General features: G+C 48.6%; 2 protein-coding genes across 11 annotated transcripts in view; one reads left to right on the top strand and one right to left on the bottom strand.

Annotated features, from left to right (window-relative positions):
• LOC142020102 (hemicentin-1-like) overlaps positions 1-17,960 on the top strand; it is a 22,774-nt gene extending 4,814 nt beyond the window's left edge. The window contains exons 2-5 of the mRNA XM_075007710.1: positions 3,327-3,674; positions 7,562-7,831; positions 9,295-9,369; positions 12,980-17,960. Of these exons, the coding sequence (XP_074863811.1) occupies positions 3,327-3,674; positions 7,562-7,831; positions 9,295-9,369; positions 12,980-12,996 (710 nt within the window). The 3' untranslated portion in view covers positions 12,997-17,960. The remainder of the gene's footprint in view (positions 1-3,326; positions 3,675-7,561; positions 7,832-9,294; positions 9,370-12,979) is intronic.
• A 9,886-nt stretch (positions 17,961-27,846) lies between these two features.
• Positions 27,847-57,844, bottom strand: LOC142019959 (uncharacterized). Of its 10 annotated transcripts, XM_075007392.1 has the most exons (15): positions 57,732-57,844; positions 57,089-57,300; positions 56,337-56,515; positions 53,731-53,907; positions 53,263-53,428; positions 52,607-52,661; positions 39,413-39,751; positions 36,989-37,258; positions 36,134-36,250; positions 35,456-35,557; positions 33,872-33,994; positions 32,921-33,016; positions 32,335-32,427; positions 31,421-31,485; positions 27,847-29,868 (listed from the first exon to the last, which is right to left on the bottom strand). In XM_075007392.1, exons 5-15 carry the CDS (start codon positions 53,410-53,412, stop codon positions 29,830-29,832), a joined length of 1,449 nt encoding a protein of 482 aa, XP_074863493.1. In that variant the 5' UTR covers positions 53,413-53,428; positions 53,731-53,907; positions 56,337-56,515; positions 57,089-57,300; positions 57,732-57,844; the 3' UTR covers positions 27,847-29,829. The 10 variants fall into 10 exon arrangements, with proteins under 10 accessions (XP_074863493.1, XP_074863492.1, XP_074863494.1 ...); XM_075007391.1 differs by lacking the exon at positions 56,337-56,515; XM_075007393.1 differs by lacking the exon at positions 56,337-56,515 and having other exon boundaries at positions 53,731-53,868.
• Positions 57,845-70,685: the final 12,841 nt, after the last annotated feature.

Below are 70,685 nucleotides of genomic sequence, written 5' to 3'. Positions count from 1 at the left end.
AGATGTGGGAGGTGAGAGCTGATGGACTGGCCTTCAGCAACTTAAAAAAAAAACAAGTGACTGAGACAGCCTGAAGGAGCTGAAGCATGTGTGTGGAGGTGGATGAGGGCATGGAGTCACTGCTTGTTTTGTAAACTTCTTGGGTTGGTTCCCACCCCTATCCCTTGAGTTAAAATGTTTGGTTGCCCTCTGCCCTTCCTTGCAAGCCAGACAGGCAGGGTGGCCTGTTGAGGTGAGTTTGGGAATGGAGGTGACACTCACTTTCCCAGTTACATGGGCCCCTGGCAAGAGGGCTAAAAATAAGCTTCATGCGAAGTATTTGTCTTGGGAGAGATTCACGCAGCGCCTTCTAATATGGCAGCCTCTTCAGAGCCAGGCAGAGTGGCCCGGCAGCTGAGGAGCATTAGGAAAGGGCAGGGGGGTGCCTTGTCATTGGGGACACAAGAAGGACTCCTACTTGAAGTTTACAGACATCTCCAGAACATCTCCTCAGCGCTGAGTTTGAGGAAAGCCATGTTTCCGCAGAAGAGTCATGAGGGAAGGAAATGTTGTAACAACCCAGCTGCAGGCTAGCAGAGGGCCCTGTGATGCTGTGGGAATGTGCAGCCTGCTATGCTTGTCAGACTGTGTCGCAAGGCCCCTTGCTATTCGGTTTTTAGCTGCGTGGACCATGACTGAGATCTGTGTCTGCTAAGTGGTTGCACACCGCCTCTGGGAACCTGGGAGAATTGACAGAATGGGGCTTGGAGGGAGGAAGTGTAAACATTCCAGCCCCATATAAATACAGTAAACTCTTCTATATCTTGCAGCCCCGAGACCGGGAGGCTGCCAGATATTTAAGTATTCTACGTAACAGAGAGGTAAACCTAGCAATGCAGAACACTAAAGAAAAACGAGATGAGATATTAAGAAACAAATATGGATGCAGAGTACTTTATTTACCCACAACAGTAGTATTGTACACTGTAAACACGTACTGCATTTGCTGCATTTATCTGTATTTACTTTCACTGTACTGTATTTCTGAAAAATGTAACTAAAATTTATGGAGGGTTAAAACGCCGGTTATTTGAGAGTTCTGGATGGAAGAATGCTGGATAGGAAAGAATTTACTGTGTGTGGTCTTATCTTCCATCTCCTGAGGTGTTGTCAACCTGCAATGTTTGGTTCTCCATGGATACCATGTGCCAGCTAACCTGATGTTTTCGTTTGCCAATGTCTAGAGGTTGCTGCTATACCACCGTCATCTTCCTAAAATATTGTCACTTTCTTCCTCTTATGAGTGCTGGAATAGTTAGTTCCAGTCAACACGAGAGTGCCTATGTGCAGTCTTTCTCCCATTTCTTAATAAACCCTCTGGGGAAGTCAGCTACTGGACTACCGCTCAAACCTCTCTCATCCCGGCACCCTCGGGACCCTAACCCTGACCAGTGCCGAACGAGAGAATTTGTCAGACCACAGGAGGTCAGTACTGGTTAGCAGCATTACCAACGCTTGCACTGCTTACTGGAACACTGTTGGGGTACGTTACAGCTACATAACAGCAGAGAACACTGAGAGCCAGGACCGGTGGCTGTAAACAAACTTCATGGGAAACTTGGCCACACTCATGATAAGTGGTCATCCGGCTAACTAGAACCATGATGGATGATACCAGACGAGAGAGTTCTGGAGTAGAGAGATTCAATCTATTGCTCAAGATGGGTCTGCATTTGTGTCTAAAGCCGTCCTCCATTGGAATGGGTGTGACCCTTGCCAATAGCTCCATCTGTTACTCCACTGCAGGCTTGTCTGAAATTCGATGTAGCCTTCAGCAATTGGACACTGCAGTGGCTGACAGGGCATAGCACATTACTAATTATAACATTGTGATTCACCATTAGAATGTCTCACAAAGGCATATGGGATATTTTCGAAACCTGCCTGAGCAGGCTTAGACTAAACATCTCTTTTGCACATTGCATGAACTTCATCAGGTCTATCAGATTTTTTTCTGGGCATTTATAGAGTCGTGCGGGTTTCATTCAGTAGCTAATAGCTTCTCAAATGTGCGATCCTGCTGCTAAAAATGGTAAATAGTGCGACTCACCTCCAGTTGTTCCGAATAAACCCCAACGTAAAGTTTAAATCAAACCAGTCGTGGTATGATGGCAAAGTAAGGAATTTTCTAAATGCGACTGCAACAGTTCTCCCAACTCTCATAGCTCAGAAAGGGTCAAGGGCTGGACCCAGGGGCCTATCAGACCCGTGAAAGGCCTGTCATTGGCTTTAGTTGGCTTTGGATCAGACCCAGAGTTACTGGAAACAGAACTTGGATTGCACCGTTTTTTAAAATTTCTCACCAAAGTCTACGGATGATGATTCGTTTTCTTTTACTGCCCCTCCCCCCCATTGACTGTGCTTAACAAACAACAATCATGGTGATTACACACAAAACGCACGCAGTGTGCAGCGGCAGTCAGTAAAGCAAATAGGATGTTAGGAATTATTAAAAAAGGGATAGCGAATAAGACGAAGAATATCATACTTCCCCTATATAAAACTATGGTACGCCCACAGCTTGAGTACTGCGTGCAGGTGTGGTCTCCTCACCTCAGAAAATATATGCTGGCGTTAGAAAACGTTCAGAAAAGGGCAACTAAAATGATCAAGGGTTTGGAACGGGTCCCATATGAGGAGAGGCCAGAGAGACTGGGACTTTCAGTCTAGGAGAGAGGAGATTGAGGGGCGATATGATAGGGGTATATAAAATCATGAATGGTGTGGAGAAAGTGAACATTGAAAAGTTATTTGTTTGTTCCCATAATATAAGAACTAGAGGACACCAAATGAAATTAATGGGTAGTAGGTTCAAAACTAATAGAAGAAATATTTTCTTCACACAGCGCACAGTCAACCTGTGGAACTCCTTGCCGGAGGAGGCTGTGAAGGCCAGCACTCTAACAGAGTTTAAAAAAGAGCTTGATAAATTTTTGGAGGTTAGGTCCATAAATGGCTATTAGCCAAGGATAAAGCATGGTGCCCCTAGCCTTTAGTCAAAGGCTGGAGACAGATGGCAGGAGACAAATCGCTTGATCATTGTCTTCGGTTCACCTCCTCTGGGGCACCTGGCACTGGCCACTGTCGGCAGACAGGATACTGGGCTGGATGGACCTTTGGTCTGACCCAGTATGGCCGTTCTTATGTTCTTATGTAACACAATACAAAATTATGATATGGGAGTGGGGGTGGATTATAGCGGGAGGCAGGTTACAATTTGAATTGAGGGGTGGCTTCTGCTCAACAAATGAGTCTAAATTTTAAATATTGCTCTTCTGTTCTTGCAGCTGGCATCGTTTCTGCATGTCAGTCCCCTGGTCTTGTACCCCGAGGAGACAGGGTGATTGGTGCTGCGGGCTGCACAGTGGTGTTCCCCGGACCAGAACACATTGACAACACAGGAGTTGTACGGTGGGACTATAAACAACACGACAATGACACAGAACTGGCTATACTAGTTTATTATGTGGCATCTCTGAAACTGGAAATCCTTCCGTTTTATAAGGATCGGGTTGTATTTAACATGTCCAACTGGTCCCTGGAACTGAAATTGCAGAGGTCAGATCAAGGCCTGTACAGATTAAGGAGACAAGAGGAGGCCAAGAGTGGTAAATGGATCCGGCTGGAGGTCATAGGTAAGTGCCACGTTCATTAATCTTTCCTCCACTCCTGTGCTGATTTCATGTGTGCTTTTCCGTACCGAGAAATGTACAGCAGGCCCAACAGGCGTATGCTTAGTGTCCATACTGACCTGTACTGTCACCAGCTGCATTCTTACACAAGCTGCATTACTGCAGCGGATCGGAAGGATCTATATTACGTATCTTGGTCTTTCTCTCCAACTTTCAGCTCACCCCCTTAACAAATGGATGTCAGCACAGTATTCCCAGGAGCGGGACAGGAAGAATTGTTACATGTGAGACATAGAGGGGAACAAATTTCTGTGGTTTTGTTGTTTAATTCTGATAATAACTTGTCCAGCTGTCTCAGGCCTTAGTTACATTTAGCCCTGGAACAGGAGCAGTTCTCATGTTCTCACGGCAACTGCTTTTTGCTCGTTATCCTGATCGTTCTTGTGAAATTTTGACCGTCAAATCTTGCTTCTGGACCTGAGATTGGCCCGTTTATGGCTGCATTGATTATTTTGAGAGGTGGCTTAGCGCAATGTAGTCACTGACTTTACTAGCACTTGTACACACGGTTTTACTGCTCAGTTCCTCACCTGAAAATTGCCTCTGTATTCTGAGGAATGTAGTTCTGCTTAGTGTTGAAATCGGCAATGATCTTGCAGCTCTGCACCCTGCCTCCATCCCAGACCCTGCACCCTCTCTGTAGAAAAGTGTGGCCCATGTCCACTTACCAAAATCTTGGTGTGGCCCCCTTCTATCAAAAATTATTGCCCACCCCTGATCTAGGTGGTGCGTGGTCCTGCCATGAGGGCAGGGGATGGACTTCATGACCTCTTGAGGTCCCTTCCTCCACTAGTGTGCAATGAGTCTCTATAACTTCCCCCTTTGAGGACTTTATTTGGCTATTGGTGTGGTCGCCACCCTCTGGATCATCACAAATGGCCCAGCTTGGAGATGGTATGTTGGAGCGGCAGGAAGGAATTTTCCTGCAGGGCAGATATGGGAGAGGGGAGCGTTCACCTTCCTCTGGAGCATGTGAGTTGCCTGCCAGGATCATCCATCTCTCTCTCACTTCATTGTGTTTCTGGGCATTTCTGGCACAACAGGGCTTCGGTCCTTCTTTTCATCTGCCTGGAGTAGGTGCTGACTTTTGGGTCAGCCCATGTGTATCCCATTCTAACTCTGCCTCCTCCCCCAAAGTCCCTCCCTCTCTCCCAAGGCCCCACTCCAACTCCACCTCTTCCTGTCCCCTCCCTCATGAGGGCCTCCTGCAAGTGGGGTGTCCTGGACTTACAACAGACGGGGGACGTTTGTCTCTCTGCCCCCCAGTGACCAGCCTAGAAGACGTCAGCCCTACAGAAAGAGAAATTAAACCTGGCAACCCAACATGCAAATGGCCTGTGTTCACTCCCATTGCTATGCCGGCTGCTGGATCTCTGCGGCTCCCCCAGGGTTGAACCTCCACCCCTTAAGCACTCTGCATCTTTTGTGGGAAGCGAGCAGCTGGTGGGAGCATGGCTAAGGGTGGGGGGCAGTTTCTCCACTGGGCTGCCCACGTTGTAAGGGGCTCTTCACCCCAGGGGAAGCAGGGCGGTGTCTAAAGGCTAGACGTGAGACCAGGGGCTGGCCAGAGGTGTCTGGGTGCAGAGGCATTCCCTGGCATCAGCGCGGTGTGTGTGTGTGTGTAGATGATCTGGCGGCGGGGGGATAACAAATTTCTCTGGGTGGAACAGCCCCTCAGACAGGCTTGAGCTGGGTGGGGAGGGGGCAGAACTGTCCTGTCCTCTGGAAGGTTCAGAGCAACTGCCCTGGGTTCCACGCTTTAGGGGGGGGCGCTCTGCAGGGCTCAGGGCAGCTGGGGCACTAGTGGAGAGGGGGGAGTCTGGCACAGCAGCAGGGGTTGCGCCTGCCCCTGCAGTCACCAGTGGCAGCTGGATGTGGAGCATCCCAGCCCCAGTTGTTCCATTCCCCCCAGCTGCCAGCCGCGTCCCTCAGGGCAGGCGGCTCAGAGGCAGGACTGGAACCTCCACCCACACTCGCTGGTGGTAGGAAGCTGAGAGCTGGGGCCAGTCTCTCTCTGCTCATGGTGAGTGTGGAGACGGGGCCCAATCCCTGCTGCCGGTGCCAGGTCCCCTGCTTATCTCCCAAGCCATGTCTCTTGGGGAAGTTGTGGAGTGTGACGGGGAGAGGTGGGGCCTGGGGCAAGGCAGGAGGTTGTCCCAGGTCCCACACCAGTCTAGGGACGGCAAGCACCGATGTCCAGGCATTGGGAGCCGGCAAGGAAGATAGGGCTAGGTGGATGTGTAGCCCCCAGGCTGGGATGGGCAGCCCTGATGTTCTCAATAGATCCCCCACCCCCTGGACTCCTCCCTGCACACCACCCAGACACTGCAATCCCCTGTCTGTTTCTGTCCCTAGCCTAGCTCCCTGAAGTTAAAAGGACGCTGCCTGTCAGCAGTGAGAGAAGGGAGCCCAGAGACAGGAGCTTCAGCAGCAGGTGCACATGCTGGAAATCAGCTGATCGGGGCTGGCTGTATGCAAAGTCAAATAATTCATGGCTGTTTGGCACAAAGCATCACCTACTGGGAACTCAGGGCGCCTGTGAAATAGCTGATTGGCAGCTGCCAACAGCTGATTTCCCCCACCCCAGGGATGCTAATTATTTTTCTATGGGTGCTTCTGCCCCGGATCACCCACGGGTTTTCTATCTATGCAATCTGGGACACAACAGTTCAGTCTCTAGGCTGGAATACTTAGGTCTCATTTTGGTTGCTTGGTTCAGTGTACAAGCAGTGTGTGGGTTTTTGCCCTGCATGTACTATAGCCCTGTCTGATCTTGAATTCTGACACATACCTTATTCATGGAACCCTATTTGTGCTAACAAGTGTGTGCCTACGTCATCAGCAGTACCACTTGGGCCAGAATTCCTGGACTATTACACACACAGTCTGCGAGAGTCCAAAGAGCAGAGAAGACATGAACAGACCATAAATCCTGTTTCATTCATTCCTGAGGCAGTGATCCAGATAGCCCTTCACATTATTAGAAATGAAAGATTTAAAAAAAACCAAACAAAAAACCAAATTGAACTAGCCCAAGCTGTGCTGCTTCTCTATTTACTTTCTGCAGTCATCTCAGCTAGGCTATTGAACGTCTATTAAGTTTTGCCTTTCGTACTCTGCAGAGTGCGGTGTATGGAAATCCACGTCAAAATTTTGACTATTACTTTAAACTCTTTGGAGTTTTCTTGGCTCTATTTGCAGGAGAGGGCTCTGGTTGGAGTCAATCTGAAGAAATATAATTTAGAAAGAGGTAGGATGAAGAAAGATAAAAATAAATATTCTAATTTCTTTTTGTGTAGGCCATGAACAATGTAACAGACAGAAAAGTTACCTGCTTGAAACTGTTTCACTGGATTTTTAAAATCAATTGTATTTGTTTTAGGTTTTCTACTAGTTTTAACAAAATGAAAAACGTGGATCAAATTTAAATCAACAAGCAGAGGAACATTAAAGTTGACATTTTCAGAACTGAAAAGAAGCAGTCCTTTAGCGCCTTAAAGACTAACCTGCAGAACTGTAGTATAACTTGCTGTACTACAAGGCAGGAACATTAAGGAAGCTATTAGGAGCCGGAATTGGAAATGACTAGATTTACATTGTTTAAATTACAACCATAATGTTACACTAAGAAGAACTTATTTCCACAGTGTACAATGCTAGTAAAGATATGCACTGTATAACTCTTTGTGCTATCCAGTACGGCTAAAATGTGTTCCTTTAACATGGAAGATCGTGCCTGTTAACTGACATCTGTAAGTCCCTTCTTGGGAAATGCTGCTGCATTTTTAGTGTTCAGAAATAACAATAGTAAAATGTTCCCTGTCTTCTAGAGCCTTTATCCGAGCTGAAGCTGTCGAGGAATTTTTCTGTGGTGGGCTCCACTATCGAACTGGTCTGTAAAGCGGAAGTAGGGAGGGTGGATTCCTATCAGTGGGGAAAGGAACATGAGCCTCTCCCTAGCGATGATCGCTTTCAGCTTTCTCGGAATGACAGCGTACTTCACATACTGAGCGCAACACTAGCTGATGCTGGTCAGTACTCCTGCAAAGTTACCAATGAAGTTAGTGAGAAGGAAGCCTACCTGGAAGTGACCGTCAGTGGTGAGTGAGAATTTCTCTTTGCAATACTTGACGATTTTTGTTGTTTTAATGAGGGGAAATAATTTAATGCAGTTTCAAAGTAGAAGTTTCAAACTAGATGGGGATGTGTAAAGAGTGATCCACGTTTATTCAGTAATATTAGGTGACATATTCAAAAATACGTCCATGAGTTGATGTCAAGCATGCATCTGTCCAACACAGCATTTTCAAGGGGTTACCAGAGTTTCAATGCCCTTAAGTGACCTCAGGAGTGATTGCCTGATGCCATCTGATTTAAGCTTGAAAAGGAGTGGTGTAATACGGCCCCAAGTGCCTCCAAAAAATAACTGCCCAGCTGAGAGTCCAGAAATAAGTGAGTTAAATAGACAACCCCAGGCCAGGCAAGGAGCATAAATCATCTCCAGATAGTTTGGTACCAGTATTAACCATGTGTTTTTAGCCGATTCATTTAAATGGGAAACCATTTTAATACAACTAAAAGAGAAATTAGACCAAACCCCCTTAACCGTGGGAAGACTTTGGAGTTGGAGTTTTTCTTCTATGGGCTATAAAAGGAAGGCAGCAGGCAGTTTGAAATTGCCACCCGTCCTACAGGTATGTTGACAGTTATAGCTTCTGCTTGCAACTAGAGAGATGCAGCAATTTTGGAGAGCAGCCTGGCTGGAAGACAGCAGTAGAAGCAGTGTTTATTTTAGAAGTAACTTTCTTTTCAGCTCCCTATTGGAAGCCCAGCTCCAGTCTCCCTTCTTTTAGCACGCTGTACCAGATGTGAAAGGCACAGAGTGTGGGAGAATGCAAATACTGATATATATTGGTGGGAGCTCAGAGGTGGCAGATGAGGAAGCGCTGGGGGAATGGGATGAGCAGAGAAAGACAAACCGAAGCCAACAAGAAGTCCTGTGGCACCTTATAGACTGACAGATATCTTGGAGCATAAGCTTTTGTGGGCAAAGACCCACTTCATCAGATGACGAAGTGGGTTTTGCCCACAAAAGCTTATGCTCTAAAATATCTGTTCGTCTATAAGGTGCCACAGGACTTTTTGTTGTTTTTTACAAATGTTGTGGTGAAGCTTAGCACCATCTTCTATATATTTAATTATTTTTCTGTAAAGGTTGTCATGTGACTCAAATAGATTCTACAGTTGTGATCCCAAAGGGGTCAGCTGGACTGGGAATTCCAATAAAAATAAAGCCAGTGTGTCCGGGGACGGCACATCCCTCTGGTTTCTTTGCAACTGCAAGGGTCACAGGAGCATTAGGAGAGCTGGTCTTTCTAGATTTGGCCAACAGCTGGGTTTGTGGCAGGAAGGTTTACTGGTGGGAGGAAGAAAACTAGCATCTCCTATTTAAAATAAAAGATTATGGAGAGGTTGTAATATTCAGACTCGAATGGGCAGATGGCAAAGTTGTTGTTTGAGAGGGAAAATCAAAGAGATGCTGATCTGTAAGTGTTGTTCACAGGTACTTCAGCTGTGGTTTCAAACCAGAGCCTTGTGGGAGTAGCTGTCATAACTGCTGTCCTCATTCTAGGAAGAGGTAAGCACACAGATTGTCTGGCTTTGTAACTTCCTTGCCTGTGATCACAGAACTGTACTTGGTTCATGGTGGAGCTGTGCTGTTGGGTGTTTCAAAAAGATGGGGGAGGCCTGACCCAAAGCAACAGAGAGGGATTTTCTCCTCGAATCTGACCCTGGCTGCAATATATCAATTTCTCTGGTGGTTTTAAGTAGCTGTACCCAATGGGATTTAAAGCAAAACTCTTGGGAATTTCACCACTGACTTCAGCTGGATCAGGATTTAGTTCCTTGACTATCAGTGAGCCTTTGTGAAGGACAAGATTGTACCTGGGTGTGCAGAAGGAAAGATGCAAGGAGTCGCCTCCCTCCAAATGGAATGTCTGGCACAAGGACTGTCCCCCCTACTATGAGCAGAGACTGTTCCTGGCACCCTTCCTGAGGGTTCAAACTGCTCCGGCACAGATGGTAGGATGCCAGAACAAAGCTCTCCCTTGCACTGGCTCACACAGCCAGCTTCACATCCCAGGCCAATCCCTCCGTCAGCTGTTCCTGGAACAAGGTAGCTCTGCACACCACACCCAGGAGGGACTGGTGCCTTTAAAGTTGCACTGAGCACAAACAAGAGGATCTGCGTCATGTCCTGCTTGTAGTGGTGCCCATGCTTAGAAATCACCTGCGTCATCCCAGTTATTCATAAAGCTGTCTCCAACCTCCCCTCTCCCACCCCCGATACCTACACTCATCACCTCTGTGCACAGGCCTGTGTATCTCCTTTTAGAGCAGCGGGAAGCACTAAGGTTATCTCTGGCAGCAGCTAGCCAGCTGTGGCTGGCCATGGCACTCGCCCTGTGGTGTGAAAGCAAAAAACCTGTCCGAGTGCCTTTGTCACCACAGTGGGCCATTGGTCTTAATAAGTAACGTGGCCATCTGCTGCATTAGCACGCTGCGTTCTGCGCTGGTTTCGATGACATCGGTGTGCCGGAGATGGTAATGGAGCTGTAACTGCTCAAAGCAGCTTTTGGCCAAGGTTATTGCAATGAAATACTAGGCTTCCACGCTCGGCCTCCTCTCGTACCTCAGGTCAGAGAGGTCAAAGTAATGCTTGTTAAAACAGATTATACTGCACTGTGGATATATATGGAACCGTGTGTGGAGCTGTTATGAGACACTGTTATGGGGAAAAAGGACTCCATGCCAGTTACTGTTCCAGTAGATGCTCTCTTTACAAATGCTAACACTTCTCCTGCCCTTGCTTCTTTTCTGATAACCTTTCCATTCGTCGCCTCTCTTCCGTTGTCCTTACATCTCAGACGTGGTTTAAAGGAGAACTATCAACTTGAACTAGTCAATTTCAGGTGCTACTTGTGCCATAGGTCCCTCTGCCAATTTTTGTGGTTTTACAAACACATTTCTCTCCTTTGCCTGCCTCCCTCCCCAACTCCCCACCCATATTTCATGCTGCTTTTCCTGCATGCCAGAGCCACGAAAATAAAGGGAGGAGGACAAAGCCCGTGTGCTCAGAGTATTGAGGTCTGTCTGTCTTTGGAGAGGTGGCCCTAAATGACTTAATACAGGAGAAGCCATGAAGAAACTAGCCACAAATTGTGTCAAATATCTGCCAATAAAGAAGAGAAGCAGAGAAACTTGTGTTCTTTGCTATTTAGAAGTAGGTAGAAACATTTGAGGCACAGAGATGTCCCTTTAATTGTTTTCTTTTTCTTTTTTTCTGTATATAGGATGGATGGGCTATCAAAGTTTCTGAAGGCTCAGTTAAATATGGGGCAGGTTCAGTGAACTGAATACGGTTACATAAGTATCAGAAAAAATCTGTGGTGTCTGGCTCTTGAAAAGCCAGCACCAAAGACGAGGATTGGGATGAGAGGAGATCTGGTAAAAGTATTCTAACTAATCAGTGGCTGGAGTTAGCTCCTTGGCTGTGGAATGAACTCAAATAGCCCCTTTCGATGAATTGTATCTGTCATTGTGACATTTCCCACAGCAGGGCTGGAATCAGTAAGTCATAGTAATCCTGGAATTATTTCCTTCCTTTCTTTGGTTGGGTTCTGGTAACTTTCTCTACATTTTGGTATAGTAACAGAGAGGTGGCCGTGTTAGTCTGCACTCCAACAAAACAAAGCAGCAGAAAGGTAGCATGTTAAAGACTCACAGAATGATTTATTTGGTGATGAGCTTTCGTGGGACAGACCCATGATGATGATGATGAAGTGCATCTGTCCCAGGAAGGTTCATCACTAGATAAATCATTTTGTTAGTGTTTGAAGTGCTACATTTCTGCTGCTTTCTCTACATTGGGTATTCTGGGTGACTTCCCGTATGACCTTGCAAACTAAGACCCTAGGAATGGTCCTACTGGTCCATTTACCTCAGTGTCCTGTTTTCTGATAATGGCTAGTGCTTGATGCTTCCGAAGGAACTAGCAGAACGGGGCAGTTTATCAAGTGATGTATCCCCTGTCATCCACTCCCAGCTGCTGGCAGTCTGTGGTTTAGGGACACTCAGAGCATGGGTTTGTGTACCTGGTCATCTTGGCTGATAGTCATTGATGGACCAATCTCCTGGCAACAAGCAGAGCTGTCCTGCCCATAGGACGGGTCGGGGCAGCCTCTTTGGGGCCCTATGCTTTGGGGCCCCCATGAGGCCTAGTGCGGCCCAGGGAAACAATGGGGTTCCTGGCCCTGGCAGTAGGAGTCCCTCCCCTGCACTCACTGGCTCCCAGCTGCATTGCTCGGAGGATGGGGCTTTGGGGAAGGGGTGGAACCACTGTTGTGGGAAGCAGAGCAACAAGGCCAGGAGTCAGCAGAGGCCAAGGTCACTCGCCATCCTGCTGCTGGCACCAACGAGCACACCCTTCCTCCATGCCCCTTCCCTGAGCACCGTGGCTGAAGGCCAGAGTGAAGTATGCTGAGACTGGGTCTCTCTGCTTCCTGCTGCCCCTTCCGCTGAGTGCCTGGGGAGCCCAAACCCTGATGCTGGGGCCAGGCCCTCCATTAATTCCCAGCCTGCATCGCTTGGGGACGCAGGGAGAGGGCAGAGTAGGGGGTTAGCTTTGCGTCCTTCCAGGGGTGGCCCTGACAAAGTGTCACAAGTCGATGGCATGCTGTGTTCTTCCCTATGTTTGCATTAAACCTGCTACCTGTTAATTTCCTTGGGTGAGTCCCAGTTCCTTTGCTACGTGAAGAGGCGTAAACAGCTTTTCCTCGCTCAGTGTCTCCACCCCAGTCCTGATTTTACAGACCTCTGTCGTTAACCCCTCCCCACACAGCTATCTCTTTTCTGTACCAAACAGCCTTGGTCCTTTTCATCTGTCCTCAGATGGGAGCTATTCCAGACCCCTGACCATTGCTTGCGCTGTACCTTTTGAGAGGAGGCCCAGAGAATTCCAGGTGTGGGCAGATCTTAGTGGCATTACAGTATTTTCCCTCTCCTTTCCTGATGCATTACTTGTATGCCTCTGGCTGAGGCCCTTCAGGGAACCATCTGTGTATAATGGTTACCAGGAATGCCTGGAACTTGGGCCGGGCACCAGGAGCCACCAAAGCCACAAGCAGTGCAAATCTGCTGACTCAGTGATCTTTGATTCTGATGGTACTTTTCTTCCCCATTTGCAGACAGGGACAGTGAATGAAAACGGCTGTGCCTTCCTCTGGACGAAGAGACCAGCTCAAGTCTCAAAAGAAACATGATGGAACAAGCAGTGACTTGATGTAATTGGAGATACACATCTCCTAGAGCTGGAATGGACCTTGGGAGGTCATCTAGTCCAGTCCCTTGCCCTCTTGGCAGGGCCAGGCACCATCCCTGACATCTATTTGCCCCATCCCTAAATGGTCTCCTCAAGGATTGAGCTCACAATCCTGGGTTGAGCAGGCCAATGCTTAAACCACTGAGCTATCCTTCCCCTCACCCTCCAGTTTGCTTACACCGTTTGCTTCTTCCTAGCTCTAACCACTTCATAGGGCTTAAGAGAGTCATCTTCCACATCTTCCATGCATCTAAAGTCAGCCGTCTTGTGGGTTTTGGTTCTTTGACGTGGAGTTGCCAATTTGCCCGTTCAGGAAGTGTGGCACCACTCAACTATTTTGAAGAGGCGCCTGCCCAGGAAAAGGGGGAGAGAGCTGCAGTTGGACAATGGTATCTGAAAATTATACCCTGAAACACTAAATTATATAGAAACCGATTGAATCTAAATTTAAATACACAATACAACAAAATGAGCAAAATATAGAAATCTAGGGTGTTTTAAAGGGCAGAGAGGGAGGGGCGCAGAGCTGCTGGGGGTAGCTGAATTTTTGAGAAACCCTCACACTCCCCCACCTCTTCTTTACCATCATCTAATTCCCCTTTTAATTAAAAAAGCCAATCCGTAATTTAAAATAAACACAAAAACCTGATATAAAAATGTTACTTCAAATAAAAAACAAGCACTAATAGTTTTTCTTGGCCCCTTGGGGGCCACCAGAGCTGACCGCGACAGCCGCCTGCCCGTCTGAGACCTGCGCTGCCAGAGCTACCTGCCCAAGTCACGCACCGCCAGGGCCAGCCAGCCACCAGCCTGCCTGCTGGGACCAGCTGCCTGCCCCCCAGCCATCTGCCCTAGCCATAGGCCAGCTGCCCATCCAAGCCCCATGCTGCCAGGGCCAGCCACCTGCTTGCCATCCCGAGCCACATGAACTCCACGCTGCTGGGGCCAGCCACCTGCCTGCCAGCCCAAGCCCTGCGCTGCTGGGGCCAGCCACCAGCCCGAGCTGCCTGAACACTGCAATGCTGGGGCCAGCTGCCCAAGCACCACGAGTCCCACAGGCCAGCCAGCTGCCCGAGCCCTGTGAGGTGCCCTCCCAAGCCACTCCCATCCCACAAAGCCAGGCACCACCAGCACCCCACTCTTACCTCATTCCCCTCACCGGAGCCAGGCACCCCCAGCCTCTCATCTAATCCCATCCTCCTCTTCCTCCCCCACCAAACCCCACTCACTCATCTTTGCAGGAGGCAGCTAGCTCCACGTGGGACTTCCCCGGCTGCCTGATTTTTATAGCGGCTGCACCAGGTCACCCATGTAAAATGGCAGGGGCTGAGAGCCGAAGCAAAGGCCGGCTCTTTCTTGGAGTCAGGTTAATGATGGGGGAGGCTGGGTCGCTTCATGCCCCCCCCAGAATTTCTTCAAGCTTCCCAGTTTGGGAAGCTATGATTTATTCAGTAATGAGCTTTCATGGGACAGACCCACTTCATCGGATCCAGTGAAGTGGGTCTGTCACACGGAAGCTCGTCACCGAATAAATCGTTTTGTTAGTCTTCAAAGTTAGACTACATTGCTGCTGCTTTCTCTGTTGAAGATGTCTGTAAGTTCCTGACTCTCACAATTAATTTCCCATCTTAGCAGCAACAATCCCAGTAGGTTAAAAAATGAGGCCAAGTGGGTAACGATTTAGACGTAAAATCCATTTGTACTATAAACATTTTTAAAATGTATTTGTACTAAAACTCTAGTAACTAAAACACCATCCTTAGGCTTGTTGACTTATTTTCTGCCTGGTCTCTGCGTGTGTAGTTTCTGGCAAGCATGTCTGATGTGTGCTCAAATACTTCACATGCTTATGTTCTCCTTCCCTGGAGTGAGGTCTGATTATCCATTCAACGAGCTGTCAGATCACAGAACTGTTAGTGTACGTGTACACCTCCTGCGCAGCTTGGGCTATGCCACGGTGTCATGGACAAGACAGAGACAGAAGTCTGTCTCCACCTTCGCTCAACCTGCCTAGAGCACGACCCCCCCACCCCGGCTGCACCCCCTCCTGTGCCGCAATCTCCTGCTCAGAGCCTGCACCCTTTCCTCCACTCAAACTGCCTCTCAGAGCCTTAGACAGGTGGTGGTGGTGGTGGTGAATTTGAGTTAGGGAGGGCATTTTGTGCACCACCAAAATGACTGCAGCTCTGCCACCCCTGGCTGGATTCCCAGGATTAGTCAAAGCTGTTGGCTCAGCCTTGATCTCTTCAGTGATGCTGATGTGAGCACAAGGCATCTGTGTGTGCTGGTCTCTGTAGTCAGTGCTTTGCTGCTCTGGGGTGGGAGTCGGGGAGGAGTCATTATTTAGCAACAGAGCACTGTATTGTCTACTGAAAGCACTCAGCTCCCCCAGCCTCCCAGAAGCTTGGCTGTATTTCTCCTGTTACTAAGGGTGCAGCCGCACTAGGAAAAAAGGTCATTTTGTCAGGTGTTTCTCAAGTGAGATTACAGTGCTCCTTTTTTCCTGGAGGAGACAAGGCCAGAGACACGTCCCTCCCGGAGGTACCTGGGGCCGATTATCTACACCAGTTACACTAGGTTTGTTTTTGGTGGGTTCCTGGCTGCATCCGGGGCCCATCATCCTGGCTCAAGTAAACTAGGATCCTGCTGCTGCAAAGCATTTTAGCACTCAACTTCAGGTGCATAACTCGTCTGTCCCTTGACGCCACTGAGACTGGCTGGCGCTCTGACATTTAACACGCGCTTACATGTCGTGCTGACTGAGGCTATGTCTACGCAGCGAGATAAATTGGAATTTACGACAGTTAGCTCGATGGTACCAAGTGACTGTCTTCACTGTAAATGCCCTTAGGTTGATTTAGGGAGGATTAACATTGATAGCATAATAGCGGAACTGGGTGGGTGTAGCAACACGTTTGAATTTCAGAGTTCGAAGGAAGGCTGGTGTGGAAGTGCCATGTCTTTGAATTGAATTCATTAGCCTCCAGAGGCTGATGGGCATGGCTACAGGAGGATCCCGGTTCCCTGCAACTTTCAGGAGCCGGGAAACTGACCAGAGCAGCACCGGGCTCCCTGCTGCACCTGGCTCCCAGCTCCCCTGAGCCAGCTGCAGCAGCACTGGCCAGTTTCCTGGCCCCCTCAAGCTGCGGGGACCTGGGAACCTGGCAGCAGGATGAGTGCTGCCTGCAGTGGGGGTGTAGTAAGGCCCGGGGGTTGGGGGGGGTGGGCGGGGCGCAGAATGCAGGGCTGAGGGACCTGTGGGATAGGTTCCCACAATGCACTGCTGCAACAGCTGATGTTTGGCTACTGCAGTGTGGCAGCACCAACTCGACTTCGTGGGAAGTGGGGCTACTCCAAATCGAATTCATAAAACTGAGAGTTCTAAAATCAAATTTATCTGGTAGTGCAGACGTAGCCTGAGTCATGCTGCTCACTTATCTAATGCTTAAGGATATGAGGGGCGGGGCTGTGTGTGTCTCTGTCTTCTGAATCTCCTGGGGTTGACAGGAGAACCAGCCAGCTAATGCTGGGCCTGCGGAACTGGTTTAAGGGTTAAAATAAAACAGTCTTTACGCTGGGCCGGATTCTACTTCGGGTGCCCTGTGAAATCCACATGGGACTGGGCAATGACTCCTAAGTGACAATGTGAACTGGGTTTCATTGTTGAAGAATCTTGATGTGCTGTTGTGAGACGCATTGTTTATTCTCTGTGTGATGAAGATAATGTCAATGGGTGAAAATGGACCATGTGAGCAGGGAGGTGTAGCACTTTGATGGCTCCGGCCATGCTGGGGAAAGTAAGGGTAACTCATTAGTCCTGAGTCCCTGTTGGACTTTCTTTTTGCTCTTAATCAGTTGTTGATATGGAGAAAACAAAAAACAATGCAGGAGAATGAAATGGGAAAGTAGATGAACTCGTCAGAAAGTTCCAGCAGCAGTCTGGAAAATTGTAGAACCAAACAAAACCCAAAATAGGCCCAAAAAAGCCAAGAACAGAACACCACTGATCATCACCTACAGCCCCCCATCTCAAACCACTGCAACGCATTATTAAAGACCTACAACCTATCCTTAATCAGGATGCCACACTCCAGAAGGCCCTAGGTGACAGGCCTGTTCTCTCCTACAGACAACCTCCCAACCTTATGAGGATTCTCACCAACAGCCGCAGTCTATACCGCAGGAACACCAGTCCTGGAACTTTTCCTTGCAACAAAGCCTGCTGCCAGCTTTGTCCACATATCTTTTCTGGAGACACCATCACTGGACCTAACCAGATTATTCACAGAACCACAGGCACATTCTCATGTTCCTCAACTAACATCATATGCCATCATGTGCCAACAATGCCCAGATGCTTTGTATATTGGACAGGCGTCAAACTCTTAGACAAAGGATTAATGGGCACAAAACAGACATAAAAACACTCCTGATCCACAAACCTGTTAGCCAGCATTTTAATGGAGTGGGCCATTCTGTTAATGACTTAAGAGTTTGTGTGTTACTGAAGAGGAATTTTCACAACACTCTTGAAAGAGGCTACTGTAACTCTCTTTTATATTCAAATTCGACACACTAACGTGGTTTGAACTGGGATGGGAATTTTCTGAGTCACTATAGGGTCTCGTTTGCATACTTGGCTTAATCTAATTCTTGATCTTCCCACCACCCCTCTCCTCTCTGATTTGCTCACCTTGATCATTTTTTTTTCTGATTTGTCCACCTTGATTACTATTTTTGGTTCTCTGTGCCTTAAATATTGAGTCTGTTCTGGTCTGGCTATGGTCTGAAGAAGTGGGTCTGTCCCACAAAATCTGACCTAATATATTATTTTGTTTGTCTTTAAAGTGCTTGACTGCTTTTTTGTTTTGGTTTAACCTAGTTTTGGAAAGGAAACAGGTCCCTGTCAGTCACGTTCTTTCCCAACTTGGCTTTCACTGACAGATGTGAAGGTTTTTTTGTTTCTTTGTTTTATATCCAGAGCTAGTTACTTCCCATTTGTTATCTTGCTGCGAAATTCTAAGCAAAGACAAAGCACTTATAACTGGAATTAGCAGAGAGCTAGGTAAGATGAGCACTAAATACACTCATCCATCCACCCATCCCTGGCTGAATTTACCTAATTTCCTTCTTTCAATTAGGGATTTAAATATTTAACCGGTTAACTAATTAAATGGGATTTAAATTTAGCCTTGTAACTGTGTAAACAGGGCCGAGGCAGCTGGGGGAGAGGGTTGTCCAGCCTGGCTGGGAGAGCCCACGCCTGCAGTGCTCCCAGGATTGCCATGGATGAGAGCTGCTCGGGCCATGCTGGAGTGTTTCTGTCCATGGTGGGCCCTGGGGGCTGCTCCAGCCGCCGCTAGTTAACTGTTAACTTCCCTAGTTTCCACACGACAGGTGCCTTGTCCTAAGTTTTTTATAGCAGAATAGGAAACATCATTTCTGTCTCGCAGTAAAGCAAAGTCAACACCCCCCCGCCCCGGTTCAGTGAAGAAAACATTCAGCAGTAAAGACTGAGGTGAACACGCAGCAGCTGGCAGCCTTGACGGGCTTCTGAGCAAGGTGTGGGGGAGTCCAGCTCTGCACGCGGAGTCCAGCTCATGCCCAGCAGCTGGCAGCCTTGACGGGCTTCTGAGCAAGGTGTGGGGGAGTCCAGCTCTGCACGCGGGAAAGGGGTGGGGCTAGGAGCAGCCTGTGTCAGTGTCTCCTGGATTGCGGGATGCCCAGCCCTCAGCACTGCCTGGACTGCTTCACGCCCCTGCCTCTCCTGTGGTGATTTAACATGCCCGTGGCTCTGGGCTCTGCCCCTGCTGCTGCCGCGACTGTGAAGCCCATTTGGAGGGGCAGGTCCTGGGACAGTTGCCCCGTTCACCCCTCCCTGGCAGTGGGTCTGGGTGCCCACGAGTTACCTCACAGGCTAGCTTAGCTCAAATGAGAGCAGCCACACTCTTGTGCCGCACTGCGAGGTGCTAATAGCAGACGAGTTGGGCTCATTTGACCTGTAGCTCACGGCCAGCAACTCAACATACTACTACTTAGCTCACGTCTGGCTCATCTGATGACTTATCACATCGATAGCTCCAGTCCTCCTGACGCCGTGAACCCAGGCCGATTTCTTTTCCAGACGTCAGGTGGATCCCTCCAGATCTGCAGATTGAAAGTGAGTGACAGCGGGAGCTATTCCCTAAGGGTAAACATGAAGAAGCAAAATGCCACATCCATCCAGCTGGAAGTTATTGTAAGTCAGATAAGAGGATAATAACCTGAAACTATTATTACTCTACTATATAGTATTACAGATTGAACCTCTCTCATCCGGCACCCTCAGGACCTGGCTTGTGCCAGGCGAGAGAATTTGCCAAACCGTGCGTCTAGCACATTTCCAGCCTTTCCACTGCTTACTGGGCTCTTAGAAGACATGTGGGGTAAATTACAACACAGAACGCTGACAGCCAGGATGGGTGGCTGGAAACAAACTTTACGGGCCCACAGGAAACTTGGCCGCACCCTTGATAAGTGCTTGTCCGGCTAACTAAAACCATGCTGGATTACAGATGTTGCCGGACCAGAGGGTTCCAGATTTGAGAGGTTTAACCTGTCGTCTTGTACGAACACCTGGCTCGATTCTGGCCCGTGTAGACAATCCCTTGCAGAATCTGGGCCCTGCCGGAATTCAGCCTCTTGTTAGTGCTGTGCCTGAGTACTGGCTGCTAGACTGAAACATGTTCCCAGCCGACTGCTGGGGTCTGTTACAATCCCCGAAGAATGGTGCTATCGAGCTGCGGCTCTGGTGGGACTTTTTACTTGTACCCTCAGGGAAAGAGCCCCCTTAAAACAACCTTGAAAAATGTCCCTTTTTCTCAACGTTTGACTTTCAGAGGGGCCAAGGATGTTCCTACCCCACAGTGGGGGGGTGGCTGCGGTAGGTGTAGACAGGCGACAGACAGCCGTGACACTGCTGTAGCAGACGTCAGCATGGACCATACAAACCTGCCTGGAGAATTGTTTAGGGGGCTCAAAAGCACTGACGTCTATGGCGTCTGCTCCAGTTCTTCACCCAATTGCTGTGTAGACTTCCCGTTAGAACTGCCAAGCCACTTGGGCGTTTTTAAGATTTTTACCCATAGGCTTAGTGGTAAAACTCGTGCTGGTCTTACTCCAAATCTCACTGCCGTTAAGGGTCAGGCAGTCCTGGATTTACAGGAAAGGTGAATGAAGTCGTCTCAGCCCAGCTGTGACCGAATTGCTTCTTTGTGTCTAGAGCTTGTCCCCCAGCTGGAACTCTGGAGCAACTTGTCCATGGTCAGCCCGAGCACCGAGCTAGCGTGCAACACAGCTGTGGAGACGGTGGCTAAATATCAGTGGAGGAAGGATAGGAAGCCCTTCCCTACAGGAAGCCACTACCGGCTCTCTCTCTTGGAACAGCAGCGTGCTACACATCCTAACCACCACCTGGTCTGATAAAGGCTCCTACAGCTGTAACGTCAGCCATGAGGTCAGCTGGCAGGAAGCTTCCCTGGAGCTGTCCATTGAACGTAAGTTCCTGGGCTCGTTGTGGCAGGGTTTTAGTGGGCTCTGCCTGTCTGTTAGCATGTATTTCATGTACCTCATACTGTTCACAGTGGGTCAAATGGATTTCACCATCAACACATCAAGTAGATTGGAACTAACACGGCACAAGCCCCTAGCCTGGGCTGGTTTCCTACTTCTGGGAATAGGAGACTAAAGGTCTGAACAAGGTCTGTTCAGTCATGGAGGATGTGGCCCATTATCAGCAGTTAATGTGGACTTGTGAACATCAAGGGAGGAGAACATCAAGTTCAGTGGCTCCCAGCACCCCCACAACAAAACCGTTTGGAGACGGGGGCCAGGGCCACACTAGAGATTCCAGGGGCACAGCCGTACTCCTGCACGATCTCCCATGATGCTGTTCTACGTTGGCTGGAGGGAGCTCTCCCATCCGCATAATTAAGCCTCCCGTGACAACCGGCAGTAGCCGTGTCAGCCGGAGAGCAGCACTGACTGCCTCTTGGCCTCCGGCTGGAGTTTAAGGTGTTGGTTATGACCTACAAAGCCCTATGCAGCTTGGCACTGGCTCCCTATGTCTGCGTCCTCCTCAGTATAAAGGTGAGGGGACAGCTGGCAGGGCAATCTCTTTGCAGGCTGTGAGACCCACTCCTCTTGGTGTGAAAGAGACCACATTTGGTAACCTCCTAGCCATGCTGCAAAGACATCTTTCTCTCTCTCTGAGGAGGACTCTGGAAACAATGTCACGAGGTGGCCAGCCCAGCTAGCCCAGTTCCCATGGAACTGATTTTAATGCTGCTGAGACACAGTGGTATTTATTGTGTAATGAATTCTGTAAGGGCACTTAGAGCCAGGGATTGGGAGATGTAAATCTAACTAAAGAAAATCTATTACCACTTCCTTCCAGTGTTGGCTTCTGAGCTCATTGCTCTGTGAATTACCTACCATTAATGACTTCCCGTTTGACCTTATGACAAGTTGTACTTAATCTCAACTATATGTGTTTTAAAAAAGGCTTTTTATTGTCGGTATTGTGTTGGCTATTAACCTAATTTATTGTACCTGTTTCTTAAAAGCTGCCAAAGTGCCCGTAAAATTGTTCAATAAAATATTTTAACTTAATTTTGCAACCAAGATTTTTTTCGCCCCTATAAGCACCTCTCCTAATTTAGCACCAGACTGGGCTCAAGATAAAATACAGCACTATATTGAGGCCCAAAATACTCATTTTTTTGATATCTAAAATTAATGTTGTCGGAGCCGCCTGTGTTTAGCCTCTCCTTAAAATGAGGCTACTTATTTTGCGGCCTAATTTGGGCAATCAAGTTTGAAAAATTTGGCCAACAAGTTGACATGCCACAGGCCACGTGAAAAGAGCGAGCCAGAGCTGGGAACAAAGCCTTGGGCTCTGCTTTTGCAAATAAAAAATGTAAATTGCAAGCTTCCCCCAAGTGCATTTCATGTGTGCATTTTTTAAGTCTTCTAAGGCGGGAAAAGAATTTTGTGATTCTACATTTGATGCTAGGGTTACATACATGGTCTAACAATTCACAATAGTTATGCAGAGTTGCTTAGTGGTCAGGAAGTGATCTATACGTGGAGTACGGCCAGGGAGTTACCCTTCTGATTTTGGTTGGATTGGCCTTTCAAACAGGTCTTGTCTTAGTACACAATGGCTTATGTCATAATGCATTGTGCCCACCAGATCTGGCTTTAGCAGGATTTCCTTGGTCACACTGCTAAAGTTTGGGTTTAAAAATATAAATACCAAGAGGATTTTTTTTTAACCAGTGCTGCATTTGCCCAGTTTTGTAGGGACCTATTGTGATAAACTGGGGCTTGGGAATTTTTGGCAGACACGGTGCACTAATTTTTAATGACGTGAGAGAGACATAGCTTTTGCTCATGCTTTCAGAATCTGAATTCTGTGATTGCAGGTAGGAACTCAAGTAGCTTTAGGCAAAAGTGTACAATTCTGCTTTGAGTGGAAACTAGGATGGAGACTGTTAACGCTCTGTCAGGGACAATCTTTTTGTTCTCGTTCCAGTTGGATCCTGGCCAGTTTCCAGAGGCTTGTAAGTGATCCTGCAATATACAGAGTAATTAGTGGACCTCTTTAAATGTACTGGCTTTTATTTGATCAAGGACAGCTGAACAATGTAAGTAGCCACCTTATGGGTTATTTCTAAAGTATAAGACTGTGTCTACACTACAGAGTTTTGTTGACAGAAGGGACCTCTACTCAGGGAGCATCTACACACTGAAAGCACTCTGTCAACAGAGTCTCAGCAGACCTCTGCATTTGCCTCAACAGTATTATCCCTCAAGGCTATGTCTACACTCGAAACATCTGTCGACAGAAGTTACTGTCAGCAGGGAAATCTCGACAATACTCTGTCGACAGATTGTTATGCCTCAAGTTTTTGAGTACTGTCGAGATTTCCCGGTCAACAGTAACTTCTGTTGCCGGATGTTTCTAGCGTAGACACGGCATACTTGTAATGAACAATAGGGCAAATTCATCATGACTAATGTCAGGCCTTGTGAGGCCTGTTGACGGAGGTGGGGGGGAGTGAAGGGGGCAGGAGTCCCCAGGTCTGTCATTTCAACGGGGCCTGGAGCTTCAGCTGCCACAGCTTTTAGCTCATGCGCAGCTTTGGCTAGGAGTCATGAGGCTTTTAGCTCACCCCTGAAGGCAAATACTCTGAGTTGCAGAGGCCCCACAGTTGGTCTTGCTCCCCAAGACCCAGGGTCTGTTAGGAGCACACTTGCCCCTTGTGCGACCCCTTGCGGCCGTGCAAAGGGGAGATCCTCCGAGGTAGGGAGACTGCTAGCCAAAGAAATGGCTTCTGCGACGGGGACAAAGCACCACACCCGGCCTGGGTTACGTGAGGTGAGGCAGAATCAGCCTCTCCGGCTTCTGTGACAGGGCTGCACTAGGGGAGATAGGCACTGGTGAGTGCTATACAGCCGGTTCTGGGCCGCGGTTGACAGTGGAAATTAAAGGCAACTAGAGTAGGATCAGCTGGATTAAGCCTCTGAAAGGGCCACAGGGCTTCTGGTGAAGTCATGGGCTGGCATGATGGCGGGCTGCAATATGCTAGCACCAAGAAGTCAAAACATTCCCAGGATTCCTACACTCCTGCCGGTGGCATTTCCGCCAGGAGTTCGCTCACGGCTGCATGCCAGCTTCAATAAACATTTTGTGTTTGTTTGAACAAACTAAACGTGGGGCAAACTTTCTCCTGCTCCATGCAGTAGTGGTTCATGCAGAGGCCAAAGGCAAGATGTTTCTTTCCTTGCTTTCATGGGCTGGAAGAACCACCCTGGAGAAACAAAGGCTACCAGCAGGGGTGAAATTAAACTGTAACTGATGTATGAGACTCTGTAATACACATAGAAAGGTTGCCTTCATCGGCCGTGGTTTCACAATTTCACTCCCATAGGTAGCTAGCTCTCCTCCTTGTGCCATATTCCATTCATGGTCGGAAAATACAACTCCAGCATTAACACGATGTGATTCCCGTTGAAGACTATTCAGGGCTTGATCGAAATAAGAACAAACACCGGGGACGCTGAAATGAAAAGGTTAAAGAGCAGCCGCTAGCGTATTGGTCCTGCTACTGTTGTACTAATGTCCCGCTGACTTCAGCAGAAGCCGGGTCAGTGCTCAGACTTTAAAAAGTGCTCCCGAAAGAGCCACACAGCATGTTTTTTAAATGAATGCAATTGCAAGAAAAGGTGTCCTTTTAGGCCTGTCCAAAGAGCACAACGTTAAGCTCTGATGCTGCTCTTCCTAATGTTACACCAAAGCAGCACTGGGAACTCTGGAGTTACTCTTACTTTACACCAAAGTAAGAACAGAGTCAGGCCATTGCTGTGTGCTCAATGAAACTAAATAATTTTAAATAAGTAACTAAATGGTTTTTAATAATGCAGGCACAAGAGCTCTGCTCGGGACGTAATATTGGCTCAGTACTGAAGCATGTAAAAGCTGCTGATAGGATGTTACAGCATTTGTTAACATAAGATGCTCAGTGTCCCAACAGGCACTCAAAAATACAAAGTAATCACTGTCCAGTCTTACTTATAGGTGGAGCCAATGTGGCACAATACCTTTGCTTTTATCTTTAGCTTCAGCAATGTGCTTTCCACCTAAACACAATATATGTATTAAAAACATTCTCTACCACTATGCAAATAAAATGCCATGTTCTCACTACCCCGAAGCTGTCAGCGTCAATGCAGTGGCCTTTCTCTTTCATTTTTGAGGGGGTGTGCTGGGTGGGGGTTGCGAGGAAAGGCATGTAGAGGGTTATCAGCTTTATCATGTGTGGTGTGATGTAGTCTCAGGGGATAGCTCTGTTAACCTGTAACTTTCAAAACAACAAGCAGTCCTGTGGGGTCTGGGGGAATCACACATTTCTTAGGGCATAGGTGAACTAGTTACCCATGGCAGTGGGTCCCACAATGGGTCTGTGGAACTCTGGGAGTCCATGAGGGCATTGAATGGTGGCTGTGAAAAAAAAATTAAAGCGAAATAAAAATTATCATAGAAAATAAGTTTTAAATAAATTGCAAAGTTACAACCAAAAAATATTAAGTTCAGTATCTTCCAAGAACGTTAGGAAGCGCTGTCCGAAAACCTATGTCATGTTGTCTTTTTTTCATCGAAGGAAGCGTACACAGTGGCTAGAAATGGGTTTGGGCGGGGGATGACTGGGGGGGTTCACAAACTGTTTGGGCAGTGATTCGGGGTCTGCACTAATGAAAAGGGTGAGCACCACCGACCTAGTTGGCGAGGGCATACCAAATGCTGATTTACAGTGCCCTCCTGTGGGGTAAGAGAGAATAACACAACTGTCTTAGGGGTTGGCCAGCTGCAGGGGCTCTAGTTTACACAGAGCAAGGAGCAGGGCAGTAGCATTTGGCAAGCGAGGTCTGGGGGGACCAGAGAGGTGGTCACCTAAACATGCTGATCAGAGGCTTATACAATTTGTAGTTGTAACCCACACTAAGTGTGGGTCACTGGCCCATGTAATGGCGCTTAGACCACTTAGCTCTGTCGACACTAGACCAAGTTGCTTGCTGATATGCAATTTTTGGCTACACCAACTGCGTAGCTAAACTTGACTTAGCGTCGGCTACACTGGCCGTCCAGGCAGAAGAAGGTTGACGGGCACGTTTCACCCATCAACCTTTAATCCTTGCTGCTCACGAGGCGACCTGGGGTTGACGTTGACCCCCAGAAAGTGCCGTATTATGCATGCATGAAACGAACCATGGAAGGCGAGCTCCGAGCAGGGCAATCGTCTGCAGTAGTGTAGCTTTAGCGAGAGAAAGAATGCGTTTCCTCTACAGCCTTAGCTGAGAGCCAGCTGCTTTTCAGCTTGCACTGTAGCAGCTCCTGTACTATGCCACAGGGTCAAGTCCCCCTGCTGGTGGTTACACAGGCACCTGATTACAGTTAAATTGTCCATTAACAGGAACCAGTAATGAGCACAAAGCTCTGGAGCCCTGGCAGCAGAGCGCATTCATAAGCCACATTCTTCTACAGTGGGTTACAGAAATCCCCCACCCTGGGAAACAGAGGAGCATTCAGGGAGGATGCAGCAGGGTCCAGATCAGTCCCTACACGGCATGTGGGGTGGCAATGCCAGTCAGCCCTGCCCTAGCTCCCAGCCCCACACCTGTGCCTCTTACCCACATCCAACCCCACCTATGTCCTCCTGACCCCAATTAGGTACCCACAGCCCCTTTACAGCGGTGGCCTGTTGCCTTTTAATTGCAGCTGCAGCAGCCTACAGATTAGCTCCAGACTCCCACCTATGGTATTCAAGTGAATGTCTCCACTACAGGTAAGATCGGTCCTGCCGCAGGTGATCTTCTGCTGTTTGATTTGGGGTGCCTAGTGGGGACATGTTACATGGCAGTTACAGGGCTCCCCCATCAAACGCAGCATTCCTGCCTTGTGCCAGGCCCCTCACGTAAACCCCACTCCCCGGCAGCCCTGGGCCCTTCCCATAGGACAGCTGAGGGCCTAGGGGCCCACCACAAACTGTCCTGTAAAGGGCACACAGCTCTGTTGATGAGAAAGTTGTGTTCTGTGCCTTGCCCCACGCTTGGCGTTTGCCCCCCCCCATCCCCCCTTGCAAGCCAAATTTAGGAACCCGGCCATGCGACAGGCAGCAGGGATGCGACCCAGGCACCTGCAGGCAGACAGCTCAGGCGCCCTCTCCGGACGAGACAAGCATGCTGTCTCCCTGTGCACCCGTTAGACCAGTCGCTAGAGCACTCAGCTGCAGTGGGGCAGGCCTGGGCTCATGTCCCTCCTTGACCAGTGTGGCAAAGCTCTCAGGAGCCCATGTTAACCCCCGAGTGACAGGCCCTGCAGATTGGGGGGGGGCTGGCTCCCTCTGCCTTTCCTGCTGAAGCTGTTCCAGGCTGGATAGACAATGCAAGTGACTGGATCGGGGCACTGCATTGTGGGTCTCCTACCTGCCCCACAGGTACCCAAACCACAGGACTACAGCATCCTTCGGACTTGTCAGCGCTATTTATGGCAGCGTTCTGCCTCCTCCACTTCTGGGCTAAAAGTTAAGTTTTAAGGTAGGTGACACCCCCCTCCCCAGGCTACCCGATGCTCACCGGGCCTTGCTCGAGCAGGCACGCTCAGAGGATATGGACTGAATCAGCCAACCACCTTCTCCTCACAGTTCATGAAGCACCCTGGGCAGACCAGGCTCACCGCCCCCATTGCAGCCCAGGGCCAGAAACCCTGGCATTGAAGGAATTTTCACCATAGGAACTTGGGTGGTCAGTGAATTTAGACACCTACCGGGTTTCGTGGCCATTTTATGGAGCCAAAACTGGGACTCAAAGTCTGGGATTTAGCCAGCTAAATGTGGTGGTGGTGGCTCGCACTCTAGCTCGCCTACATTTTGGTCACTCATCTTTTCAGGAGAGAATGCGAGCGAGAGGCTGTGCTTTAACCTCTGGAGAGACCGGAAAGGCTCACAATGGTTTGGGTGGCAGTCGGCAGGTGCTGGGTTTGAGCCTGCCTTCAGCGGGAAGGGCAGGTGGGGGGCGGGGAGGGGGGAGCCTGAGGGTGAGGTAAGGAGCCCTCACCTCGCTGTGGAGCAGAAGGGAGGTGGGGCGGGGGGGGGGGGGTGAGAAGTCAGGTTAGACACAAGGCAGAGTGTGATGTAAGGTTTCTCTCAATGATTATTACTTGTTATAGACAAACGCATGCTTATAAATAAACTCCAAAACTGCAGTAACACTCACACACACACAAAGAGCAGAGAAATGAAACTGGCATTCTCCCCGGGGGGGAGGCTGCACACGCTTCGGGGGTGGGGGCGGGGGCGTGGGCGGCACAGGGCATGGCTAAACCCATCGCGTGAGCACCAGCCTCTCCTGTGAGGCTGAAGCCAGGAGCTGAGGAGTTAAATTTCTGAACACCTGTGACCTGAGAGGGGCTGATGCTAGGAGCAGCAGAGCTGAATTGAGAGCCTGGAGCCCACAGCCAGAGATTGGGGGGGGCGGGGGCATAGTGATGTTGTCCCAAACCTCCCGCCCTCTGCTCTGATGTCAGAGCAGGGCAGTCTTGGGGCAGCCCCCCGCCCCCCCCAATGCCTGCCAAGAGTAGCAGCAGGCAGTGGCTGGAGTCCCAGGCCCTTTTACTCACTGCCAGAGTGCCAAGGGCTGGGGGCAGGGCACCGCACTCATGTCCCCTGGCATCAGCCACTGTTGGCAGCCCATTGGTCTGACTCAGCGTGGCCAGTCTGATGTTCCTATATAGTGTCCAAATACATCTGTCCCTGCCCTGCGGCCCCCCCCCCCCCAAAAAAGAAAAAGGCCTTGCTGTAACCACTAGACCCTTCTCCCCTTCGGCAGAACCCACGGGTCCTAAAAGGCTTGCGCACTCTCTCTCTCTCACCCTCCACACCTTCAGCATTAGTAACAAAGAATAGCTATTAGCATCTTAAGGCTGAGTAGTGTCTAAGTGATGTGCCACAAGCTGTCAGCACTGGATAGTACTAAAGTGAGTCTAATATTTATACAATTTTCCTTTCTTTTGTGTAGGAATTAGCTAGAGTGTGCCTGTCAGCTAACTGCCATGTTAGCTGCCAAAAACAAGAGTTTTCTGATGCCTTAGTAGCTCCTGGAAAGAGGTAGGTAGGTGTGTGTGTGTGTGGGGGGCGGGAACGGCTAGGCTGTTTCCCCATCCCTGATGTAATAGTTGACGTGTGCTGAGCACTGCTTAAGCTGTTGGGCCCCTCCCCCCCGCCGCCCCCCACAAGCCCTTACTCTGCTCCCCACCCATCACAGCATGCACAGGTTCCCCACCCCGCCCCCCCCGGCAAAGCTGAAACAGGGCCCCTGCAGGCGGTTAAATTTCAGCGACACCCACCCACATACCAACCCACGCGCGTGCGCACGAGCCAGGCATGGGAATCGCCAAGAGCTGGCCATAATGACACCTGGTTTCCAAATTTCATAATACAGTAGCCCCTTGATTTACGCGGAGGTGAGTCCTGGCCAACCGCCCTGTAAACCAAATTTTGCATAAACTGAGGGGTGGAGTTGGGGAGATCCCCAGAACGCCCCTGGCTGGGGGAGCAGGGAAGGTGAAAGAAATTGGGGGGGCTGCCACGCCCAGCTGGGGAGCCCAGTGTGCAGGCAGAAGCTTGCAGTACAGTGTCTCCCGGGGGCTGGCAGAGGGGCGGTTTCGATTTGCACTTTAATGCAAGGTGAGCGCAAATTGAAATTGTGCTTCTTGAGGGTTTACTGTACAGCTCAGCCCTCCTGAGCGGTCCCAAAGGAGGGAGTTTGTCAGAGCAGGAAGGTCAAGGGTGGTCCCCCAGCCCAGCTCTCAGCTCCAGCTGCTGGCCCCACTCCATTTCCTCCAGCCCTGCGCCACTGCTGGCTGGGCGCCTGCCTCACTTGTGCTGCTGGCCGTGGCCCCACTGCCACTGGCTCCAGCTGGACTCCTGGCCAACGCAGCGCACCCAGCCACAGGCCCTCCTGCTGTCTCAGTCCTAAATGCCGGGTTTCTCTGGTCCAGGGGCATCTTGGGTCCTGCCAGACGATGGATGTTGCCAGACCAGAGTTTCCCGGTTTAAGAGGCTCAGACTGGATCATCTTGTGGACCAATCCTGGTGACACGAGACTAGGGAATGCTCTTCACAGCTGGTGTAGCGTCTCCTCTGCTTCCTGCTCCACCTGTACAAGACATTATGTGCATAAAATACCTTCTCGCACCCCCATTGCCAGAGCTCAGTGCCAGCCCAGCCGCGGGGTGCAGGAAACTTAGCCCTCCATAAGACGTTCAGACAGCAGGAGGCCTGCACAGATGGGGGTGGGGGGAGAATTTCAAAGCTCCCCATTGCTAAGTGGATGCCAGCAGCCACTGGTGTGTGAATAATGCTGCCATTCTGGAGAACTTGGTGGGCTGTAGTCATCTCTGCTGGAAAACAAGACAGCAGCACAGAAACCCCATGGAGAGAGTGCAGGTCCACCTCCACTTTATGGCTGTCTGGCTGTGCATACGTACAAACCCATCATGGGACCCTGAGCATGGTGGAGTGCCTCCCCCCCCGCCATGGGAATGTTAACAGGATTATGAGAGACCAGCTGGGCGAGGTAAAAGCTGTTATCGGACCAACTTCTGGTGCTGAAACACAACCTTCCAAGCGTCTCAATAAGCAGAAGAAAAGTTCTGTGTATGGTTGACAGCTTGTCTCTCTCTCCTCAACCGACAATGGTCTAACAAGAGATATTACCTCACTCGCCTTGTGTCTCTCCAGGAACCTGGGACTGGCCTGGCTACACCAGCCATGCAAACAAGGGGCATAGGATCATTAATTTTAGATGAGTTTGACAGCCTAAAGTTTCCCTAAAATCAGATTTCCCCTGCCAGCAAACTCATTGTTGTGCTCCCTCTTCAAAGGTGAGACTATAAAATGAAGACCTCTAAGCCGATGTAGGTTTATAAACGGATATGCAATCTGCATTTGGCGGGCTGGCATTGTGCATGAACGGGGGAACAGCACTGTAGTTGAATGGGTGGCTATTTCAAATTTCCGCTTCTCTGAAAAGGTCTGAGGCTGGCATGTGTACAGCCATGTTCTGCTACAGAAACTAGATGGTCAAATGCTTGGGCTGCACCCTGTATCCATGGCTATATAACTGGGGGAAAATAAGATACCAAACATAAAATACCTGAGTGCCGTTTGTGGGGGTGATGGTGGGGACAACTCAAAGCTGAAAGTAAGTTAAGTTTGGCACCCAGAAGCTGTGTCTACACTAGCATTGTGCTTTCGAAAGAGGCATGCAAATAAGGGAAATCAAAAATGCAAAATTTTTTTTGGAATAAGGTCCTTTCGGAAACGGGGTTTACTTTTGAAAGAGCCGCGTCCACATTGCTTTTTTCTTTCGAAAGAAGCTCTTTTGAAAGGAGAATATGCAAATAAGGCACCAGATATGTAAATCTGTACTTCCTTTGCATTTTCAATTGCCCTCATTTGCATGCCTCTTTCAAAAGCACAATGCTAGTGTAATGCTTAATGTTCTTGTGTGGGAAAGAAAGAAAGGCCATGGAAGAGCCCTGGTTGGAATAGATAGCTATTCAGAACTACAAATGCCAGATTTCAGCTCTGGTTCCCAGGCTCCTGCCTTCTGTGGATTAAAGCCAGGCACCTCCCCATCATCATCATTTGCAACTGATGGGGCAGAGGAAACTCAAAATGTAGACAAAAGTTGCAAGGCCAGCTACCTCCTGTTCTGCTCTCTCTTCGGAGTGTGGTTTATTTTCTCTGTGGTCTCCTTGTATCCTGTGATCTGCAAAGAAGTCAGCGGCTGGTTAGCTCCTGTGCTGCATTTTGGGTAAGTCACACTCTACGCACATGGCATCTGCATCCCTGTGTGGCATCGTCAGGGAGCCTGCTTGCAGAAGAGTGGACCTCGGAGCGGTTGGTAGAGTATAAGTTGCCAGACCTCACCTTTCCACCACAAGGAGAAGGCTCTTGTGATTTGGGGATTTTAGAGCAGAGGGCAGAAATGTGATTGCAAAAATGAAATTGCAGGTCTAACACTCCCAATCACTTGTACTTCACCTCTGTTAAGTACCTGCTTCTAATTTGATTCACTCGACTCTCCAACAGCATTTGCTCTTGCTGATACTTCAGACACCGCAGGAAGCAAAGGCATTCCCACAAGGAGTGTTGGGGTTCCTGTCCCCCAGGTAACCTCAGAGGTCAGCTGGTGGAGGGGTGGGACTGTTTACTCAGCCCAGGCAGACTAAGGGGAACCTACTTCAAGGGCCCTGCTAGCCAAGGGAAGGAAGTCCAAACCCCAGCAAGGGCAAGTGGTACCCATCCCACAGTTCCCAAATTATCTGTGGGACTGTGAACCAAACAGGGGTCTGGGGACCAGGAGTGGGCCTGACTCTGCCACAGTGCATAACACCACAACTAGAAGTGCTTCTCAAAAACCTCATGAGACACCAATCTGAATTGTTAGGTGCCTAAATACCTGTAAAAGCAAGGCCTGAATCAGACATCTCCCAGAGCACTGATGATAGCCAAGTGATGGGAAAGGGAGACAACCATACACAAAGTCATGCAGGAAAGAGTGCAGCCACAAATTAGGAGCATGCAGCGATTGGAAGGAAATCCCATGGATACTTACACCACATGAAGAGGGCCAGAAGGCCAAGGAAAGAGATCACAGCTGAGGCAACCACGCTGCCTGTCAGATCTACCGACTGGGAGCAGCCTCTCTCTGTGTATTTTTTTTTAAGAGAAAGTTACAGCTTGTCAGTACTCAGTCTGTTGCTCGTTTGTCCAAAGAAATCACAAGGGAGCTGAAATGCTGAGCCCTATGAGGCTGAGCTGTGCCTCTGGGATGAGAGAACCGGGCCAGCTATATTTTATAATAATGCAAGAGCTTCAAACATGCTTCCCTGGAGATTTCCACTCCCAGACCCCTGACCAGGACTACCGAGTGGCCAAGCGTGAGACAGACCTCCAGAGTACAGGTTATGTGCTGAGAAGGGGTTCTGGGGGTTTAGTCAGTTTTGTGTGTGGATAATCACACAGCAGAGATGGGAGGGGGTCCCCATGCTTTGATACAGGGAGCTCCCAGTGCTGAGGAGGTCAATAAACCAGACTCTGCAGAGCACCATCCATGTAGAACCTCCAGCTCCCACAAGGGAGGATTGGTCTTCAGGGTAACGTGCAGTGTGAACACAGATCGCTCGAGGGTCTGTTCTCACCTTGGAGCTGGGCGATTTTCTGGAGCAAGAGACTGGCAAACAGGACCACCAATATCACAGCTCCGGGGGCTGCTGAGTCCAGGACAGTACGCTGCCCTGGGGGAGGGAAGGAAACAGGGGAAGGTTTTCGGAGGTGGAAGCAGCCAGACAAACCTATTGAGAGTTCCTGTACTCTGCTGCTATGCGATGTGCCCGAGCATAATTCCAAGAAGGGCCTCATGCAGTCAGGGTCAGATCACCGGGCGCTGCGCGCTAACACAATCTGGCAGTATGGGAAGAAACCGGCAGAACGTTTGGGCGCTAATGCTCGCCTAGCAGCAGAGGGCATCTTAAAAGGCGAGTGAAAACACAACAGTTAAACAGACAGGTCAACCTAAAGCTATAGTTATTGAGCTCACTCATCCCTTCCGCCTTCCTGGTGTTCTCTCCCTGCTCGCTACAGTGAAGCAATGGGAACATCAGAAATGTGGACTACTGACCCAGAGGTTTTGGAAGTGAGCAGCAATCCCTGTAAGCAGAGTGCTTGATCGGCCGCCCAGCAGAGAGTCAGGCGCAGTGGGCAGCGTGTGTGTCTATGGGTGGTGCACGTCGAGTCATGCCTTGGCGCATGACACAAAATTTATTCTGCCCATTGATGGAAAAAAATTAGAGGGAATCTTGGAAACAAGCCCCGTGTCCTTTCTTGCCGCACTCGCCTTTGCCCATTTCGCCACCTTTTAAAGCCACGTGTTGCGGGCAGAACAGGTTAAGACCTACTCGTCCCCATAGCGTTGCAGTGAACACAAAGTTGATGGCTGTGGAGCGGGTGTATATGTGAACCTGCGTACCAGTAAATGTCCCCGTTAATTTGCTCTAACTCAAGTGAGGGTCTCTGCTCAAGCCCATGTAGGAAATGGTGCTGTTCACCCACTATCTCCCCAGCAGGGTTAAATCCTGAAGAGAAGAACTCACATGGTTTGGTCTTAAATCCACTGAGGTTGGCAGGCTGACACGCCAACGTTGCCGAGATCAGGGCTGTTACTATTACGGCATAGATAAGAAAAATCTCAAGCAAAATGAAGGCGGCAGAGGGACCTGGGAAAATTAAACCAGATTCAGAGAGAGACTGACGAGATGCCTCCTGCATAGGAAAGGCAAAATGCTGGCGACGGCTCATTGTCCTGGTCTGGGTGCGATACAGAGGGGGCTTGAGCAGGGCGGGCAGGTTTTGGCCTGGGGGCCACCCCTCTGTATGTGAGGTTCCCGACACTGGGGTGAAGGAGGGGGTGCGGCCTGGGGCCAGAAATGAGGAGTTCAATGTGCGGGAGGTTCTCCAGGCTGGGCCTGAGGTTTGGAGGGTGGGAGGGGGCTCTCGGCTGGGGCAGGAGCTTGGGGCGTGGGGGCTGGGAGTCCCTGAAGCAGTTCCTGGAGGCAGCAGCCCATTCCCACTGGGGTGGGGGGTGGTGGTTTGCAGGCGCACTGCCTCATCTGCAGGCACCACCCCCACTGCTTCTGGCCAATGGGAGATGCAGAGCGGGCGCGTGGGGCGGGGACAGTGTGCAAAGCCCCCTGGCTGCTGCTCCTGGGAGCTGTGCGGCGCTGCTGCACACGTGGGCCAAGGCAAGCCTCTGACAACTCTCCTGAGGCAGAGCACCGAGGCAGGGGAAACTCCCTCCCCACTCCCCAGTGGGAGCTCAAAGGCCCGGTTAAAGTCTGACGGGTCGGCTGCAGCCGGCGGGGCCGTAGTTCGCCCACCCCGGGCTACAGCGGGGCGTCAGTTACACCAGTGACACCCCACTGAGGGCTGCGAGGACAACGGGGTACACGGGGGCTGCGGGCAGCAGGGTTTGGCTCCCGGGCTGGAGGTGAAGTCAATAGCAGGGAAGCGTTGCAGCTGGGGACTGGTAAGACAAGGGTGAGAGCCGCCGGCGGAGGCATAACGCGCCGACTTCCAGCCCCAGAGGCAAGAGAAGAATTCTCCCTAAACCGAAACCTTCAGTCAGCAAATCGATCGCACCCTCATGAAACATCCACCACCCCTGCTGCCCTCCCTCTCCCACCCCCGGCTGCTCTGGTCTCTGCCTATGAGACTGCAGACCCGCCCCACCCCCAAACCCTCTGGTGCTTCTTTGACACCCCACCAGAATCACTCCTGGCACTTTCACAGAATCACAGGGCTGGAAGGGACCTCAGTCCAGCCCCCTGCTTCAAGCAGGATCAACCCCCCACTAAGTCATCCCAGCCAGAACCTTGTCCAGCCGGGACTTAAAAACCTCAAGGGGTGGAGAATCTTTCTTTCACTTTCTTTCCTTTCATGCTACAGTTGTCCCAGTTTTTGCAGTTCCACAGCTGGTGTAAATCTGTGTTGTTCCACTGGCTTCACCGGCTCTATCTTGATTTGCACTAGCTCCAGAGGTGGCCGTGAATCTGGTCACTTCCCTTTCATTAACCGTAGGTTTCTTCTTTGTTCTTCTTAGGTTCATCCAATTCACCCGACTTCTCTCCTTACGGTCTGAAACCTACATGTTTGTTAGTAGGAAAGCTGAGGGACTCTACCTTCCTCCTGCATCCAGAGAACAGTGGCAGCAAACAGTAAGGCAGAAGAGATACACACCAGGCCCTGAATGAATACGACCAGATATCTCCAGGTCTCTCCCTCTAGAAAAGCAACAAACACACCAACTGTGAGTACCCAAAGCTGCACACCACCTGAGGCACCGTGGAGTCTGTTTACAAGGGGTGATGCCACCACTCAGTTTCGGTTTGCCTAAGGCTGATTCTCTCTGACCTTCAAACCAGCCCCCAAACTCAAAGCCAAACTTAGCCAGTACCACAAAGATGTGTCCCCATTCAGGTGAAAACACGAGAAACCACTTGGTTGGCTTCAAACTCAGTCCAGCTTGAGAAACTTGGCCAGATGTTGGGTTTGTAAAAGAACCTGGAACCCAGAGGAAATGTCGACAGCTGGGGTCTGAGGCTCTCCCCTGAGCCCAAATGCTTACGCTGCAATTTAACAGTCCAGCAACCCCAGCCCAAGTCAGCTGGCCTGGACCCACCACAGCTGCAGTGCAAGTTTTGTACTACAGAGTAGACATACCATGGGAGGCCAGGGGAAAGCAACTGACCGATTCTACCTGCCATTCTGAGATCTGTTCTCCAGGAAAGAAGAGAAGAAGGTTCAGTTTTGTGTACCACAGATACTATCCAAGATCCACAGGTGGATGCAATACTCACTAATTCTTCGCTTTCCTGACTGCCAGCAGAGGAGAAAGAAGCCCATGCTGGAGATCACAGCCAATGCCAAAGCAACACCTGACATTTCCAGAGCATGTTGGAGAGAAGCTGGGATACCTGGTACGTGGAGAGAATAAATCCCAGTTCACAAGGAAGTGGAAGAGAAATAACCAATGAACGGAACAGAGAGGCTGAGGGCAGACCGGAGAGCTCAAAAGCGGCAGAGTAAGCTGTTGGGAGCTGGGATTTCTGCACAAGAGGATTGTCATCCCCTTTCCGTGGGGGTGCCGTGTCCTAAAGACAAACCCTTTCGGGGGGGATCTACCCTCTTTTGCAGAGCTGCACCAACAGCAGGAAGCAACGAGATCATTGCTGCGTTCATTCAAATAACACAACAGGCAGGAGAGCGCTGGGTGTTACACAGCCCACCTGTGCCCAGCCCAACACACCTACCACCAGGGGAAACGACCAGCTCGATTCACAAACTGCTGCCTCGTGGGAGAAGTAGAATTGTATTCAAACTGGCTCTGTAGCTTAGAATCATAGCATGCTAGAACTGGGAGGGGACCTCGAGAGGTCATCAAGTCCAGTCCCCTGCCCTCGCGACAAGACCAAGCACCATCTAGCTCATCCCTGCTAGATGTCTGTCTAACCTGCTCTTAAACAGCTCCAGTGATGGAGATTTCACAACTTCCTTTGGCAATTTATTCCAGTGTTTTGCCACCCTGACAGGAAGTTTTTCCTAATATCCCACCTAAACCTCCTTTGCGGCAGTTTAAGCCCATTGCTGCTTAGCATGTTACAGCGATTATTAAATAGGGCAACTACAAAATGAAGCCCAGGAAACCCACTTACCAACAATGGTCAAGTTGAGTGAGGCTTCCCGCCAGCTGACCTGATTGCTGGCATTGCAGGAATAGGAGCCACAATCTGTTTGTTCGCCTTTCTCAATGTGCAGAACACTGTAGTTTTTAGAAAGCAGGTAACACCTTTCCAAGGGCAGAGGCTCTCCATCCTTCTCCCAGTCAATCTTCTCCACTGATCCCTCTGGCACGTTGCAGAATAACTCGATCAGTGAACCAGCCTGTCTGTAATTGCTCCACATGTGAGGCTGGGACACAGGCCCTGAAAAAAGAACAACATTGCCGCAGCTTCAATCTTAGCAACACGTGAGCTTCTTTCCTGGAGTTACAAGGGTTCAGGAGCCTGTCTGGGGAAAGCTGAGCAGGGACAGGCCCCTGCCAGCATGAGCCCTGCGGAAGTTCTGCACTCAGATTAAACCCTAGGCCAGGTATTTCTCTTCATCATTGCAGTGAAATGGGACATTTGATGAAAAAGAAAAGCAACAAAATCCATTTTCTTTTAGAAGGATTTTTTTTTTTAACTCTCAATCACTATTAGCTTGTGGAATTCACTTCCACCAGGTATCAGTCAGGCTAAGAGCTTAGTAAGATTCATAGAAGAATTAGATGTTTGCATTAGAAATGAGAGTGTTCATGGTGATTTTAGACAGGCTTCCATAATGATTCGTTTTAAAAAGAACGAATACAACCCCTCTCAGGCACAGGTTAGATGGCCACTAACAGAGGAGGTGAGGAAGCAAATTCCCCCCGTGGGGAGTCCTGTGGCACCTTACAGACTAACTGAATTATTGAAGCATAAACTTTCGTGGGCGTCTGACGAAGTGGGTCTTATGTGTTAAGTCTATAAGGTGCCACAGGACTTCTCGTTTTTGCAGATACAGACCAACACGGCCACCCCTCTGATACCTGCTGGGAGGGTATTCTGTAACTGAGGTTCTTGCACCTTCCTCGGAAACAACAGGTATTGGCCACTGATAAAGACAGAATACCAGACTAGCTGAGATCCTAGTATGGGATAGCCCAGTGGTTTGCGTACTAGCCTGTTAAACCCAAGGTTGTGAGCTCAATCCTTGAGGGGCCCATTTAGTCAGGATCTGGGGCAAATAGGGGAAGGGAAAAAATGGTGCTTGATCCTGCCAAGAGGGCAAGGGAATAGACTCAATAACCTCCTGAGGTTCCTTCCAGCTCTATGAGATGCATATTGGAATTATTATAAATCTCATTCTCAATATTACTGCTATGCTATTTCACTTGTACGTCATATCTAGAGACAGAATACTCCCAAAAGCCAACTTCCTGCCAGGGAATTTTAATATAGCCCGGTGCTTATGCTGTTCTGTTTTTTAAACCAATTGCCCCAAAAATACCTGATCCTGGTAATACCTTTACTACAATAAAACCAAATATAAGTACAGGACATGCAGCTCCAAAATATCTGTTAGTCTATAAGGTGCCACAGGACTTCTCGTTGTTCTCGAAGATACAGGCTAACACGGCTCCCTCACTGATACATCTAGATCAGTGGTCCCCAACCTTTTTGAGATGGTGACCCATTGACAATGCAGTAAGACTTTGTGACCAAGGCAATTCAAAATCGGGGGAGGGGAGGGTTGTCCCCTGGGGAAAAAAATATTACAAATCTTAATTCCCCCTCCCCTGGCTTAAACCCCTCGCAGCCCCAACATGCCCCCACCAACCTCAAACGAGCACCACTGTTGCCCCCCTGCTGCTCTTTTGCCGGGCCATCACTGCCACCACCTCCTCCGCATGGCTCCCTCCAGCCCTCCTACTCTCTTCCCCTACCTGCAGCACAGGCAGTTCCCTGCCGCGCCGCGCCGAAATGGGACTCCGTTTAATTGGTTTAACGGCCGGATCCCTCTTGCCAGCCGTTAAATGAATTAAACTGAATTTCGTTTCAGCACGGCAAGGAAGCCGGAGGAGTCAGCGGAGGCAGTGGTGGGAGCTGCAAATGGCTCCTTAAAGAGCCATGTGCGGCTCAGAGTCACCCAGCCGGCGACACTTAGAAATTCTAATGGTGACCCATGTTTGGGTCCCGACCCATAGGTTGGGAATCCCTGATGTAGATCATCCCTGTTAGATACTTATCTAACTTGTTCTTAAACACCTCCAACGATGGAGATTCTACAACCCCCTAGGCAATTTAGTCCAGTAATCAACCACCCTGACAGGCAGAAAGTTTTTCCTAGTATCCTACCTAAACCTCCCTTGCTGCAATTTAACCCCATTGCTTCTTGTCCTAGCAACAGAGGCTAAGGAGAATACTTTTTCCCCTCCTCCTTCAGGTAGTTAAAAGCTTTTATTGTGGCCCTTCTCTTTTCCCACCTAAACTCCCTTCTCATGTCCTGATATGTAAATGCTGAAAGAAAAAGGCATCTCCTCAGCCTGTCTCACTTACTGAGAACTTCCAGAAGGGTTCTTTTGGCTTCACTCTCCAGCAAATTGATACTGGCTTTGTAGATCCCACTGTCGGACTCTTGTAGATTTTGCAGCAAGAGGGAGCCATCAGAGACATAGAAAACTACTTTGTGTGTAAAGGGTTCATAGACAGTCGGCGTTTGTGAATCCTTATAGTACTGCACAATGAAGTACGGTTTGGAGTCATTTAGATATTCCCACTGGATGAAATTGATGTCTTTTGTGTTGTCTGGAGCAGACAGCAACACCGAGGAGCCCACAGCTGCAGCTTTTCTTTCCAGCGGTCTTGCTGCTTCTGAAGTCCTTTGGAAAATCAGGGCTAGTCGGAGAGGGAAGAGCAGTGAAAAAGCAGAAAAAAAGGGTCAGCCATACAGCCACACCCAAAGGGCATTTTCAATTCTCCCTGCTGCTGCAGTCCCGTGGCTCCTCTGCCCCATTTGCGCTGTGCCAGGGTCACCGGCAGCCACTTTTCTCGCTTGCTCCCCCTCTGGGACTGCTCTGCACCCCTGGCTCACCTGACAGCAGCAGCCACAGCCCAGACGCCCTCATGGCCGGAGCACTGGCCCGGCCCAAAGAGCCTGGCAGCCGGAATGCTCAGTGCAGCAGCAGGAGTAAAACCAAATGCCATTTCTGCCTAATTGCAACAAGAGGAGTATCAACAGCTGATCCCATTCAGGAGTAGTTCCTTAAAAAAAGTTCCTCAAACACAGAGGGAAATTCCAAGGCTCTCGGGGATGTAACCAGCTGGTGCCAGACACTGTTCAAGAGATTTGCTCCTCCAAAGGGGAAGTCAGTCACAGCCCCAGGCAGAGAGCTAAACCCTGTGTCCCTCGCTAGTTTCCAGGGAGTTTCTTATCATACCCTGGCCACTCTTGTGAATTCACACTGCTGTCTGGCTCCTGGTATCAGCACCAGCACAACTCTTGTTCCTGTTGCTGGCAGCATGGCCTGCAGCGGAAACTGATTATGAAGATCCATAAAACAAAAACAATGGTATTTGGAGATAAGGAAATATGAAGGAAGATCAGCGTGGATGGTATTGAACTAGAAAACGTAGAGAAGTTCACATATCTGGGGAGCAACATAACGTATGATCTAGACTGGAAGAAGGAAATAGCAACTAGAATAGCGAAAGCAAGAGCGAGTTTGAAGGGGATGGATAAGATCTGGAAAAGCAGAGCAATTAGCTTAAGAATGAAGCTGGGCGTCTTGAAAACGTGTGTATTCAGCAGCATGTTGTACGGATGTGAGACATGGGTGATAACAAAAGATTCGAAGAGAAGACTATTGGCATTCGAAAGGAGTTGTTATAGAAAGATTCTGAGAATAGGATGGATGCAGAAGGTCACCAATGAGGAATTCTATAGGAAGATACTGCCGAAAGAGAACCTGCTGCAGAAGGTTATAAAACGGAAGCTACAACTATTTGGACCTATTTGCAGAATGAACGACAAACGAAAAATCAAGACCCTGGTGTTCGGCATAATGGATGGCTCGAATAGGAGAGGCAGACCCCACAGAGACTGGATAGATGATATAGTAGATTGGTGCGGAGCTAGTCTACAGAAACTAAGCCACTCTGCACAGGATAGGCAAAGCTGGAAGGAAATAGAGAGAGGGGCATCAGACACCAATGGGCGCTGAGCTCACGGTTATTGATGATGCCAGAGGGGAGTTGAAGATTAACATAACCCAAAGGGTCACAAAGCTAAAGGAGAGAAGGGACCAGCAAAGATCATCTTGTCTGACTTCCTGCTGTATCTGCAAAGCACAGGCCATCAAATCCACCCGCAACAGCTGCTAACCCCTCTCCCCTGCCCGACTGAAATCTCACCAAAGCATTACAGCACCTGTGTGACTAAGGCTCTAGGTAGTCTGCATTCATAAAGGCAAAAATATGTACAGGAGGTGGAGAAATTACAATGGGAGGAAGTACATAGACTCCGGCCCTATTGATTGCATTGGGCAGTTAAGAAGGGCTAAAGTGGATGTGTTTTATGGAGCAATTTGAGGTACCTGGGATGATGAAAAAGCTGGCAAGAAAAGGGTTAATTAGCCACTCTGGTAGTGAGTTGCCCAGTCCTCCTTCAGCGCTCATCCATCTATGGCCTTTTAAGGCAGTAATTCAGAGCTCTGTGTGCACCGCGCAATTAACCACAGTGTTCCTTGCAGAATAGTCCCTAATCTGAGAGAGCAAGTGTTGCTTAGATTAGGAGTCAGAAACCCAGTGTGCAGTTCTTCACTCTGCCAGAGATTTCTTGTGTGATCTTGGGCAAGTCTCTTAGGCTTCTTGGTGCCTCTGGAAAATGAGGCTAATGAGACACGTTTCTGCCTCCCAGGAAGGACAAACACATCAAAAGAGTGTGAAGGTGCTTTGAGCTCTACATAGCTGAGGAACCAGGTATGAGCTAACTATTATTGTTTTAAATTGTGTTTTCTGGCTATGAGCTATAGTTCAAATTAGCCCAGTCAGGCCCACCAACAGCAATTCTGAGCCCCAGGGCGGAACAGTTAACGGATCCCCACTGGTGCCCATGTGCGCTGTGGCCGCATTCTTCTTGTGTGGTCAGGATTGCTTTGAAAAAATGAAGCAACTGCCAAGCCACCAGCATGCTACATAATTTTGCTGTTCACAGAACTATCCACCTTGCATGCGCAGGATCTGCACACATAGCTCAGCCTCTTAATTTGCTTAATACAGCACACGCGTCGAACAGTAAAAATAAGTAACAGAGCGACACACACAGAAAACAAAACCACAAGCAAGTGACAATGCTGAGAATACGAAGGAAAGCAAAAGATCAGGTGACTGGCATTTTAAATGAAGGTTGAGAACCCATATTGTGCAAGCACAACAAAGCCATGTGGAAATCAGCAAAATTCTCCTGGTTTTACAGTGTGTAAAAGAACAGAGCAGCCCGGCTGGGTCTGACCAGTGGAAAGAGATGACACCTGAATCAAAGCTCAACTCTTACAGTGGGAATTCCTTCTACAGCCTTGGACTGTCCCTGTGAAATCTCCATCTCCTGCACAAGCAAGTTTTACCCTTGCAGTGCAGAGCTGCATTGTGCTGGTTAAATGCCTTTAACAGCATTCTGTAAGCAGAGCTATGCTGCTTATCTGTTAACATGGGGAAAATCCCATCAACAGTTTGCGATTAAAATTCAGGTCATCATCATGGGACAGCTCTGTGAGGGTGGGGGAGGAAGAAAATACTGAGGCATTTACCCCCTGAAGCAAAAAAGCTCCCTCAGAGCCAAGATGGAAGGCAGTGTCTCTTGGAAGCAAACATCTGTGAAGCAGCACTTTGCGGGAAATGTTTAGAACTTGCGCCGGAAAAATATACCGAGTAAGGAGAAAGCATCAGAGGGACAATAAGCGTTATAATTTGGGGAATGCAGACACGTTATCTTTCAAGGACGCTGCCTGAACGTGCCTCACACCAGCACAGAGTAGTTTCTTATGAATTCCTGAACACGGAGGAGCTTACTAAAGGTTAACTCTCTCGTCCGGCACCCTCGAGACTGACTGGTGCCGGACAAAAGGTCAGTATCGTCTAGCAGCATTACCAACTCTTCCACTGCTTACTGGGCTCTTCGAAGACATTTAGGGCAAATTACAGCTAAATAACGCACAGAAAACTAAGAGCCAGGACTGGTGGCTGTCAACAAACTTTATGGGACTGCAGGAAATTTGGACACAACCATGATAAGTGGTCATCCAACTAACTAAAATCATGCCGGATTACGGATGTTGCCAGATGAGAGTTCCAGATTAGAGAGGTTCAACCTCTATTATATTTCAGTCTTTTATGAAATTCATAGAGTCCAGGATCTGAAAAAAAAAGTAGGCTGCATACGCTTGCACCTAAATATTTTGGCCTATCTGGATGCCTCATTTTCCTTGTCTGTAAAATGGGAATAAGCAGTCGCGCAATTGCTGTTCATGTTCATTAGCTCTGTTTGAACAGTGATTTGAAATATTGTGGAGTAGAAAGAACTCTACAGCTATGTCTAGACGGCGGGTGCTATTTCAGGGTACAAAGGTATCATGAGATAGCTTCCCATGTCTATGCAACACACCCAGTGTCTCGAAACAGTGTTTGAGATAACAGTTTGTGCTATTCTGGCATCCCTGTAAACCTCGTTGCATGTGTACAGGGATGCCTTGAAAGGAGGCTTTATTTCACCAGGTGGTGCTGTTTAGACAGCACCATGTGCCAAAGTAGCCTATTTCAAGGTTAGGGCACTGTCTAGACGTAGCCTATAGTTGCCGCTGAGCAGAGTTTTCTGCTTCAGAGACAACATTTCTGCTTCTTTAAGACTGCTGTGCCTCACCCGGACCAGAGGTGGCATTAGTGCTGAAAGTACAGGCTGGACCTCCCTTGTCCAGCACCCTCGCAAAGCCATCCCCTCCATAGGATGTGGTGGGGTGGTGACCCCATGCTTTTGGGGTCCCCATGGTGGCTTCCCCAGCCGTGCTATGGATAGAAGGGGCTGGATTATCTGGGGTCAGGGCCAGGCTAGGGCGCCAGTGGTGGTAGAAGCAACAGGGAGTCGGAGTGCCCGCCTCCTCTGCTTCGTTCCATCACCCTCCTGGCCCAGCGGTGGGATGTGGAGTGGAACGGAGAAGGCTGGTGCTCCCATTGCCTGCGTGGTGTGTGGGGTAGGGAAGAGAGTTGCCCTGGCCCCTGCCATCCCCTGGGGATAGCCCTGCATGCTCAGGACCTGAGCAGTCCCAAAGGAGGGATTTAGCAGGACCAGAGGCGGTGAGGCCACTCCAGGCTGGCTCTGACCCCAGCAACTGTCAGCTCCCTGCCCCTGACCAGCACTGGCTCCACACTCTCGGCCGAAGGGGATCCCTGTCCCAGGCTGGTGGGGCTGCCTGCTGCCAGACTGGCTGAGCTGACAGCTGCTGGCAACTTTTGTGGCTGGAGCTCTCCGGCAGGATCACGGATGTTGCTGGACTAAAGAGTCCTGGACCAGAGAGGTTCAACCAGTAGCGTGATTTGGCCCAAAAGTTCCTCAGCCACATACTTTGTCCTCTTCAAAATACTGATGAGCTGTTTTTAATATGCAAAATACTCGAAAATTCACCTGCACCGGGAGATTGTTTTGGACAATTATGCCACACAAAGGAGTCAGCCGACTAAAGAAACTTTGGGGGTCATTTGGTCAAGGTATTCCTGAAATAGTGACTTCCCTTCCAGGCAAGTGGGCTGCTTAAAAATGTCAGAGTTAGGGGGAGCCAAACAAAAATATTAAGATGCTGATTCTCACGACATTCCAGGATGAGCTGAGCTGAGCTGAGCCGAGCTGTTCGGTGGCAATCTGGAGAAAGGGCGTGTGGAGATGGGACAAATTCTGGCCCCCCAGGGATAGATGCCGAGGACTTTTTCATTCCACAGGAACTTGGTCGGATTTCAAGGCAAGAAACTCCAAAATCCCCACAGCCTCTAGCTCATTAGTCAACGCTAATAATTAATCTTCCCTTCAGTCACTAGCCAACGAGAGTTCCATAGCACACAGAGTTGGTTGTCTCCCACAGGCCTGAAAGAGCTGTTCTCTTTTCCACCCAGCGATCTCCAGCAAGTTTCTCATCCGGCAGTTCCGCCACACTCTGAAAACCACGTAAAACCATCACCAGCAACCTACTGTCCTGGCCTTCCCCTCACACCCTCTGCCAAACCAAGCTCATGAGCCAAAACCACACGCCAATACCACAGCTTCTGCGGAAATAAACAGCGCTCCTCTTCCACTGCTTTGCCTACTGTTGATGCTTATCTGCTGCCCTCTGCCACCCTTTCAGCTAACTCCAACCATTTGGCCCTTGCATCTAATGCCAGTTTTCAGAACTCCATTTGGGCCAGTTCTAACTTCAGGGCTGCCTCTCTGAGACCTGGACCAGGCAGGTTTCCTAGGCTTTCATCTCCTCACCCTCATTTCTTTCGGAGGGAACTGACATCTTTGCACGGCTTTCATGAGCAGAAATCTGGTTTCCTCAAAGGTTTTTCCCTGCAGGGACTAATCCACATTTTGGGCACAGATGTTCAAACTGAGCACTGGGCAATTTGGCTCGTTTCTTGCTTGCTCATTGTGCTCGGTCTTTTCTTTGTTTCCCTCCACCACAATAAACACAAAACAAAATGTAACTCCTCTTCTTGCTCCGTTTCCAACTTGTCTCACTTCATCTCCTCCCACTAGTTGTGATGTTGCATATAAGTGCCTAGAGAATGAGCTCTCGTTAACTGATAAATGGGGTGTAGATCCTTGTGACTATTCCAGGCTGACTTCCTGGGGGGAAGAACACAGGATTGGGAGTCACCTCTGTGAAAACCCCATTTCTTCTGTAAGAAGACACCTTGCAACCACACAGCTCAGCCTCTTACTCAGGAAGAACAGGGCATTTACCTTGGAATAGGACCACCATCAAAACGAATGACTTTCCCTCCCTTTCAGTTCCTTAATTCAATCAGTGTGTACAAAGCAGAGCTAATTACAGGATAATTGGCCTCCTGGGAGGCATCCCATCAAGCTCCAGGGAGTGGCTCCTCTAGGCAGGCTGCAAACTCTGCTACTTTTTTTCCTACGTATTCCAAATTGCTGGGGTATCTGATTTTCCAGCCTGCTGCTGCAGGGGTGTACCAGGGTTCTGGCTGGCTCGGCAGAGCTCCAACTCTCGAGGATATGGTTTACTCCATGAGCTTCAGGTCCGGTTCTGGGCTCTGTGGGGCTGCACCAGGTCTCCCCATGGGCCCCGTGCGCTGACCTTCTGCCCCAGTCCAGGGCTCATTAGGGCAGCAGCGGGGCTTCCTGACACCCTGCGCCTCGAAGTCCAGCCCTAGTGAGGGGATCTGTGGCGCGGCATAGCAGACAGGACAAATCACAAACAATTAGGGCTGGAAGAGACCTCAGGTCTTCAAGTCTAGCCCCCTATTCTAAGCAGGACCAACCCCAACTAAATCCTCTCAAAAGCCAGGCCTTAAAGACTGCTAAGGATGGAGATTCCTCCACCACCACCTCTCTAGGGAACCCATTCCAGTGCTTCACCACCCTCCCGGTGCAATAGTCTTTCCTAATATGCAACCTGGACCTCCCCCCTGCAACTTGAGACCATTTTCCTCGGTCTGTCACCTGCCACCAACGAGAACAGCCTGGTTCCATCCTCTTTGGAAATCACCTTCCGTTGAAGGCTGCTATCAAAGCCCCACCCCTCCTTTGTTTCTCTTCTGCAGATGAAATAAGCCCAGTTCCCTCAGCCTCTCCTCATAAGGCATGCGCCCGAGACCTCTAATTTTTTTCATTGCCCTCCGCTGGACTCTCTTGAAAACTTACTGCAGGGCAGCACTTGCCTTACTGGACACGGTCTGTGCTAGGTGCAGTGAATAGGCACAGAAATGTGTGCCACAATCCCCCAGCGTGGAGACGGAGAGAGCAAAGCTGATGCTTACTGAGAGGAACGGGGCAGGTCGCGCTACTCTGGGGTATCCTAGGAGCTCTGGGTTCGCAGAGCCTGCTGCGGGGAATGGACTCAGGGAGGCTTTACTGCTCCCAGCTGGTAGCCATGTTCCTCACTTCTCCTCAGCAGCCACCTTCCCTTGTCCCCTGCAGCCCCTCCTACCTGTACACAAAGAGCAGAGCTGGTAGCTGAGGGGCAGTGCAGTGTGCCCAGGAAACCTCCCTGCAGTGCCCCACAACTGGCCCATACCACGACACTCACCCCGCTGGAAATCAGGAGTTACAAAGTTAAGGGTGCGGCTTCTGCACACCGCCTCACCCCATGCTGGCCTCTAAGTGACGCCCCTCGTCCTTGTCAGACACCGCAGGACGCCACCCTCCTGGAGTGTTTGAAGGACAGTGGGGAATGGTACCGGGACTCTGAGCTCTTGACTAGGAAAACGGTTGAGCTGTTGAGGTCAGTCTTAGTGAACACTGAACCGCTTTTCCTAGGCAAGACCAACTCCGTTACAGACTCTGTTGTGGTAACACCCTTTCATCCCGCCTTCAGGAATCCCTCGGGCACATCGCCGCTGTTAGCCTTGACGGCCCCGGTGGTCCCTAGCGACGTGTGCTGACACCCGCTTGTGGCTGCTGCAGCAACGGTGTAACGTGGAGATGGAGGCTGCATGGGAGTGTGTATATGTGTGTGCTACAGCAACATGACACTGTGGTAGGCTCGGAGGTTGTTAGGCTGGGGCGACGGACAGGCAAGCAGTTGTTAGGAGGTAGTCAAGTCCTCTGACATTCCCTTCCCCTGCTACCAGCCCCAGTGACGTGCCAGTGTCTGCGGGTGGTACTGAACGCCATCCCGACCCCCCCCAACTAGTCCTCAGAGCAGTAATGGCCGACACAGCATACTGACGGCTAGGGCAGTAGCTCTGAGAATGACTTGGAGCTGTGCTGAGCACAGAGAGTGGGTTTACTCCTTTCTCCCCTGGGCCAGGACCAATGCTGCTTTGATTTTCCATTAATTCTGCACTTCCCACTGTGCAGAGGTTTAAGTTGAGCCACCTGCCACGTTCTAACTTAAGCCGTCTTAACTCTGTGTTCAGTTTTTTTGTTAGCCAGCTGTTGACATACACAGATGGCCCATAGGAGAACGAAGAATACGCCCGAGTAATACCATAAATTGGCCGTGCCCCACCATTCCAAGAGGAGTCCCCAGTTGGACGCTGCCCCTCAGCTTCTCTTTCTTCCCTGAAATCAGCATTGTGCGCCCCCAAGTGACGCAGCGCCTGGTGCTGATGGTCGGTGTTGTACAAAGCCTCCACTCGGGCTAGCTAGAAGTACAACCGGGACACACTGGAGAAAATGGCCAAAGGTAGGCAGAAGTGGAAGACCTTCATTGCTGCCCTATACAGCAGTGGGTGTAATAGGCTTTAAATAACTAACTCAGTCCAGTATCAGAGAGGTAGCCATGTTAGTCTGTAGTTTCAAGAACAACAAGAAGTCTTGTGGCACCTTATAGACTAACAGATATTTTGGAGCATAAGCTTTCGTGGGCAAAGACCTGCTTCAGCAGATGCATGAGTGGGGGGGGGGGTTTCCGAGGGGTATTTGAAGAGTGGAGTCCCAGTAAAGGGGGAAGGCCAGAGCTGACGAGGTCTATTCAGCAAGGTGGAAATAGCCCAATATCAACAGTACTTATCCAAAGAGGAACAAACAAGTCAGATTAGAAAGGGGGATGTGAGCCATTGTCAGTGTCTAATGGGGAACTATCAACACCCAGAGCAGAGAAACTGTACTTTGTAAGCCGCGAGCCACTCCCAGTCTCTGTTTAATCCATGGTTAATGGAGTCAAATTTGCAAATAAATTGCAGCTCAGAGATTTCTCTCTCCCTTTGATTTCTGAATTTTTTTTGTTTCAGAACCGTCACCCTTAAATCCGCCACTGAGTGTCCAGGGAGATTGAAATGTTTTCCCACAGGCTTCTGTACATTACCACTCCTGATGTCTGATTTATGTCCATTTATTCTTTTACGGAGAAACTGTACAATGCAGAGATAAGTCATGTAATTTTCTGTAAGCTTTGTTTTGTAGCAGCTGCTAGGTTTGTAGTAGTAGTATAAGTTAGTAAGAAATTGTTTATAGATCCCTTAAGTCTGAAGGAAACCCTGGTTGTTCCTTTGTACAAGAAATTGCTTTCTCTGAGATGAACTTGCCTTTGTGTGAGTGAGGAAAGTGTGAGGAGGGGTGTGTGCATACAGCTGAATCAATCCCTGAAGCCAGCCTGTCTGGACAAGCAGCTGCCAGGACCACCTGGATGATCAGAGAATAATAGGAGCTGAGCCCTGCAAAAGTACCCATCTGAGAAAGTGGCCCCTTCAACAGAAGATCAAAGCTGATGACTCATGGTCATGCAGCGTCCTGGGACAGTGGGACAGGACAAGAGCTGTGGACTGAAACATATAAAATATGGGTGCAAAGCTATAGTTCTGTTTCTTGCCATGATCACTTGGCAGGAGTGAGCCTCAGCTGTGGGAGGGAGGTAGGAGGAGCCCCAGAGCCCTGGTCCCCTCCCCACCTCCACAGAAAGCTTAAGAAAAAAAAAAGACCAATGCACATATTTTCCCCACAGCAACAAATAACGGTCTACTCATTTCATGCCACTTTTACTTCTCTGCTACTGCTGGTGGTGGCACCACTGCCTTTGGAGCAGAGTATCTAGCCAGGATCTGTCTCCCTCTGCTCTGCCTTCAGAACTGGGCAGCTGGAGGGCCATAAACGTTTACAAACACCAAGATGGAGCCGCAATCAAATACGTTGGAGAACCACCAGTGTAGAATGCAGACCGCTCACAAACGCTCTCAAGATTGTCCCTGAACACAAAACCTTAACAGTGACCTCCTATACATCTGACGAAGTGGACCTTTGCCCACAGAAGCTTATGCTCCAATATACCTGGCAGTCTATAAGGTGCCCCTGGACTTCTTGTTGCTCCTATGCTTGGATATCAACAGATGCATGCTTTATTGTTACGCATTCCATGCCCTTGGTAAGTTCTTCTGCTTTATAGGAAGGCCTTAGACTGCTGGTGCCCATTTTCAACAGCACGAAGACTAAAAGGAATACATGGTCCTTATCACATTCATCCTTTTAGGTTTTGGATGCATGGGCTGAGTCCCGAGGTAACAATTCAATGTAATGGTGTGGTGGGGGGCATCCTACATCTTTGGCTCAACTCAGAGCTGAGCTCCTCAGAGTCAGGGAGAAGGGTACTTGCATCGACTTGAAAACTGTCAGGAGCCGCTTCATTGCTGAAGCTGTTGATGACTACAACTAGCACACGAGACTGTAACACAGTGCAGTCAGTTCAGCGTCTATATCTTATTTGACAATTACTAACAGTGCACACCGCCAGAACAATGCTCCATGTGTAACCACACCACCTGGCAGATGGGAGGGTGCTTCATCAAGGGGCTGTGTGACCAGTAACTTCCAAAAGGACTCTGCTGACCCTCTGACGGACCTCTGTCAACTCAGTACTGCTTGTTGCAGCAGCATGGCCCACACCTGCAGTCCACCATCACGTGGGCCTCCTGCACCCACCTTTCCTCCAGGTGTCTGGTCTTCCTTGGCGGTACATCGCATGCCTGTCAACTGCCAGTGCACACCACCCCCCACCATTCTGGCCAGCAGTCCAGGCTGAACTGATGACTTCCAGAGCTAAACACATTGGTCTTGCTAATCTGTGCTGAAAAGGCAGGCTCTCAGGAAAAGCCTCTTTCATTCTCTGTGGGCTGTGCCCAGGGCAGGACAACGCACACACAGAGATACGCGTTACATCAGCAAAACATAACAAGAGACTGAATGGTGCTTTGTTGTTGTTGTTTTCGGTGAGTCCCAACATAATTTACAAATTGAAACCGTTTTGGAACTTAAGCTACGGGAAAGAGGCTCAAGCACAGTAGAGCTCACGTACAACCATCCTATCGCCCAGAGAGAAACTTGGAAGAATTTAATATTTCCTATAATTTTGGTCGATAATATAAATGTCTATTTAAAGCATGTTTCCAACTTTTTTAATGATTTACACTTTTATAACAGCAGGGAAAAGTTGGGGGGAGGGGGCGACAGTAATTGTTTAATAGAAGTAGATGCTGAGATTCAAATTAAAACTTTTTAACCATTAAAACACAGTTATCACCTGCCAAAAAACAACAAGCAGAGACCCTTAAACTCTATTAAGTTCTCTGGCTGTGTGTTTCTTACCTTACCTGCCTATACATTTTTGTGTGTGTTCTAGGAAATCAACATTCACTAACAAGAGTCTAATCCTTCCAAACCTACTGACAGATCGGTGGCTGAGTGCAAACACCTTGATCTCCAGAAGCAGAGCATGAATCCCTAATACTTGAGCTAGCAGAAAAGTTGCTAACACCTGTGTAGATCAGCCAGTGATGAAGGACTTCACACATGCTTTCCCCACCAGGGTACACAACGATTTATTAGTCTGCAGTAAAATAGCGAAGATCAGAAATTCTGGATTCTCTCTGGCTCTGGGAGAAGAGTGTGATCTTTAGTAGTTATAGAAAGGTGAACCGAACTGGCTTACTCAATCTGAAAGGCAGCTTAGTTCATTTGCTGAGACTGTAATTGTCACATTCAAACAGAAACCAAAGTTTCATCTCCTGACTGTGAGCTTCTCTAAGCTCTAATTTACTTTAAAAAACAGGGTGTTTAGTAGCATTTCCTTTTCTTTTAAAGGGAGGAGCTTACAGCTTTACCGATACAGTGAACTGTACAGGACCACAGACGATAGAAGAGCTGAGATCGGAACGCAGGGATGCGCGCGCCAGCAGCTGCACAGAGAAAGCACCCCGAGGGTCCCCTGGGGGGCGGGGGGCTGAGGGATGCCCAGAGGGGCTGCGTGGGGTGGCAGAGGGGCCAGGAGAGCACATGGGGGGGCGGGAACCACACAGGGGCAGCAGCACCTGGAGACCCCCACTTCCCCAGGAACCACTGCCGGATGGGGCGTGCCCCAGGCAAGTGCGGTACCCCCTATCCACACTCCCACCTCCCCTTGTGCACCCCTCTCCCACCGGAGCCTGCACCCTGTCCCCTCACCACCTGTCCTGGCCCCCAAATTCCCTTCCCTATCTCCAGCCCTGAAAATCTCTCCCAGAGCCTGTCTCCAGGCCTCCCTAACCCCCTTCCCTAGGCCAGAGCCAGCACCCAGACTCCAACCCAGAGCCTGCGCCCTTCAGCCTGTCCTACACGCACATTCCCTCCCAGAGCCCACACCCCAGACCCCCACCTGCTCCCAAGCCCCCACAGAGCCCCACTCCTCATCCTTCCTGCAGCCATATTCCCTCCCAGAGCCTGCCCCACTCCTGCCTCCCAATCCCCTCTTCCAGTCCAGAGCCTGCACCCGTCCCCCACCCAAACTGACCCTCAAAGCCTAAGCAGGTATGGGGCATGGGGGGCAAGTTGGAGTGGTGGCAGGGCACGTGCTCTGGGCATTCAGGCCACCACCAATACTTTTGCAAACCTGCTGCCTCTGGCCAGACGAGGGAAGTGCAGAAATACCTGCTCAACCTTCACAGACATATACAATGCACTTTCACCAATACTTTTTTTTTTTTTAAAATCTCTAGCTCGGCAAACAGCCTTCCAGACTCACGACGAAAGAGCCTCCTCACTTCCAGACTGAGCCCACTTCAAAGGCGCCTTACCTGCAATGACGATGCAGCCTTTACCCAGGGTCTCCAAGAGGAAACAGGTCAGCATCTGCAAAAAGAAACAAAAAAGCAGTCAAGTTATCACTTTAAAGACTAACAAAATAATTTATTAGGAGAGCTTTTGTGGGACGGACCCACTTCTTCAGACCATAGCCAGACCAGAACAGATTCAATATTTAAGGCACAGAGAACCAAAAACAGTAATGAAGGTGGACAAATCAGAAGAAAAATTATCAAGGTGAGCAAATCAGAGAGGAGAGGGGCAGAAGGGGACAGAGGAAGTCAAGAATTAGATTAAGCCAAGTATGCAAACGAGCCCCTATAGTGACTCAGAAAATTCCCTTCCTGGTTCAAACCACATGTTAATGTGTCAAATTTGAATATAAAAGAAAGTTTGGCAGCTTCTCTTTCAAGAGTGTTGTGAAAATTCCCCTTCAGTAACACGCAAACTCTTACGTCATTAACAGAATGGTCCACTCCATTAAAATGCCGGCTATCGGGTTTGTGGATCAGGAGTGTTTTTATGTCTGTTTTGTGCCCATTAACTCTTTGTCTAAGGGAGTTAGAAGTCTGTCCAATATACAAAGCATCTGGGCACTGTTAGCACATGATGGCATATATGACGTTAGTTGAGGAACATGAGAACGTGCCCGTGATTCTGCGAATAACCTGGTTAGGTCCAGCGATGGTATCTCCAGAAAAGATATGTGGACAAAGGTGGCAGCGGGCTTGTTGCAAGGAAAAATTCCAGGACTGGTGTTCCTGCGGTATAGACTGTGGCTGTTGGTGAGAATCCTCATAAGGCTGGGAGGTCGTCTGTAGGAGAGAACAGGCCTGTCACCTAGGGCCTTCTTGAGCGTGGCATCCAGAAAGTGGTTTAATCATTGAATGACTTTAAAACGGCCATCTGTGCAGTGAGGAAACCTCAGCAGCTTCCCAGAAAGAAGCACAACTCTGGTTTTCCCTGCTACACAGGGGGTAGTTTACACCCAGAGCCTCAAAGTTTTTTAGGTGCTTAACAGCCATGAATTGGTAATGAGGAGGACCAAGGCCTCTGATGCAAATCTACATCAGTAACAGGCTGGATTTGGGGATGGGTGCTGTTAGAAGAGACTCACCACAATCGCTGAAAAAATGCTGAAGAATCGGATGAACCACAAAACATGCTGGACACTAAAACACTCTCAATTTCTCCAGTGCATTGGAGGCAGCTACAGAAATTCTGGATGATAACAACCCAAACATAGAATGGAGTTCTGCACACAAGTGACAGTTTCATGAAGCCGTTTGATGCTCTCAGGAGTGGTATGATGGGAAAGAGAGAGATGCAATATAAGCTTCAATTCTATCATTTTTTCAACTCTCAACCTCATCGCCTCCTCCTAAACCCTGATCACTGTCAGCTGATCCTCAACCCTCAACCTCAAAAGCTGAAAATAGAACCCCAATTTAGGAGGCTGAAGTCACTACGGAGCTGTTTCCAACGATGATGCAGATGGTCCCCTGCAACTTGCATCAACACCACTTTCTTCACTATCTAACAACTGACTAGTGGTAACAAATGTCATATAAAGCAATAAAAGCAGCACTGTTCTCATTTTTATGATTGTGCAGTATTGTAACATATGTGGGAAAAACTACTGGGTGATTTTCTGGGAGTTGCCAACCAGTCAGAATTTTTTTTACATTGAAATGAATGAGAATTTCAGTTTTGATTTATGAATTTTCACCTTACGAACAGTTATCATGGAACGAATTACATTCATAAATCGAGGGAAAGGTATAGTCACACAGAGAAAGAAGCAGCAACTGTGACATGAAACCAGATCCTTAGGTGGTTTTAGCAGCGTTGACTTCACTGGAGCAACATTTGTTTACACCAGCTGAGTACAATAACTCCTGGTGTAAGGCTGTTATTACGTTCCTAAAAAATGCTCTTTTAAGTGAAAAAATGTTAAGCGAATCCAATTTCCCCATGGCAATTAATATAAATTGGGAGGTAGGGGGTTAGGTTGCAGGGAATTATTTTTCAGCAAACAAAAGACAGTATACACTTGTACATATACAGTATAAGTTTTAAATAACTTTAAACAAACAGTTTAAGACTGTACACAGCACGGTTGCTCGTGAGGCTTGGTTGAGGTCATAGAGTCAGAGTGTGGAATATTTCCCAGCAGCGTCTTGTTAGTAAATGATGAATTAGCACTCGGCTGAGCCCTCAAGGATTAACGTCTGCTATGGAGCCTCCACTCCGGGGCAGGAAAGTGGCTGCAAACACTTCCCTGCAGAAACTGAATCTAATGAGGAACCCACATTATCCTGTCAGAGTGCCCTGCTCTCTCCTCCGGATGGTGCATCCACAGCTGCACAGTGCCACAGGGTGGGACAGAGATGCACACACTGTGTGAGTGCTTGAGAGAGAGAGAGAGAGAGAGAGAGAGAGAGAGAGATGGGCATTGCCCATTTAAGTACGCTGACCCCACTTCAAGTACACTGCCCCTGTGAGTAGACCAGGATGTTGCTAGCTGTGATCCCTTCCTTTGTGGAGAACAGGCATGGTGTGTGCGCATGCGTGTGGAGGGGACATCCTGACATCTGTACCTCTCCCCCCTACCCCTCCAGCAGGAGGCTATGGGGAGCAGCTCCAAGGCAAAGGCCAGGAGCAGCATGGCAGTGCGGGGAGGGGCTGCATCCCTTACAGGGAACTGAGAGGAGCTAATGGGAAGCTGCTGCCCCCCCCTGCTTCCAACCCCCGCATAAGGGTAGGCTGCTTTTCCAGAAATTCCTGCAAGTAGTGGACAAAGCAGGCAGACAAACAATGTTCTAAGATAGCATTGCACAGCTCTAAATGAGCATGTGCAGTAACAGATCAGCACGAAGTAACAAAACATTAGCTGAGACAATCTAAAGTGAGGAGTTCCTGTACTCAATCAGCAGACCAACAGGGAAGACATAAGACCTTGGGAACGAACACTCAATCTACACTACAGCAGAGATCCACGCTCTGAGATGGAGCCATCAGTAGCTGATTTACTAGATCTGGGGAAGAGCCAACAAACTGACTGTAGATCACTCTCCAGTCAACCCCACTACTCTACCCCAGACAAGAAGAGTAAGGGGAGTGGACGGGAGAATGTCTCTGCTTGATCCCCCATGGCACAGACCCTGCGATAACTAAGTCTGAGGAAAGTCCACTCCAGCTGCATTATTCACACAGTGGGAGTTGCACACATTAGACGGACTTTTGGCAGAAATGTAGTTATGGCATAGCTTCCCGGCGGGTTGAAAATTCCGAAGCTCTAACTCCTGCCTTGAAATCAGGCAACCACTACCTAGGAGCCACTGTGGAACTTCTCTAGTCCTGCATCCAGTCTGGTTTTAGTGCTAGCAAATGTGTAAGCTAACAGAAATGGGCACAAGAGCTGTTTTGGCTTTTGGTTTGTTTAGAGAACGGGGTGGCAGTTAAAATAGCAGCATGCCACTAATAAGGGCTCATGTTACACTTACACCAGAATGACTTCCTTTTAAGCCTTATTTTCCTCTAGAATAGTTTGCCTGGGTAGATCTGCCCAGCTTAAGAGACCACTGTTACTACTCTCACACGTTGTTGATGCTACTTCCTGCATCTTGTCTCAAGGCCAGATCTTGAAGACACACACCCAGCTACCCTCACGCAGCCCTGTTAACTTTCAGTTGGGCTGTTCCTCAGAATAAAAAGACTCACCCAGAAGTTGGCAGGATGTTGGCTGTTGAAGTTGAATGTCTGACAACGGCTGAGAGTCCAGCACAATGGGAACTGAGTCTGATAAAAGCCTGTGGCAGCTGCTAGCAGAATGTTTACGATCAGCACTCAACACACACTATTAGCTACACAAGTTTATCCTCCCACTGCAGTCAGCTGCCCTGTTAACAGTGGAAAACAATGCCAAGCCGCGGGTTATATTTGCCATGCAGGGGCGGATTAAGAACAGGCAGGACCCTGGGACAACAGTTGCAAACTGTACCCTGATATATAAGAATATTAATGTGACATTATTTATGTTTTACAATTTAAATCATAGAACTATAGAATAGAGCTGGAAGAGATCGAAAAAAGCCATCGAGTCCAGCCCCCTGCTCTAAACAGGACCAAACCCATGAGATCAGCCCCACCAGGGCTTTGTCAAGGTGAGACTTAAAACACCTCCAGGGCTGGAGACTCCACTACTTCCCTGGGGAGACCATTCCAATGCTTCACCACCCTGCTAGTGAAAAAGCTTTTCCTAATGCTCAACCTGGACCTTTCCAACCACAACTTGAGACCATTGTTCCGTGTTCTGCCATCGGTGACCACTGTGAACAGCCTCTTTGCAGCCTCCTTTCAGTATCACTCCTGACGCCTAACAACATTCCACTTAAATTCATTTTACAATGAGACTGACATGGGAGATTGTTTTGTCCCGTGAAAGAGAAATTGTTTAAGCAAGATGGACTTACGGAGCCCGGCCGCCTCATGTCGGGGGACCCTGGGCAACTCTAATGTGCTGCTGTTGCCAGGCCAGATGAGCCTGCAATCAGCCGGTAGCAAGTGCTACACTTCAGTAACCTTCTCGAGGTGCTTGATGGGGTCCAGCTTCACACCAGTCTGTGGCTCCCAGGGACTGTGGATCTCCGGGGGGCGGAGGGCGGGCGGGCAGCCAAGGGCGTTGCTGGGGATAGAGGAAACAGGAAGCCACGTGGGGAATTATTGCTTCGTCCTCAGGCCCGGCTGAGCACGGCCAGTCCACCCCCGCCGTGGAGCAAGGGAGAGCGGGGAGGAGGAGCGGAGCTGCGGCCCGGCGGAAGCTTGGCGCGGGGGGATCAGCCCAGGGCTGGGGGGGGCTGCAGCCGGGAGGGGCGGGAGGCCGGGCCTGGCTGGGGGTGTTAGCAGCAACCCCCGCCCCCGACTGCTCGGGGCCCCGGAGCCGCTGCCCCCGGGCAGGCCAATCGCTTTCGTTTTCCTCCCGCTTTGCTGAGCCAGGGCCCCGGGCGGAGGTGGGGCCGGGCACGAGCCGAGCGGGCCGCCCCGAGAGCAAAATCCCGGGAAGGGAGAGCCGCGCCCAGAGCCGACGCCCCCGGGCACGGCGCGCTCCGCACTCACCCTGCTCACGGGCCGCCCTGCGCCGCTCCCCAGCGCCTGGCCCCGCCGGGCGTGCGGCTGCGCTGCGATCCCAGGGCGCGTGGGAGGGGCGGTGGCCTGGCCGGGCAATAAACGGGAAACAATCTGCGGACAAGAGAAGAGGCGGTGCCTGGGGCTAGCAGTTCCAGGCGGCTCGGGCCGCGAGCTAGCGTCCCCTTCGGTGGCCCTGCCTGGGAGGTGCAAAGTCCGAAGTAGCAGGACTCCCTTACGCTGCCCAGTACCCTTTATCAGGCTCTGTACTTTAGTCAAGTAATTTATTTTTCATGACGCTTGTACCAAAGAATTTTTTTAGAAACAACCAGAAGCCCTGGGGCACCTTATAGACGAGCAGATATTTTGGAGCATAAGCTTTCCTGGGCAAAGACCCGCTTCATCAGATGCACGGCGGGGGATTGTCAGAGGAGGTTTTAAATATAGGGGTTTATGAAAAGGAGGGAGTCTCCATCAAGGGGTGGGTCAGAGTTGACGAGGTCTGTTCAGTCCGGGAGGATTTGGCCCATTATCAGCAGTTAATGTGGAGGTGTGAATATCAAGAGCGGAGACATCAGGTCGTTTCAGTCAGGGAAGATGCGGCCCATTATCCGGCGCTAATGTGGAGGTGTGAGCATCAGGAGCAGAGAAACTGCTTTTGTAACTGGCCGGCTCCTAGTCTCTGTTCAATCCTTGGTTGATGGTGTCAGATTTGCAAATGAATGGTAGCTCTTCAGTTTCTCTATGGAGTCTGTTATTGAAGTTTTTTTATTGTAGGATTGCTACTTTTAAATCTGTCACTGAGTGTCCAGGGAGATTGAAGTGCTCTCCTACAGGTTTTTGTGCGTTACCGTTCCTGATGTTTGATTTGTGTTCATTTATTCTTTTGCATGGAGACTGTCCAGTTTGGCCAATGTATATTGAAGTGGGGGCATTGCTGGCACACGATGGCATATACTATATTAGTAGATATGCAGGTGAAAGAGCCCCTGACGGTGTGGTTGATATGGTTAGGTCCTGTGCTGACATTGCTGGTGTAGATATGTGAGCAGAGTTAGCACCAAGGTTTGGTGCAGGGATGGGTTCCAGGTTTAGAGTTACTGTGGTGTGGTCCATAGTTGCTGGTGAGAATTTGTTTAAGGTTGATGGGCTGTCTGTAGGTGAGGACTGGCCTGCCTCCCACGGTCTGTGAAAGTGAAGGACCATTGTCCAGGAGAATACTTCAATCTCCCTGGACACTCAGTAACAGATTTAAAAGTAGCCATCCTGCAGCAAAAACACTTCAAAAACAGTCTCCAAAGAGAAACTGCAGAGCTGGAATTCATTTGGAAATTTGACACCATCAGCCAAGGAGCGAACAGAGACTGGGAGTGGTTGGCCCATTACAAACGTTGTTTCTCTGCTCTTGATGTTCACGCCTCCATATTAACTACCCATAATGGGCCACATCCTCCCTGACTGAATTGACCTGATTTTTCCGCTGTTGATGTTCACACCTCCACATTAATGACTCATAATGGGCCACATCCTCCCTGACTGAATTGACTTGATTTCTCCTTTCTTGCTGTTCACAATTCCACATTAAGTGCGGATAAGTAGGGTGACCATATCTCCCAAGGCCACATACGGGATGGGGTGGGGTAGGGAGGTGGGGGTGACAATGATGCACAGCAGACTCAAACTCCAGTGAGTTCAATGGAAATCAGATAGATAATGTGTTAGTCTTTAAAATGCTACATTTCTGCTGCTTTGTTTTGCTTTTGTTCAACAGTTTTTTTTAATGGAAGATCAGTAAACATAGTACATTTTTCTAACTAACAATAGGTGAATGTAGCCAACTGGCCTTCCTGTGGGGGTTCCTCCCCCTCTGGGTCAATGGGCGGCCACTCCGCCCCACTGCCATGGGTACCACAACAAATCTCCAAGTCCAGTTCCTTGAGTCCCACCTTGCCTCAGGTGAGTGAGAGGCAGCAGCTGAAAAGCCCAGCCTTGCTTCAGGCGGGCTCATGGAAAACTGGTTCAGGTAAGGGCCTAGCCCTAGCTCAGAGCAGCACACACATGCTCCCAATGCGCTTGGGCCCTAGCATGGGGCAGGGCAGCAAACAACAGTTCACAGAACAGCAAGAAGTGCTGTGGCATCTTATAGACTAACAAATATTTTGGAGCATCAGCTTTCGTGGGCAAAGACCCGCTTTGTCACAAAAGAAATTTAGTGTGAGCACAGTAAGCATTCGGAAAACTTAATTAACTGCTGAGAGAAGTAAAAAAGAACAGATTGAGAGGGCCAGACTAATACCTAGAAACCAGCTACTTCTAGATAGGCCCGAGAAGGTCAACAACAGAACACCACATATCACTACCTAACTCATATCCCTCCAGCACATTATCAACAAGCTGCAACCTATGCTGGAATGTGATGCTGCACTCTGAGAGGCTCTGGGTGAGAGGCAACCACGTAACCTCAGGAAAATTCTCCCTTTCAACTACATTCCATACCATAGAAATACTAAACCTGGAACTTTTCCCAGCAACAAATCCTGTTGCCAACTCTGTCTGCATATGTACTGTGCAGGCATCGTCACTGGACCTAACTACATCAGTTACACAAAACAAACATCATCATGATTATAGAACTCATGATGCACCCCCCAGCAATGCATGAATTTGTTGTCAAACCTCTGGATAGGCAAAATATTGCTCCTAACCAGGAAATAAAAGTGCAAATATGATGCTAAAACCCTACATTTGGCAAACAGCAGCAGTGGTGATCATGAGGAGTAAAGCAGGTCGGCAGGAGAGTTTTGCCTGTTGACTTCCCTGTGTGAAGATGACCAGGTAAGTCGATTGCAGATAAGTCAATTCTAGCTATGCAACTGCCACAGCTAGAATTATGTATCTACGAAAAAAAGCAGTCCCAAAACCAGAACGGGGAACACACTTGCATAGTCCTCAAGCCAAGTGAACACTTTGTCAACCCATTCTAAGACTTAGAGAGCCTCTTGAACCCCAGGCTTGCAGCTAGGCAACCTAGTGCAGTATCATATGCAGCTTCCACCACGGCAGGACATAGCTGAGTCTTCCAGTGAGTGTTTCAGTGCCTACCTGTCTCTTTTGTGGATGATTGAAAATTATGGCTATTCCCTCTGTGAATAGTCCCTCCAGATCTGAAGAAGTGGATCTGTCCCATGAAAGCTCATCACCTAATAAATAATATTGTTAGTCTTTAAGGTGCCACAGGACTGCTTTTTTGTTTCCTGTCGTATTTATCTTACAGCATTTTGAAATGTTCAATTTACGGGGGTGTAGGGTCACAACGACAAAGTAAGTTATAATCTTGAGTTTGTAATGGTATTGCTACATTCTCTGGCTTACGCATTAGAATACTCCTGTAAGAACCTCCAACAATACATAATTTTAATATTTATTATGGCCATGCATAGTTGTTTTTTTATTACTAGGGTTATACTGTCAGAGCATCTAACAAGACATTAATGCTCTATTTAGGAAATGAAAACAATAAGTTGTATAAAAAGATTTTTAAATTCCTGGCTAATTAATAAACGACTGTTCTTATGGATCGTTAAAAGCCATGGTGTGATACATATCATACAAAACAATTTTATAAAGATACACAGCTACTAAGTTTACAAAGTCAGACAAACTAGGGGAATAGCTACAGAGATACTATATTATTTTACCTCTCCTCCATCAGTGCTGGGGACTCTGCTCACAAAATAGGCTAGTAACCGGTAACCAATGTGGGCCTTTAACTGCCATTATTGTCTGGCATTTTTGCAACTAATTCCCTGTGCCCTGTAGTAAGTCTCCAATGTTTTTCTGTACAAGGTCGGACAAAGCTGTTCCGCACGTGGCCAGCAAGGGGAGTCTGAAACCAGAACTGGGAATGCACTTGCATAGGCCTCAAGCCGAATGAACACCTTGTCACCCCATTCTAAGACTTAGAGATCCTCCCAAACCCCAGGCTCACAGCTAGGCAGCCTCGTTCAGTATCATTTGCAGCTTCCATCACGGTAGGCCACAGCTGAGTCTTCCAGTGAGTGTTTCAGTGCCTACCTGTCTCTTTTGTGGATGGTTGAAAATTATGGCTATTCCCTCTGTGATTAAGTCTCATTGGAGAGTTCAAGTTTGCTGGGCTTTCCAGTAATGGTGGAAGACATGCCAAAACCTTGAAATGGACAATTTTTTCTTATTCTGCTTGAATGGCTAGCATTGTTTGCTGTGACATCTCAAGGTGTAGCATTTTTTTAGGGTGCTGAGTAGGAATGATTGCTAAGGAGCTATAATATAAATTGGGTTCTCAGGGAACATTAGACAGCTGGTGTCAATGCGTGATACCTCATTGACTTCAGCAGGGCTGCCTCCATATATACCAGTGGAAGATCTGGCTTGCTAAGAATTTTCAGACAGGGAAGAAGGGGATCTCATTAGTAGAGCTCCCTGGGGCAACAGAGTAGTAGGAGTAGGAGTAGTAGGAGCAAACCTCTCCCACTCTGACATCTTGGAGCATAGGCCATTGACAACCATTTTCCAGTATCCCTAGGACAAAGATCACAACCAAATTCCCTGGCACAGATGGTATCGTGGAAACATACTTTCATATTGAATACCGATGGCCCCCAGACAGCTGTTGTTTTGCATCCAGATTGTACCCAAATTCAACATCTTTATATTTTGGGAGAGATGGGCAGATCCTCCACTGGTGTTAACTGGTTCTTATCCTCAGTGTATCTGGGTTAAATTTAATCCGGGATTGTGCTACGCAATCTCCTGGTGCACTTAAATCCATTCAGATTCATGCCAAATCCTTTCATTCCAAGACTCATGGTAATTCTATTTCTTCCTACCCGATTAACTATTAAGCCAAAACGAGACTCCTTGGTTACTTCATTTTCTTAATAGCCTAGTTTAGCAGGTGAGAAAATTCAAACAAATTATTTCCGTTGAGTCATTTTTGTCTGCTATTTTAGTAACTTTTAAAAATATCTTAAAAATATTAAAAAAAAAAGTTCTTCTTTTGCGCCTGGATCTCCCCCAATAGCAATAAGAGATCTATGCATGGGAATAGTGTAAAATTTTTGAGTTGAGAGCCATCCTTTGGCTCATAGAAAAGTATTGATTATTATGGGACATAATGAACATGAGCAGTAGAATTCAGTTTTAACACAAGGTGAGATCAATTGGTTAATTATGTTTATGGCTGTAATGTCTGAGGTCCACCATATGGACTTCCATGCACAGTGTCTTTGCTATGCATCATTTTAAACAGGTGCTCACTGCAACAAGCATAATACTGATATCAAACACAACTCTGCTGTTTTAGGGGCTGATCCTGCAAAGCTTTAAGCTTTGGTTTAATGTTAGGCATGTGAATACTCCCAATGAACAGGCATCTATTTGAACATCAGTATAAGGTATTGCGGGATCAGAAGCTACAGCTGTGCATAGGTCAAATCTCCTTGTTCCTCCAGCTCATTCTGTCCCTGAGAAGAACAGCAAAAGTTCTCACCTGTTTGTTCTTGCCTTGTCCCAGCAAGCAAATGCACTTGGCCCAATAACTAGGAGCCAAATTCCGTCAATAGCTTTTTGAAAAAAGCAAGTACCTAAAATCTATCTGAGGGTCACATCTCATCTGGTGTAAACTGGCATAGCTCCAGTGAAGCCAAAGGGATTCCACCAATTTACATCACCAGAGAATCTGGTGTAGTGTAGAGTCCAATAGAGCTGCACCACAGGATGGCCCAGTGCAGGGATGTTTTATCTGCAGAGGATGTGCAGCTTTTCCTGAGTAACTCTGAGAAGAGACATTATCCCTTGTTGGAGTTACAAGAGTAGCTAGTCTCTGCACATGGCTCTTAGCCGCTTCCCTGACCTCACTGCAGGCGCAGAACACGGACTTATGCAAGACGGGAAAAACTGATGTAGGATTCCAACTTTTGACTTCATAAACAAATTACAGAGCAAACTCCCTGTTCTGCAGGTGGATAGTGTGTGTGTGTGTGTGTATATATATATACTACTGAAAAGAATTAATTTATGTATTTCCAGAAATTCCTCTGATACTCCTCTGAACAGCATTTGTCATTGGTTTAGCAAGGAGCCATGAACTCTGCACAGCAGGAGGGGATTCCATACACAGTTCTTTAGTCCATTGCTCACCTGGATTGTTTCCCTTAATTCTGTCCGTTTGGTTCCTTCTACTGATTTTAAAAGGGAACATTTCACAGGGTGCTGTCAGTTTGAATTTTTGAGTGACAAATTCATAAAGCCCAGTTGTAATCTGCTGATGGCAAGTGCTATATAATGCCTATTATTATTATTAAGTAATAACAACAACAATACTTTTTTTAAAAAATCACCTTACGCCATGCTTACACCGGGCTACAGTGCAGGAAAACAGGACCTATCCACCTGCTCACTGGTTCCACTAAGGACACTGGGCTCCTGGCTCCTGAGCTGTCACCTCTTTTGGGCAGAGACCTAGGTCTCTGTATTTTCTGATTTGGGTTTTTCCAGGTTATGGAGTTTACTGCCTATACTGTGATATCCCCAGCAAGCCAGACTGCCCAAACAGGTCAAAGCCCACCCTTACTTTTCTTACTACGAACAGTGGCACTGCCAGAAGTTATAAACAACCACTCAGATCTTTATAAACAAGTACTTTTATTCTTAAGGTGAAAACATGACAGAGAAAACATATTTAGTTCCCAAGCACACTCTAAAGACTTACCTGAGGTCACCATTCAGTCACCTTGGGCCTCAGTAGGCCATAGTCTTTCCAGCCATGGCCTGGAACGTTTGTGGCTTCCTTGGACAGACGGTCCTGTCCATTTGCTGGATGAGAAAAGCAGCCCTGAGTCAATTTAAACTCAGGGTATTTTTCAAGAAACCCCCTTTTTCTTTTTTTGGTTGGTCTTTGGCAATTCCAGTTTGAACCAGTATTTTTGAGCCTCTCCAGGTGGAGTACCTGTCTGGAGGTGCTATAACCTGAGTGAATTTACCTAGTGACTGCCCCCACCCACACATGCTGTTTTCAGTTTTTTAAGAGCCTTGGGGTATGCTGAGATTGGCAGGGTAAAGTAAGGCACCCTCCCTTTTCTGCCGCTCTGCATGCTTCCGCCTCTTCTACTCTTTCAGTTTCACAGAAATTGTTGTTAGTAAAGATTTTTCTTTTGCGACCCAACGAAGACTCCATACGTGAGCTACCCCAGAGCAGTACATGCTCTCACGTTAGTGCATGAGACAGGAAGTGCACTATATTGTCAAAAAAACACCGGTGGAACTGCCCACTTAAAAGGCTGCAAAAGCACCCACTGTTCCCTGGTCTATTTCACTGATAGGTGTCTTGGTCATTTTTGTAACAATTGCAGATAGAAATTATTCAGATGACATGGTGATTTTTCAAATTGGGGTTGCCCCATAAAGTTTCTGAAGCCCAGATTCAGTAAAGAATTCCTGTCCTCCCCATGTCAGTGGGGAACATAAGAACGGTCATACTGAGTCAGACCAAAGGTCTGTCTAGCCCAGTATCCTGTCTTCTGACAGTGGACACTGCCAAGTGCCCCAGAGGGAATGAGCAGAATAGGTAACCATCAAGGATCCATACCCCATAGCCCACTCCCAGTTTCTGGCAAACTGAGGCTAACGGCATCCCAAACATGGGGATTGCATCCCTGATCATCTTTCTAATAGCCACTGAAGGACTTATCCACGTGTAACCCATCTAGTTCTTTCTGAATCTAGTTATGGTGTTAGCCTTTACCATATGTCTTAGCGACAAAGTACTTCCTTTTGTTTTTTTAAAACCCGCAGCTCATTAATTTAATTGGGTCACCTCTGGTTTTTGTGGTAAGCAAATGAGTTAATAACACTTCTGCATTTTTTTTTCCGACACCAGTCTTGATTTTATAGACTTATCATATCCCCTCTTAGTCATTTCTTTTTCAGGCCAAAAAGTCCCAGAGTTTTTAATTCCTCCTGATATGGCAACTGTTCCACACCCCTGCCACTGTTCTTACCCTTTCTTGTACATTTCCAATTCCAATATATCTTTTTTGAAATGGAGCAACCAGAACTGCATGTTTTCAAGGTGTGCTGTGGCTTTATACAGGGGCAACATGATATATTCTTTTTATTTTATTTCTCCCTGTCCTAATGGTTCCTGGATTCTATGATTCTATGATTCTGACAGTCTTTTTAATTTTTTACTGCTGTTGCACATTGAGCAGATCTTTTCAGAGAACTATCCATGATGATCCTAAGATCTCTTTTTTGAGCAGTAACAGCTAATACAGACCCTTTCATTTTATAAATGTCGGTGGGATTATGTTTTCGAGTATGCATTATTTTGCATTTATCAGCATTGAGTTTCATCTGCCATTTTATTGCCCAGTTTTGTGAAAACTCTTTGTAACCCTTCACAGTCTGCTGTGGACTTAACTATCTTGAGTAATTCTTTATCATGTGCAAGTTTTGCCCCATCACTGTTTAGTCCTTTTTGCAGATCATGAATGAATATGTTGGACAGCACTCTTGTGAGCATAGACCCATAGGGGGACACCACTGGTTACCTCTCTCCATTGTGACAGCTGACCATTTATTCTTACCCTTTATTTTCTGCCTTTTTAACCAGTTACTGATCCATGAGAGACCTTCCCTCTGAGCCCATGACAGAATACTTTGAGTAAGACTCTTTGGTGAAGTTTTTGAAAATCTAAGTACCCTGGATCATATTTGGACAAGAATACCTGCTAACCCTCCCATGAAAGAATTCTAATATATCAATGAGGTATGATGTCCCTTTACAAAAAATCACGTTGATTCTTCTTCAGCAAATAGCATTCATGCATGCATCTGATAATTCTGTTCTTTATTACAGTTTCAATCAGTTTACCTAAAGTTAGACCTAATGTAATTGCCAGGATTGCTTCTGGATCCTTTTAAAAATTGGCATCACATTAGCTATTATCCAAGTATCTGGCACAGAAACTGATTTAGGCACTAGATTCCATACCATGGTTAGCAGGTTTGATATTTCACATGTGAGTTCCTTCAGACTATTCATTTGCTTCAGGTTAAGTACATCTTTAAGGCAGTTTGCTGTAGTCGCGTTTAATTTGCACTTTCTTTTTGGAGTCCTGTTCTCCTCGAGCACTGATGTCCCTGTCCCATCTATCCCTCTCTGTATTCTTAAGGACATGGAGAGATGAAGTTTTAATTGTATTCCCAACACCAAAGAGTCAAAAATCTTAAAGTGGGCTAAAAAATTGAGTTTTTTTTCAACAATACACCTGGAATTCTTTTTTTGACTTTATGGCTTTTTATTCTTTAGGTCATACTAGCAGGCCTGCTAACAGGAAGTGGGGAGGGCAAAGGGGGCAGTTGCCCTGAGCCTGGCATTTCAAAGGGGCCCAGAGCTCCAGCCATCACCTTTGCCAAGTAGCAGCGGTGGCAGATGGAGCTCTGTGCCACCACCCCACGCACAACTTTGAGCATGGGGTGGGGGGAGGTTCTCCAAGGGCTGACTGCCCTCAGCCCTGCTCCTTCCACATTGATCCCATCCCTTCCGGGAGCAAGGAACCAGGCCCCCCTTCTACCTTGCCCCCCGGCCCACAGTGGCTGTTCACCCTGCTGCACACTTTTTGTCTGTGACACTGAGAGCTAGAAACCCTTTTTTTTCCCTTTCTTTAAACTGAAAACTGAGATTCTTCCACATTCACCTCTCTCCAGGAGCTGGGGCCTTAAGATATATACAAAATATTGTGATGCCCGTGATAAAATCATGAGACTTGGCAATCATAAAGAAATGTACAATACGTCCCTCAGAAAACTGTCTCTTCAGCTGGAAAAGAGAAAAAGAAAAAGAAAAATGCTTCTTTTATATTCAACCAGTGCTTCCCACTGGCAGCTTTATAGTTTGTTGAATAAGGAATATGCCTTCTTGATGTACTGAGAGTCATTCTTGATGCATAGTGAATATTCCAGGGATTCAGAGCTCTGCTGGATCTGACACTTGACTAGGGGCAGAGGAGCAAAGTCACTGTCTCCTGAAGTATCTAGCTCAAAAACACGCAACACGTCTTCTACTCAAAACTGGGAATGAAGTTGTTCCCAGAGATCATGAAAACTCTTAAGTTTTAGTCCCATAAAATGAATGTAAAATACATTTTCCACAGGCCAGGAAAATCTGTGAAAGTGTCTTGGCAATTGTGGGTGATTGCAGAGACTGGGCATCATGGGACTTCAGTCCGTACTTGCTGCCTTCGGTTTCTATGTTTCTTAAAAGAAACAGCTCCATTGTTTCCAATGGGATCTCCAGTCTCCTGGCTTCAGTAATGCAATAGCATGTACTTCACACTCCCCAAACCAGCTGCTGTCAGCGTCAGGCTAGGTTATCGTGCAGTGAAGCCGATAGTTGCATATTCAATTGGTGGCTCTGATCTGGTCAACGAATGTTCTTGTGGTTTTCTAGTAATCACGCAAGTGCTTTGCAAATGCAGAATATATTCCCCAGGGGAAGCCTCAGGATTCTGAACCTATAGTAAAAAAAAAACCGATACAGAGATGAGACCCTGAGGCCCATGAGTCAGTCTGGATAAAACAGATCACATGACCCCGGTCTAGGGAAAACAGGGAAAGGAGGACTGGTTGCCTACCACAAAGGGAATTCCACCACAGAAACTTAAGGTATGTCTTCACTACGCGGCAGATCAACCTGGTCAGGGTCAGTCTTCTGGGGTTCAGTTTCACAGGCCTGCTAGGGACACGCAAAATCGAACTGAGGTCGACAGTCAATCCCTGTACTCCTCAATATTGCAAGGAGTAAGGGAGGTCGAGGGGAGCGTTTCTCCTGTCATTCTCCTTTTATGAGGACAGTCAGGTAAGCCGATTGTAGCCAAGTTGAGCCTAGCTATGCAATTGCTGTAGCTAGATTTGCGCATCTACAATCAGCTTTAACGGCTAGTGTAGCTCTGTCCTAAGATGAGTGATTTATCATGAATTGTGCTACCTTTAAATAATTACTTGTAATCACGTAAAGCAGTAAGTAGGTCGTTCAGTGATTCATTTCTGAACATGTATCTAGAAGAAGATCAGTCTGCATCTGCATTAAGGCTGGGAAGAGGGAAGGACAAAGAGCTGGGAGAAATTAGTGGAGGTGATGGAGGAAGAGAAAGACCCCTTTTTCAAACTGTAATGCACTGGAGTGAGCAGCGCTCCAGGGGGCTTTGCAAGCAGGCTAGGGTTGCAGACCAGTGCTCCCTGTAAGTTGTGAGCTTATGTGACCTCTCCGGATCGAATGCCACCCAGTTGATTAGCGGAGTGCTCACAGCTAGGCTTTTTGGTTTTGGTAGTAGGGCACACTGACAAAATTATTCTGCCCATGGATGGACAAAATATCCATACACAGATGGAAAAGGTTCAGACTGTGGTTTTTTTAAATGAACCACATTGTCCACCCCAGAGCAGGCGGCTTGTTCTCTTAAAGGCAGATCCTGGCAGCAGAGCGTGTGTGAAAGTGCACATCAAGAGCACAGAACGCAGTGTGTTGTGAACCACGCACAGCTACGAGGAAAACCACACTGACCTTCACGGGGGCGGGAGAAGCAGCTTCATAGAGCAGGTGAGTCAGGGCCTGTCAGCTGGAGCTGGGCTAGGGACCAAGGAAGCCTAATGCTGCAGTACAGGCCTGAGGCAGGGGCCAGAGTGCAGGGAGCAGACAGGACAGCAGAAAAGCTGTTGAATGATGGAGCACAGGGCTGAGGTGGCGGGTGATGACACGCAGGGGAGACCTGGGGAGGGGGAAGAGGGATGCAGAGAAGCAGGCAGCATCAAAGAGCAGATCTGATCTGACCCCTCTTTTCTTCTTCCTCACTCTCACTTTTTACACAAATTTCCATCATTTCCTTTTCTCAGCCTTTGGCCTCTTTGTTCTCGTCCCCATGATGTCCACAGGAAGCCGAGTTCCTGGTGTGGGTTTTGCACAGCAGTTCAGCTCTGCTGAGCTCCATCTCCCTTTGATCGCTGATCTGAGAGGCAGGGCTGTGGGTTTGATGCTGGGGCCCACAATATCCACAGCTTCCACCAAAACACGTCAGTGCAATACATGTTCCCTTCTCTTCCTCCTCTCCTCCTCCCCTCTTGAGAACCTCGGCCTGCAGCGGTGATGTGGTTTAGTTTGGGGAGGGTAGTGGGAAGGAGACTGTCCCCCCAGACTATTCCCTATTGCTCATAGCTCAGATATTAGTGCCTCTGAGCTCCTTTTAACCAATGCCCAGAATTAGCCATTAAAATATTGCACCACTAGTCTGCTCCCAAACCAGGGACAGTTTTCACATCCCACAGCAGTCCTTAAAAGGAGAGGGCACAGGTAAAGGCAACCCTGACAGTGCATTATGAATGCCCCATCAGCCAGGAATTAAGATTCCCTCTTTCCACGTGAGCCACAGGTTAATCTATAGATTTAACCACACTATGGCTACGTCTACACGAGCCCCAAACTTCTAAATAGCCACGCAAATGGCCATTTCGAAGTTTACTAATGAAGCACTGAAATGCATATTCAGCACTTCATTAGCATGCGGGCGGCCGCGGCACTTCGAAATTGACGCTCCTCGCTGCCGCGCGTCTCGTCCAGACGGGGCTCCTTTTTGAAAGGACCCCGCCTACTTCGAAGTCCCCTTATTCCCATCAGCTCATGGGAATAAGGCGACTTCGAAGTAGGAGGGGTCCTTTCTAAAAGGAGCCCCGTGGCACGTAAATTTCGAAGTGCCGCGGCCGCCCGCATGCTAATGAAGTGCTGAATATGCATTTCAGCACTTCATTAGTAAACTTTGAAATGGCCATTTGCATGGCCATTTCGAAGTTTGGGGCTCGTGTGGACACGGCCTTTGAGATGGATCTACTGGTAGTCAGTTTAGCAGGTCTAGT

This window comes from Carettochelys insculpta, chromosome 13 (genome assembly GCF_033958435.1).
Source record: "Carettochelys insculpta isolate YL-2023 chromosome 13, ASM3395843v1, whole genome shotgun sequence".
Lineage (NCBI taxonomy): Eukaryota > Metazoa > Chordata > Testudines > Carettochelyidae > Carettochelys > Carettochelys insculpta.
Note: the sequence above shows the minus strand (reverse complement) of the source record. Positions and strands in the feature narration are given on the sequence as shown.

Excerpts from the sequence above, each read along its gene's own strand:
- LOC142019959 (XM_075007390.1), bottom strand. Across the intron at positions 37,259-39,412 it reads AACCCTTCTGGAAGTTCTCA|GGCCTGTGTCCCAGCCTCAC; the intron begins GTAAGTGAGACA and ends TTCTTTTTTCAG. Across the intron at positions 36,251-36,988 it reads ACTCAACTTGACCATTGTTG|GTATCCCAGCTTCTCTCCAA; the intron begins GTAAGTGGGTTT and ends TCCACGTACCAG.